Genomic DNA, 65,809 nt, shown 5'->3' on the forward strand with positions numbered 1-65,809 from the left:
AGCGTATTTGCCATAATTGATTTGTTACAAGGAGCGTAACAAATCTTCTGTTTGCGTCGTGAAATTGTCGTGAAAATTAACAGGTGTGTTCAATTTCCAAGAGGAAAAACACGAGCACAAAGTTTCCGTATTTTCTTCGTAAGTCGGATCGATAACTCGGATCAATAACGCAGGATCACAATATGGACTTTTTTCATTTTCCCACACCTGCAATAAGTCAAATTATTGTTCCAACCAGCCGATTCTTATGAAAACTGACGGGCGGACTTATTAGACCATGACAATCATATTTGGTCATCATAATTCACCTTGTAACTCCACTCATTACACCATAAAATTATTGCTCATGTGAGGTGAGGGGGGGGGGGCGGGAAGAGCCAATATATGTTCTTGACAGTGCCAGAGGTTGTCAAAACATTTTTTCAAATAAAAGTTTTGAAAATTTTATCGTTTTCTTTTTTTTCTTATTTCATATTGAGAGCCTAATAAAACGGAGTTTTTACCATGCTGAGTCAAAATTGATTAAAGACATATAGATTTTTTAACAAAAACTTAAAAACTTTAGAAGTATTTTTGAATTGAATGAAAAATTAGTTGAAACTAGCTTTTTTATATAATTAAATTAAAAACTTTTGAAGTGTTTGTGAATTGAATGAAAAATTAGTTAAAAGTTGCTTTTTATACCAAAATTAAAAACTTTAGAAGTATTTGTGAATTGAATGAAAAATTAGTTGAAACTAGCTGTGATTCGGAAAAGTCTGTTCTTTGCCATGATGAGTTAGGACTGGGGTGTATAACTCATAGAGTAATTTCGGATAGGGTACACCGTCTGCTCGTCACGCTATCTTATTTTCGGCCGGATAGATTCGTGCAACTTCTTAGTCTAATACCGATCCTAATCTTACTCTTATACTATCTAGTCTCAGGTTGTTTAACTAGTCTCTGCTAGGCTCAATAGATCTAGGGTATACTGGTTTATTGCGGCTGCTGAAGTGCTCGGGAGAGTCCAACTAATTTCTAAGTTAAATTCAAATCTCTCTGGTGCTGAAATTACAAGTAACTTCAGCACTTACAAATAAGTGGGTTGTTAGTTAGATGGATCATGATTGGTTAATATTAAATACTTTACATTGGTAAAACATTTAATTTATCCAATCATAAAATGTAGTTTAGATCAGGTTCCACCCATCCGGGTTTTACAGAGTTTTTTATAATAGTTCTTCTGCAATTCGAAGGATGGATGATGGACGTTGGTGTTTGGCGAACATCATATTTCTTTTGTTTCCTTTTTGTTAAGGAAGTTCCAGGAAGCTGGAGTTAGAGACATAAGACGTTGTGTTCTTCTTGTGACAACGACTAAGTCTTCGCAACAAACTCAAATCTGATTTCAGAATGGTTGGCTATGTCAGGTTTTTCTGTTCTTCGTGGAGAACTTCTTTTGTGTCTGATCTAGCTTGGGAATGGCGTGGAGATTGTGCGTGGAGGGGATGCCTGGTTACTCGGATCTGTACGTATACTTGAACATCGAGGTGGTCATTGGTCTAGTTCAATGAAGTCCTTTTCTGCGAGGTCAAGTCGTACTCTAAATCCTTTGAGTTGTGGTTGTGAGCGGCATATCGATTGTAGTTGGTCATTCTCTCTCGAGTGTAGTGGGGTCGTCTTGTCTTTTGATGTTCGTCCTTGGTGTTGTGTTCTGATCTATATATTGCATCATGTGATTTTACATTTTATAAAACTTTTATTAGTTTAATATTTTTTAATAATGATTTTAGTTAGTTGTTTTCACGAAAGCTTTTTGTTTTAGTTCGGTTATTTTGAAGAGTTACTCACCCTTGAGTAGCTCTTATTAAAAATAGAGGTGTGGTCACAAAGCGTGGATGTAGCGCGGTGGGTTAGGCCGGCTATAGAGCATGCTCAGGACGTCCTTCCTGGTGGGTTAGGCCAGGAGTGGGAGTATGATTTCATGCGGTTTTTGTGAGGGGTCCTGTTATGTGACAACGTTTTATGTTGGGTTTGTTGTGGTCTTACTTATATCTTGTTGGTTATGTACTTTTTCCAAAAAGCAAATTGTTTGTGGTATGGGTTTGTCTTTCGACTTTTTTGTGTTTTATTATTTCTTTCTAAGACTTTGTAATAGTCTTCAAAAGAATAAATTATCCAGTTTTAAACTGGGTTAATCCGGTTTGGGTACCGTTGGTTTCCTTTTCTAAGTCATGCTGTTATTCTATGATTTGTGGTATTTAGTGAGCTGCATTGGTTAGTTTTGTTTAGTATATGATTCCTTTCCAACCGGGTTAAAGGAAAATTTGAAACATGTTATTTTATGTTAGAGATGTTGAGTGTGAAAACTTGAAACTGAAATTCATTATTTTAAACAATTCTTCGTGGGCGAGCTGTGCGAGTGTGGATAGAATTTCTGTGCGAATGAATGAAAATATCAAAAGGTTAGTACTGCATTTGCATTTATTTAATTTACTACATAGAATTTAGAAATTTACTGCTAGTCATGGGGGAATATTAAGATACAAATTTTCATCATAATTAGATTTACTGCTTTGGGGGAAAATATTATAGATGAATTTACTGCATTGATATTAAATTTAGAAATTTATAAGTGCAAGAGATTAATAGAATTTTAAAATTGTTTGATGAAAATTGTGATTTTTATTGTTTCTTTTGTGGTTTTTGTAGGTGATTGTCGGATGAAAGCTAAAAATCTAAGGAAAACATGAATAAAGAATGGTGAGTTTTTAATACTGTAATTAGTTAGTAATATTTACTTAATTCATACTTACCTGTTAGTCGTCGGGGAAAAAACCGTGGGGGAAGATGTCGTGAATTAGTTCTGAAGTTGTTAGTAGTTTAGCTAGAATGCGGATGATATTTTTAGTCTGAAGCAGTGGCCAAAGCAATTGAAGTGCCTTAATAGTGGTTAGTTCTTCAGTGCCTACTGCAAACTCATAAGGTGTGTTTTGGATTAAGTTATATAATTTGTGGTTAAATTTAGTGTTAGGGATGAATTCTAAAATTGGGATTTCTATAGGCTGTACAAACTCGTGCGGGATAAGGAAGGGTCGGGATTCTTCGGCGTTGAAGGTCTTGGTGATGGGGCAGAAAATGTACATTTGGGTTATGGGGTCATAATTACGAAGAATACCATGGAGGTTAGTGTCTTTAATACAATATGTGAAATTTAGGAAATACGGTGAAGTGTATTTTGAATTGATGAATTGAAAACGATGGTGTGGTTGTCTAGAGGGTGTGTGGAGGTCAAAGTGATTTTGGATGAAACGATAGTAACTGTATGTATGTGTTTGTTTAGTGCGCAACATAATATCATGTGAGCAGTGCAAATCTCTTTCGTGTGGTGCAAGGAAATGAAAGGTTAGTGAAAAGATTTGGAAGCGTTCTTTAAAACTTTCGTATGCTTGTGTGTTTGTTAGTGCTTCTGAAATAATGTGATCAAACTTTCGGTCGAAGATGTTTAGTGTAAATACATATGGTGTCTTGATGAAAAATTTCTCGGTGATTTGTGGATTAGCGAAGCGATCGTCGTCTAAGAATTGATCTTGGTTAGCTCTGATGATGTTGTGATCGTAGTATTCTAGTGTATATTCATTAGCTCTAGGTGCAGTGTGTATTTTTAGTGATTTTTTATATCCAACGTAAGTAAACTGTCTAGCGGTTAGTGGTGTAGTTAGTCGATATAGCATGTCTTTGTTTCGTTCTATATCGATGGAAGTGCTGAATAAAGGTAAGCAAAGAGGGTTAGTGAAATGATAGTATGAGGTCCAAGAGAGAGTGGGCATTAAAACGTATTCATCTACAAAGTTGCGTGTTTCGTTAGCGTCGTGAGGGGTGTTTAAGGTGTTTTGTGGAAATGAGGGTAAAGTGATAGCTAAAAATTCTTTAGTGTTAGTATGCTGGGGGTGGTTGATGTATTCACGGGCTGTTCCTGGTTTTGCTGGGAAAGGATGGTTGGGGAATTTTCTTTTAAAAGTGCGGTAAGCTCTATTAGTGTTTAGTGAAGATATAGTGGATGTGGATGATGGTGTTAATGATTCAGTATAATTTGAAGAGGGTGTAGGGGGATTGGATGAATTTGTAGTGGAGGAGATTTGGTTTATGGTCGGGGTGTTAAGGTGGTAGGGTTGTTGTTGGAGGGTAATAAAATTATCTAGCTCTGGGGAGATTCGGGGGGTGTCTGGAGAATGAGATGATTGGTCAGAATGGTATGAGGAGTAGGTTGGGGTAACTTGGGAAGCATAAGAGGGTGTGGGAGTGATTGGGTCAGGGTTATTGGACAATATGGGTTGAAAAGGAGGTTGAGAAAAATTAGAAGGGTTATGAAAATTATTGGATGGGGATGGTTCTGAGTCGGCAAATTCATCGGGGGTTTCAATATTCGGGTTATTTAGCTGTGAGATGGAGTATAAAACTGAAATATGTGAGTTAGTGTCGGAATTCATGCCTGATGTTACATTGCTAGATGGAAAATCGGGTGGCGGAAAAGCAAAAAGTGGTATGATTGGGATTGGAGAGGTAAGATTGGTTGGATGGGAATTTGATCGGTGTAGTGATCCAAGTTGGCGGCTCATCGTGGGCTAAAAAAATTATTATTTTGAGATTGAAAAGCGGTGGTATGGGGCTGTTCAATAATTTGTTCATAAGTATTATCATCTTGTGATTGATGTGTCATTATATGTTGGACGGGACTTTGCGATGTATTGAGTCGAAAATTTGGATTATGTGTGATTGCTAAATGTCGAAAATTTCGTGGGACTAGGGATAGTGGATGGTTATTTGGTAGGGGTGGTAATTGTGGTGCCGTTGGCTGTGTGTCGACATTGTTATGTTCTTCGTCGTATGTATTTTGTCGTGTTGCTATTTTTGTGTTATATTCTTTTATTTGTGCGTCTAAAAGAATTTTGTTTATAGATGTGGAAAAAATTCCAAAAAATCCTGCAAAGAGTATGCGTGCTACGCTTGCTTGTCTGTTTACTTGTGTGTGTATAGCACATGTATTGTAGATTCCTTTTAAGAGTGAGAAAAGAAATCCAATAAAGTTAAACATTGCGTATAAAATAGTCAATTTTTCTAAGATGTAGTAGGGCCATCCTAGAAAATCAAGGATTTCATTCTTGAGTGTAACAAAGCTAAAAATGTTGATTGGTGATATATCTTGGGGACGGTATTTTTCGCCGTTTAGATATATATAATCTTTAATGTCTTTAAAATATCCGCTATAGTCTTGTGTGTAGATATCGGCAAAACCTGCGGTTTCTGCAAGTTTGCGTAGATTTTGGTCAATTGATTGTCTTTGTATAGTGTCCATTTGTGTTAATAATTCTTGGAATTGTTGTGTTCTAATGTGATGTTGAATATCTAATTTTGAATAGATTCCTATTGATTGTAAGTCTATATTTGGGTTTCGAGCGATAGCGCGAATGCTTTCTGGTGAAAATTTTTTGAGTGATTGCATTAATGTGGGATATGGAGTGAGAAGATAATATTTATTTTCATCAGGGTTTAGTTGTACTACATTGTGGCTATTTTCTGATCCACATGGGACTGCGGTATCCCAGAAATAGGTTATTCGTGAAAGTGTATCCACGAAATGTACTTTATTCTTATAAAAGATAGGGATTCTTTTATAACATCGTTTATCTTCAAAAACGTATAGTGGTGATACTTTTTTGGTACAAGTATAAAACCATAAGATGTTTCCTTCGTAGTCTAAAAAATTTGATCTATTTCCTGATAATAAGTATCCTGCGTAGGGTATTTTTAATACTGCTAGTGCAAGTGATTGTAATATTTGTGTTCGTTCCAATTCACATAGTTGGTGTAGTGTTTCTAATTCGGAGAGTGACATTTCTTGAAAAATGCGGCTAATTGTATAGTCTAGTTTCATATCCAAATGAATATCATAGTGGATATTACCGAAATATGTAGTATTCATTAGTGATAATTCTTGTAAGCGTGTGCTTCTGGTGTCATAAGGTTTTAGATGTCCACCAGGTTGTCCGTTGCTTTTTTCAAAATTAACTGGTATATAGGATGTTCCTTCGTTTGGAGGATGACCTGTGGCATATGGGTCGATTTTTACTTTTCCAGTGGTCATGTCGAATCCTTTTTCTTATTCAACTAATATTTCAGAGTATTGTGTTCTGTGAAGTGGATTCCTGTATTTACATGCAAGTTCTGTTTCTTGATATATTTGAAAACGTGTCAATTTATTTTCTATATTGTCAATGTTTCTAAAATTAGAACTTAGTTTTCGTGATGGATGGACTTGTTCATAAGGAATTGATTGTATGAAATATTTTTCGTGAAATTTTATCATACGAGCGTGTATTTTTGCTACTTGAAATGTTGTACATGTATCTTCGGGGAACCAAACAATTGTTGCTTGTGTTCTTGTTGTAGGGTCGCAATATCCTTGATCATTTTTACAAGGTAGTCGGATTCCTTGATAGATCATTGTATTATCAGATAAATCTCGTGTGAGTTGTATTTTTTCGAGTTGTATTTTCCAATCGAAAAACATTATTTCTTGGTATCCTTTATTTTTCGTGTCTGCTTTGCAGTTTGATGGGTTATTTATACCAATGTGTGGTATCCAATGTTTATCATGTAGGTCATAGGTTAATCGTCCGTGTGCGCCGTTATACGGGTATTTGTCGTCTAGTTTTATATGTCCTTGGTGTCTTTCAAGTTGTGATTGATGTACAGAGTCTGAAAAAACTTGAAAGTTAACTAACTTTCTTGCGGAGTTTTTATTTTGTGTGATGTTTAGTCTAAGTAATTCATTTTTACAATCGTCGGGATTGAGATGTAAAAGACGTTCTATATTACTTTGATAGAATGATTCATGGTCAAGTCGGTTTTTGTTGCCGTTGGAGACTTGTGAACAATGTACTTTCTTTTCGGAAAATGTCGCTGTGAATTTATAACCTGTAACTGTTGTTGCTCGGGCTTTTGAATAGAGTGTTGCTATTACATTTGTGGTTTCTATAGCTTGTGGTTCTGTTTCACATTGTGATACTTGATTTATTGCATATTTGTGTAGTGTTTTTTGTTCATTTTCTTCGCAATCGTAATGTGTTACTAATAAATCTTGTGGTCCTGTACGGGGGGAAGGGTTTCTGTTTTGATTTGAGGTTACTAGAAAAAGGAGTTGGAAAAAAATTAATAATTTTAGAATATACATGTGTATGATAATCCTGAGTATGGGTTATAAAATGTAATGTAACCAATTGTGTTTATATATCTGTCGTATTTATATATTACTTCAGTAGTTATAAACGGTGGTGGTAGTGATTGAGCTGTTATGTTAGGTGGGTTTAATGGGTAGGGATGTTGTGTAATATTGTTTAATTTAACTGTGATTTCAAACTTTAATTGTAAACTGTTTTGTTGGAGTATTTGAATATTGTGATCGCGGATATCGTTGTGAATATCTTGGCGATATTGTAATCTATTAAGTGCCCAGTTATGAAGGCGGTTACTTTCTTGATGTTGTCCAAATAATGGTGGAGGTGCGGTGAATGTATTCCAATCTAATCTTAAAGGGATATTTGTTAATGATTGTTCTCGGTATCTTGCGTCGAGGTTGTTTGGAAATGTCAAGTTAAAAGGTGTCGGTGAGATTTGACTAATTGATGGTGTTGATGGGAGTGATAATGTTTCGGGTAGTGATGAAGATGTTGTATCTGTAGAAATGTCTATGGGGTCATTGACTAAATTTGGTTCACCTTGTGTGAATGAATGTGTAGTCCAATATGGCAGTCGTGATGTTAGGTTTGGGGGGTTAAAAGGATTTTCTCGTGCTTGTTCAGATGTTGGTGTTGAACCTAAGTAGTCTGAGGGTAGACTTGAAGTGCTTCGTTGTGAAAAAAGTGTAGGAGTTTCTGGTGTGATACCAGTGGTGTTTTCTGGAGTGGTTTGTGATGGTGATTGAGGTATTTCGAAATGAACTCGGGGAGTTTGAAAATTTCTATTTCGTCGAGGATGTATAATTTGTCTATTTATTTCTGTTGTGTTTTGGTTTTGACTAAGGTTTCGTATTCTACTTAGTTCTTGTGGTAGTGTTGGGTAAAGATTATATGTTGGTTCACTTAGAGATGCTTGTCGTTGAACTGGTTCTAGTGGTTCAGATAAACGAGCGTGCCGTTCTTCAAAAGTGTATGGATTATCTTGAAAAGAAATTCGTGTAGATGTTTGAGGATTTTGAGTAGTTGAAGGTGGTGTTGGATTATCTTGGGATGATGTCGGTGAAGACTGACTTTGTGACTGTTGAGTAGCAATTTTTGATAGTTTTTTGAATTATTACTTTAGTGAGAAAATTTGTGTTTATTATAATATTCTTCCAAAAAAATAATTAGGAAAATTGTTGCTAGGGCAAATGTGATGATTGCTTTCTTTATACATTTACATATGGTCGAAATGAGGGATGATAAAAATGTTATGAAAATTACAAACAATAAAAAAATATCAGTTCTACTGAAAATTGTTCGTATCATTTAGACAAGTTGTTAAAATCGTACCTGTGGATATATTCAAGGGTTTTGGAAAGTTGGAGGAATAGTTCGAGTATAGTGTAGAAAATTTAAAAAATGTTACAAAAAATGATTAGGATTATTAGAAAAGATTCAAGTATATCAAAAAGAAATATTATAAAGGCTTCAAGTATTGAAAAAAAATGTTTAAAATTTATAAGTATTTGAGCAACTGTTTGAGAGAAGAGCATTTAAGAAATGATCTCTTGGTCGAATATTTTTTGCTGTTTGAGGCGATTTTCTAGTGTGGTCGAATTATTTATTAGTTTTTTTGACAAGTGGGTTGAGTTTTGTAAAAATTTGTTGGGGGCAATTTTTATGGTGATCGGGAGGTCGTCTTTTTCTTTATTTTTGTTTGTCAAATGATCCGGGGTATGGTGAGATTTTTATACTTTAGGCTAATTAAAATCTTCATTTTGTTACTTTAGGCTAAGTTATCAAATTTGTTTTGGGGGTATTCGTGGTCTGAGTTGGGGAAATATTGTTGATCTTTGGGTTATTAGATAAGGGAGGGGTACGGTATTATGGTGATATTTATTTTAGCTGTCAAGTTGGAGTGGTTTGCTTATTTTTGACCTGGAGGTTGTAAAGTTATAGTTAGAGATGTGCCTGGAGTTCTAGATTATTCGTCTAATTGATCTTAGTTTGAGTTAGAGAAAGTGGCGGATTGGATGAATCCTATTGGTCTATTTTGAACTAGAATTATTGCGTACTTGTGAGCATGTTATTTTGAAAAATTGAAATGAAAAATGTTACGGAGGTTTCAAGATTGTGAAGTATAAAATCTTAAAATTACTTTTTAAATTCTACTTTCTTTAATATTTTAGATTGGGGGATGAACATTTTGTAGTTTTTACGTGGTTGATTTCGGAGTCTTGTTGTTTTTCTATGTTCTGATTTGTCTATTTCTTCTTGGGGTATTATTTGTTCTGTCATTTTTCTATTTTTTCTTTGCTTTTGGGATTCTTTATGGTCTAGATTTTTTGTAGTGTTTTTGGTAGCGGTTGGTTTTGTGTTTTGATTTTCGGTGGGGTTATCATTTTGTTCTGTATTTTTCAGATGTGGTTCGTTTTGAACTATTTTTAATCCTGTGAAGGAATATAATTGGGTTAATTCGCGGAGTGCGTATTCTTTTGGGTAGTAAGGTAATAGGTTGTTTCGGTGCTGAACGATTTCTTTTTTATTGGAGTCGGTAATTTTATATGTGACATCAGTGGGTCTTGCAATTATTTGGTAGGGTCCTTTTCGGAGGGGTTGTAATTTTTTAGAAATTCCTTTTTGAGTATTAAAATTAGGTATGAGAACAAATGTTCCAATTTTTAAATCGGAAGCTGGTGTAAAACGTGATTTGATTTGTTCATTTATGTTTTGTCTTTGTAATAACTTTTTCGTTATTTTTTGGTAAATTTCATTGTGTTTCTTATCTCTATTTAAAATCCATTCGGTGTGTGTACCGGAGGCTAATTTAAGAATTTGTGGGTGATGAAAATGATCTTCATCGTGTGTATGTAAAGGTAGGTTATAACAAATTGAGTCTTTATTTGGTTTACAATAACCTTGTGCGTTTTTATGGGAATTTGCTGTAAACATTATTGGTTTGCGTGGCTTTTGGTTAAAAACCATTTCATATGGTGACATTCCTAGTGTTGTCGTAATTTGTGAGTTATATGCTAAGGGAAATAATTTTACATCTGCTGACCATTCGGTATATTTTGTATCATTTCCGTTGATGATACATCTAAGATATTCTTGTAGTGAACGGTTCATACCTTCGACTAAGCCGTTTGTCCAAGGTGCATGAGATGTACGTGGTTTGTGTTTAATGTTGTATAAATGACATAGTGTTATTATTTCATTATTTATGAATTCTGTACCATTGTCTGTGACTAAAATTTCTGGTAGTCCAAATTTTGCTATCCAGTGTTCATAAAGTGTTGTATATGCGTAATAAGCATTACAATGTGGTACTGGGTTAAGTGCTACATAGTGTGTGAATGCGTCAACAATTACCATAATGTAGGAGTTTCCTTCTGATGAGGGTGAAATTGGGCCTTTAGTATCAAATGAGATACGGTGATTAAAGTACAAACTTTGTCTTTTAAAATCTTGTTTTTGTGCTATTTGTTTTTGATTTGGGTAAGGTTTATTTAGCTGACATACTATACAATCATTGCATAGTACTTTTATCCAGATTGGTGCATTTGGGAAGTAAAAATTTTGTATAAAATTTGAATATGTTTTTTCTGATCCAGAGTGTCCTTTAATATTTTGTGTATGTGAAATATTAAAAGCGATGAGAATCATACTTAAAGGAAGACAGGGGACTATGGATTCGTTTAAGTTGTATTCTAAAAGGTCTGTAGTTTCATTAATTGTTGTGTAATTAAATTTGCGAAAATATCGGAGGAGTGTCTTGTTGCCTAGTATGGTTGAATCTGCTTTGGTAGGTTTAGTTTTATATTTGTGCCATGATTTTAGTTGTCGAATTATTGGGTCAAGATTTTGGTATTGTTTTAGTGTTGAAATTGTAATTATTTCTGTTGGAGGGAGAAAAATGTTTTCAATTTCGAATTTAGATAAGGGTATTGTATCTAATGGGTCATGAAGATCAAAAACTTGATTTATTGTGTATTTCGAATCGGTTGTTGGTGGTCCTGATAAATTTATTTTATCAGTTAAATTTTCTTTTTCTATTAGTGGAAAATGGTCTTTTTTAGTTTGGTGTTGTTTTGTTCGTTTTTGTTGGGTGTTATTTTTTATCCATTGGGAATATGGAATTGGTTTAAAAGTTGATGTTCCAAGTAGGTCAACTTCATAATGATTATTTTGACAATCTAAATAAAGTGGGAAATGTTGTAAATTATTTATTTGTGATTGTTCAATATCAGTTTTAACTGCATATTTGCATTCTAATCGGGGTGATGTTTCGTTTTCTGCAAGGTAGAATTTTATGTTTTTGGGTATTTCAACTGTTGTTTTTCGTGTAAGTAATTCAGGTGGTGTATTTCGACTTAAGGTGTCTGGTAATGCAAGATTTTTTCCTGCAGTCCAAACTATATGTAAGTTTGGAAATTTCAATAGAATTAATTGAAATCTGTAAACTCGGTGGTTTGGGTTAGATTTCTGTGTAAAAAGAAAAATGATTGGTTTGTGGTCTGTGAATAAAACTGTGGGATGTTGTGATCCAAGTATCAGAAATTCATATTCTGTCAGTGTATATATTATGGCTGTACATTCTCTCATTAGAGTTGAGAGTCGTAGCTCTGCTTGAGTGAATAATCGGGAATTTGCTGATATCAGGTTCATTTTATTTGTACCATTATGTGATTGTAATAGTGCTGCGCCGATGCCAAAGTTCGAAGCATCGCACATTGCATAAAATGGTTGATCAGGGTCTGGAATTGTGTTTGAAATTTGTTCAGTTAAAAGTTTCTTTATTTCTTCGAATCGTGCTTGATGTTCTGTATTCCATTCAAAATTATTTTGTTGTCTAAGGATGTTGTAAAATGGTCGTAGATATAATTGCATTTTATAAACATATTTACTTAAAAAGTTTAACATTCCAAGGAATTCTTGGATTTTCTTTTTATTTGTTGGTGGTTGAAGTTTTTGAATAGCGTCAATGCGTGATTTCAGTGGAGTGATTGTTTTTCTTTCTATGTTATGTCCTAAGAATTTAACTCTTGTCAAAAAGAAGTGTGATTTATCGGGGGCGGCCTTCAGATTTTCGTTCTGAAGTATTTGGTGATATTTTTCTAAAACTTTGAACATTTCGTCTTTTGTTTGTGATTGCATAAAAACATCGTCTAGATAGGTGATTGCGTTTTTCTTGAGTATTAGTGGTCTAAAAATTTTGCTCATAAAAGCTGAAAATGCTGCTGGTCCTATGGATATTCCATAGAATAAGCGGTTAAATTCATATTGTTGGTTTCCGATAACAAATTGTGTTAAACGTCGTGATTGTTCATCTAGTGGCATTTGATTGTATGCACTATTCATGTCGGCGGTTGTGAAGTATTTGCCATTTATTTTTGTTAAAATAACTTGTATTGGTTCGATGGGCCAATTGCATTTTGATTCATCTATGAGTGAATTGAGGTATCTAGCGTCGAGAACGATTTTTAATGATTCTCCTTCAGCTAGAATGATAACGGGGTTGATGAATGTGTTGCCTTTTGGTTGTTCTTCTTTATTAACTGGTGATATAATATTGTACTGTTCTAAAATATCGAGTAATCTGTTTACTTTATCATGTAAGTGAATTGGTACTTTACTTGCTCTCTGTTTTTTGAAAACTGCGTCTGGTTTTAATGGGAGATGTAGTGATGAACTGATTTTGCCAACATCGAATTTTGATGTTGCATAGACTGATGAATATTTAATTAGCTGTTTGGCTAACTTTTCGAATTCGTCTTGTGTTATTTGTGAATGTTGGAAATTAAACATTGTTAAAAATTTCTGTTGGTCCTCTGTGTAGTTACTTATGTTGAATGTAGGTTTGAAATATGGAGTTTTTGTGAAGTAATCCGTATTTCTGTTTTCGTTACTTATTATATTATTTATAGATAATTCTTCATTAAGAATTGTAGATTGGCAAATATCTAGTAATTGGAGTATATTATTTACGCGATAGGCTTTTTCGTGTATTGGTGATATTGTAGCGTTGGTTTCACAATATCCTAAAAGTCCTAAAGGTAATGTTACTTGGTAAGGTGTGTTGTTATAAACATGTAAGGAAATAATATCTGAATTCGAATTTTTCAAATATTTTATTGAAGAGATTGTGATTTTGAAAAATTTATGAATAGGTTTGAATTCAAAATCTGACATATAAAATTTTTGTTTGTTTTGTTCTTTATCATATTGGTGAACTTGTTTGATTGAAAAATTATAGATGTTTCCTGATAGTGGTTTCAGGTGTTTTCTTTGTTGGTTAAATATCGGATAGAATTTTGAAAAGAATGGTGGTTGTTTATTTAATCTTTGAAAAAATGTTAAGGATGTTTCTTTTGTTTTTGTATATTTATCTTTGATTAATATTTTACTATTTAGGATGTTAATTGTTGGTATATACTTCGAAATAAATGGTATTCCAATGATATTATATTTAATATCAGTGATATGGAATATTTGTTTAAATGGCTTATTTAGAATTTTACTTTGCTCCATTGTTCTGGTAGGGAGGAGAAATAATTGGATTTTTCCGTAGTTTATCAATGTTGATCCTTGTGCTGTTGCTAGCTTACTGGAGGTTTCAAGAGGTGTTAGCTTTGGGTGTAAAGTTTTTATTTCATTCCATGTGGGAATGTTTATTATGTTTGATTCTGCTCCTGAATCAATTAAAAAATCGATTTCAAGGTCTGGTGCTTGAAATTCTTTGTTTCTTGGGCTTTCTAAGAGAAATGGTATTGTCCAGATTTTTTCTTTGGGTTGTTCTTTTTGTATATTTTGGTAGATGTGGTTTGTATTCAAGCATTTTGTTTTGACATTTTGATTGGGTTGTTCTGTAGTATTTTTTGCATTTGTTTCTTGCGTTGTTGGTGTGGAATTTATGGGTGTAGTGTAATAATTTTGAAGAAATTCTGATTGATTTTCATATATGTGTGATGGAAAAGGTTGTTCATATATGACAGATTCATAGTCATTTTCGACTTTTATCATATTGATAGAAAGAGTGTTTTCTGTATCACTTTCTGAATCTGATGATGTACAATTTATTTGATTGAGTTGTAACGTATCAGTAACTGTGTCATCAATACCTGGGGGGTCTGATGTTGTTTCTGGGTTAGCTTGTACTTGATTGATTTGTCTTTGATGTTTAGGTGTACTGCTTCTATGACGATTATTAGAGTTATTATAGTGATTATTATTCCGGTGTGGTGATTGGGAATAATTTCTATAACGGTTATTATAACTTGAATGTCGGTTTTGTGAATTATTTCGCGATCTATTTTGATAATTGCTGTTTGGTCTGTTATAGTTCGATCTATTATATGAGTTATTCCTTGATCGATTATTCGGGTAATTCTGGTTTCGGTTGTTTGAATAACTTCTATTTCGATTATAGGAGTAGTTTCTATTCCTATTGTATGATGAATTTCGTGATTGGTTGTTTGGATAGTAATTATTTCTTGATTGGGAATTAGATCTAGAAACAAATCGTTGTGTATTTGAATTTGATCTGGAGTAGTTATTTCTACTATTTGGTCTATTGTAGTGATTTTGCGATGAATTTTGCGTGTTTCTTCGTTCTGGTGATCTTCCTCTATAACTTGAGTTATATGGGGATTGATTTCTTGTATAACTTGTATTGTTCGGAAGTGGCTTTCCTGAACTGTTGTTGCTGTATACATTTTTGTTTGGTAGATTTTGATCTTTTTTCATGTATTGATAGAATGATTTATTTGGTTCTTTGTATTTTTGAGGTTTATTTTGACTATCTTGCTGTTTTTGTCTACATTCGGAAATACTATGTCCGTATCGTCGGCAATAATTACACCATTTTTTGAAAGATGGTTTGCCTTTAAAGTTTGGGTTCTTTTCGTAGATATTAAGTATTTCAGTGATTTTTTCGACGAGGTCTGTCTCTGATTCCTGTATATTATTAATATTAGTGGGAGTCGTTTCAATTCTGTTAACGTATTGTAATTTCAGATTTTCCGTTTCTTCTAGTTTCATCGTGATTTCTGCTTGTTCTAGTTTGTCTACTAGTTTTCTAAAATCTAAATCGGGTTCTCGAATTGAAGAAGGATGGGATGCTCTCTTTTTTATTGCTATTTTCCTTAATTGTGGTGTTAAGGTCATCATTAAGATTTCTGTCATCTTTGTGTTTTTATAGTCGTGTGTATTTAGTGAATATGCTTTTCGAACTAGTGTTTCGATTCTTACTGCTAACTGTTTGATGGTTTCGTTTGGTAATCTGCGAATTTCATTACATAAAACTCTTTGTTGTTGTTTGTTTCTTTCAGAGTCAAACATTTTTGAAAATTCTTGTGTAAATCTTTTCCAGTTTGATTTTATTTCTAGAGGTAGTACTGAAAACCATTTTTGGGCTGCGCCATCTAAGGTTGTTTGTATCAACGCTGTGCGTCGATGTATCCAGTTTTGATGTAGTGGCGTATTAATTGGTTCAGGTCCAATGTTTAAAATCAGGTTTGCTGTTACTGCATTTAAATAATCTTCTACAGAGTATTCAGGGTCTGTTCCTGTGAAAACCATTAAAGGTTTATTTGATGTTATTGATGATCCACCCATTAGGTATGGATTCATTGTCATTTGTAATGATTCTGCTGCATTTGGCATTTGAGAAAAATTTGAAAGTTGGTTTCTTGTTATTTCATGTTGTTGAAGATAATATGGGAGTGGTATTTCATTTTGCATTTGTGATGGTTGATACGAGTGTGCAGTCATTGGATTTTGTTGTTGAATTGGTTGAAAAGATTGTGTATTAATTGGATTTTGTTGTTGAATTGGTTGTTGATGTTGTGCATCTATCGGTTGTGGAGAAAAATTCCTATGATTTGTACGTGTTTTCTGTATTCCTTGTCTACGATATTCTTGAGTATTTGGTGCAAATATATCTGGTTGTAAGAAATCATCATCTGAGGATAAATAATCCATTTGATAAGATGTTTGTTTTTTCTTTTTATTTTGTTGAAAAAATGGGTAATTTTCACTGCGATCCTGTGGAGGATTTGGTTGAAAATTTTTGGAATTATATTGGGCCGTTGGGTTATCCCAGTTTCGAGGTTTTGTATATTGATTAAAATTCCTTTGTGGTTGATAATTTGTTTTTGACGGATGTGTATAATTATAATTATGGTCTGCAAAGTTGTTTCTAGTGAATGTTTTGCGTGTTTTTGATGGTATTGTCATGGGTCTATATGTTTGGTAATCCATATGTGAATATTTTGGAGCAACCGAAGGTTTAACGGTTGATTGTAAGGTTACTTGTGTTTGTGAAAGATTTGTATTCCTTGGTGTTGTTAAATTCGGGCGTATTGGTGAAATACTTTGTTGTGTAGTTGTTGTGTGTACAATTTCTTCATTTATGAAGTGTGATGGTGTCTGTATATCTTGTTGAGTAAGATTCCTAGTTCCATTGAGGTTTTCGTTGTGTATGACTGTAGAGTTTAAACTATTATTTTGTGTATCGGGTAAAAATGTATTATAGTTTAATGGTGTTGCATCAATTGTTAATGGTATTACTCTTACATAATCTCTTATGTAAGATATTGTACCTATTGCTTGACTTGAGATTGATTGTGGAAAGCTTATAAATGCGGGATGAGACCATTCGGGGTCCCAAACATAATCTGATTGTTCTGTGATAGCGGTATCATCGTTCGAATTTTGGGGTCTAAAATTTTTTCTTGCTTGTGCAATTAAATCAATATTGTGTGTGAAATAATCTATTATGAACCATGCCAAAATTTTTTGTAAATCGTGTTTGGTATGTTGTGAAACGTCGTCTTTCGTGAAATTTTCTTTAATGATGTTTAAATAACTAGAGAGTAGTGTGATTTCATGTCGTACTCTTAAATGTTTAGATGTTTCTGTCGGTGAGACATTTGTTAATGGGAGTTCATTTTCTAATATCGAAATATAACTATATATTATTGCGAAAACTTCATTGGTGAAAATGGAGTTTGCTCTTTGTGAGTTATGGTATTGGATGCTTTTTATATATTCTGAAAAAACTTTTGAAAATTCTAAGTCAAGATCGTCTGTTTGAATAGTATATGTTCTATTATTATGGTTTGGGGAAGTGAATTCTATAGAGTAGATTCCATACTGTTGTGTTATGTTGCAAATATCTTTTAGATAGTGATCTATGATTTGTCTTTTGATTTTTACATCGGGGAACTCTGTTTTACATGGACTGATTCCGGGTTCAAATAAATTTACGAGTAAATTTTGACAAAATATGTGTTGTCCTCTATCAGTATCTGCATCTACTATAAAAGGAAAGATTTCATCATCATCTGGAGTTTCGTCACCTGGGGTGTGTGTTGAACTCATTTTTCCGTTCGATGACTGTTAATATGTAATTATTAATGTGTCGAATTGGTTGATTCCAATTGTATAGATGTACTGGTTTGTGTTTGTACTGTTTTTTTATTCTTCTTTTTCCTCTTTGTGATGAATTTGAAGTTGTTTCTGAGTCAGAAAAATATAGTTGATCGTGAAGTGGGCAATTTTTATCTATTGATTCTTTTAGTTTGTAAAGTTCGTCTAAACTGTTGGTTTCTGATTCTGAAAATGCGTTTCGATTTTTTGAAAATCTTTTTCGTGTTATTTGTCTTTGTTTAGTTATTATTTTCCTCTTTAGTGTTTGTCGTTTTGTGCGAATGTATCCAACTGTTTGTGTATGAGGTGTGATTACAAGGTCGTATTTTTTGTTATCTATTTCACAATTGTGTAAAACGATTGTTTGTTTATTTCCTAGGTTTTTAAATGACATAAGGTTTAGGATGACGGATGCAAAAAGTTGTTAAGTGAATTCTAATTACTTAAACTGTTAGTCCTTACGATTTTTTGGTTAGCTTAACCTGGGTCTATTTGTTCAGGGTTGGAGAGAAAATAATATCGATTCCGAAGAATGATTTTTACTTTCTCGTGACTAGTATAAGCTAAGGTGTTAACTTACTTAATCTTACTTAGGGGTAGTGATTGTGTTCAAGGGTTGGAGAATAGTAAATCGATCCACAAGGTTCAGGTATAATTAGAACGCGAGTAGTTCGTTAGATACTATTTTAAACTTACTAAGTCTAAGATTTATCCTGGGTCTGGTAAGAGGGGGGGTCAAGTGAAGGATGAATAACCGAAGTTCTTCACTGTTTATCCTAATTTGAATGATTAGTTTTGTGTAAAAATTTCTATTAGTCCTGGGTTTTTAGAGAGGGTTGGATAGTGAATCGACGTTTGAGGTCGTTAGACACTAATTAAGTGGGTGGGGGAGAACAAAGTTGTTCTGTTTGATCCAAGGATAAGCCTTGATGATCAAGTTTGAAATTTAATTAAGTAGAAAATGATTTAAGATCCAAGGATAAGCCTTGATGATCTGATTTTAAATTAAGTGACTTTAAGTTTTAATAAAGTTTTAAATTTGTGTAAAGGAAAGATTTAGTGTTTTATGATGTTAGTGAGTTGATGATTGCTGTTATGTTTTAGGTGATGAAGCTGGAACAACAGGATGATTTATGATTACTAACCATTTATTGTCATGCTACTAATTTTTATTTTTATTTTCCAATAAATATTTTTCAAACATGTTTTGTATAATACTGCAGAGTTTTAGGAAAACGATCTAAGATCTTTTTATCAATCGTTATTGTATAATATTAATTTTGTTTAGCGCCTGAAATGATTTTGAAGGGTAACTTCAAGGTTTTATGTTTGCAAATGGAAATCTAAATTCATTGCAAGTAGTATTCGAAATATAAAAGTTTGTTCTGGCTTTTGCCGAACTATCATATAACTATACGGCAAGTTTCTACTTTGTCGTATGTCGTCTTTGGTTCGAGGTCTTCTTCCAATTCCGGGTAGTTCTGTTATGGTTCGGAATATTGGCTCTGATCTATTGAGTCGGAGAGACATTTCAATTAAATTATTGTCGTATAACATTTTGTAAATGTTTTTGTCTAATTTCTAATCTATTTTTGGTTAATTCTAATCTAGTAAGGTCTTGTTCGAGACTTATGGTCGCACCAGATGAGTTAGGACTGGGGTGTATAACTCATAGAGTAATTTCGGATAGGGTACACCGTCTGCTCGTCACGCTATCTTATTTTCGGCCGGATAGATTCGTGCAACTTCTTAGTCTAATACCGATCCTAATCTTACTCTTATACTATCTAGTCTCAGGTTGTTTAACTAGTCTCTGCTAGGCTCAATAGATCTAGGGTATACTGGTTTATTGCGGCTGCTGAAGTGCTCGGGAGAGTCCAACTAATTTCTAAGTTAAATTCAAATCTCTCTGGTGCTGAAATTACAAGTAACTTCAGCACTTACAAATAAGTGGGTTGTTAGTTAGATGGATCATGATTGGTTAATATTAAATACTTTACATTGGTAAAACATTTAATTTATCCAATCATAAAATGTAGTTTAGATCAGGTTCCAATGATGTAATTCAAGTACAGTTTAATAAACAGTGTAACCAAGTTTATGTTCATGAAAAAGGGCTGCTAAAATAGATTTGCATCGTTTTGCAGCAGAAAAAGATAGGTTTCGACTGTGCATAATTTTTAAGCGTTCAATATGACGATTCTGAAAATGAATCAACTGTGACAACCCTCCTCAATAATTGCTCTTTTCAAAACGAAATGTAATTGAATTTCCTGAGGCTATTTAAGCCATTTGCTATGTAAGCCTTTGGGGTCTATTGGGCAACTAAGATTGGCTCTTAAAAACAGCTAAATTCCGTTGTGATTCTTCTGAAAAAAAAGAAAGTAAATAAAATTGGAAATTAATTAAGTTCGCGGTTAAATAAATGATATGATAAATTAAACTTTGAATTTCAAAAACTTTTATCAATAAAACATAACGCAATCTAACCCAAATTGAGTTTTTAATTCTTTGTATTCAACTGTTTCTTAATGGTAAATAAATGGGCTACATCGACAAAATCCGACACCATTTTAATAGTCATCGCAGGAATTGCACCACGAAATTGCACCACGGGTCTTTAGAGGAATTGCACCACGGCTCTCTAGAGAAAATTTTTTTTCTCAAAAAAGTGACTTTCATTTTTCACAATTTCACTTCAAATGTACTAAACAGCGCTCTGGTTAATTTTATTGGAATGTTCGCTACTTCCTCGCCCAGAAGTACAGTTACAACAGCAACTCTGAATGTTGGGACTGTTTGAAGCTTTGGCAACAGGAGTGGGGGATAGCGGTTGAGTCCTAGCTTCGACCGTTTCGATTTTTGTTCTAAATCGCATTGTTGCCCCGCTGTTTTTCGGCAAAGTGGTCTCTTTTTTGCCTAACACCATATACAGCTTCGGGGCAAATAGACAAGCTACCACCACACTAGCCGAAACCATGCAAGTAACCGAAAGTGTAATTGTCCGAATGTCTAAATTGTCCGACGACATGAAATAGATCGGGAAAAAAGAAACCCAAACTACGCAAGTCGTGTAAACAGTTAACCCGATGTACTTCGACTCGTTGAAAGATTCGGGTATCTTTCGGGTGATTATTGCGTAATATGTGCACACGCATAATAGAATTAGCGGGTAGGTTATCCCGGCAACGTATGAAAACTCGTTGAAGTTCTGACAGATTAGCTGCAGTCGGAAAAGAGAGGGTTCGTTCACAATTGCCTCCGGCTTAGAGGCCAGAAACCACATTATGATGAAGACCAGCTCAACTAGGTTCAAACATCCAGTGATGACAACCTAAACATGGCAGATTTTGTTCAATCTTTTCGTAAGGTAACAAGACTGCTCGTATCATAAAATGAATAAAAATAAAATGAAAAACTTTTTTTTCTAAAATTTGAAAATTTTTCTATGAAAATCATCCCCCCACACGCCATATAAAGTACAAAACAATAGATTTCGCTCCTTGCAACAAATCAATTATGGCAAATAAGCTGCTTTCAACCAATTTGGGACTATTTCTAAGACGGATTAAATCTCCGCTTACGCGTTGATAGCGCAAAATATATCGCGCGTTAACTGTCCCAAATTGATCAAATTGGCCAAAATGGCAATCTTTAAACCCCCATAACTTTACGAAAAATAATCACAGGTGAAACATCTTTTCAAATTTAAGCTCAGGACAACAATAGCTTTTGAATGATATTAAAAAATTTCGTCAAAAATGGCTAGTTAAAAAGTCGAAATTTGTCTGAAGAAAAAAAACCCACCCCGAGCACAAATATTCCGTTACTTTCGTATCGAAAGTCGGAACAATAACAACTTTAGACCACCACAAAAACGTTAAAATACACTACTGTTCAATTGGAAAGAAAAGGAGAACATCTGATTGACTGTCAAATTGACGGGATTGACGAGATTTTCAATATTAAGTTAAGTTTAGTAGGTCATATAACTGTCCATTTTACCAACGACGTCAGCCGTAAAAAGACCCTGAGAAATGCAAATTGGATTGATTTATCTGGTTTATGATGATTCTGAATGACTTTATCGGTCTTCAATCCAGCATGACGTCAATTACAAAGATAAAGGGCAATCATTAGTATAGCGCAACTTACATGAAGTTGATGAACAGGTTGTATTTTTGGGCTTGTTTTAGATTTTTTTGTTCGGCTTAAAGTTTGAATACCTTATGCTTCAATTTCAAACATAGGCTTCAATTTTAAACAAGTTAAATGTTTATAGAAAGAAGAATAAGCGAGTTGCTGGCATTTAGCACAGAGTGTTCCAACCAGAGTCATCCTTGCAAAAATAGAGAAAAAATTTTGCCACGAAAAAATTAGATAACTTTCCTGGTTTTTAGCTATTTGAATCCTTGGTACGCACAAATATGGGTTTAGGGAGGGAGCCTATTGAAAAGCTCGGTGTTCCTTCTCTTAGAAATAAGTCTTCTAACTAATTTAACCTAACTCGACTTATGACCACCTAACGGGTCCCTCTTTGGTTTTATTTTAAGACATCTTTTTTCATCTTCTGAACAACCCTGAAACTTTTCTAAAGACGCAGCCGGCGTCAAAATTGCTTATTAATGAGGAAGGGGAACGCCGAATAAACACCGTTTTTTGATGAACATTTTTGATGAAGTGTCCCAAAACTACTTTTTTGCCTGCTTTTTTTTTGCAAATTCCCCAGCGATGCAAAAATCCAAAAAAAGTTGATTGTTTTGGTGAAAACTCCACCCCGCCCAGGATCGAAGCTAATAATACTTTGTGAGTATATAAATCAAATTTTTCTTCTTCTTCAGAAGAGACGTCCAATTTCGTAACGAGACCTTAAATCGAAACTCTATAGTTCTCAAATGGTTTTCACTTTGCGATTTGTCGCTGTCCAAGATTTTTGCAAGTTCTCCTTTTAAGCGAGTTAATTTTTGTTGCGAGTTTTTGCGGTACTCTCTCAATTCAAATTGTTTCTGAACAACAAAAAACTCTGATAAATAAAATATATGAAGAACAAAATACTTTTTTACAACTTCAAATTTCTATAGCGTCTGCCATACTCGATTCCGTATCAGTTTTTGGTCGCAAAACAAAAAGCGCATTGAAAAACTATGCAGGCAAATTTAAACAAAGATAATCGGTTGTTGTGAAAATAACACAGAATTTTCCGATGCAGCATGCTATATATAGGAGCACAAAAATAGGAAGCAAATTTGTAAATCAATTTTTTAACTAAAAGTTACTGGTCCCATAAAGACGTTGTCGCAGAGAAAAAAAACGAAATAATGACATTTTGATCGCACCAGTCAAAAAAGTGAAGAACATGATATCAATAACTCAAATTCTCACAAAATGTAATTTTAGAAATTGCTTTAAAAAAAGAGATCTCACCTGTGAACTGGGGCTGATAAACATCGGTCTCGCGGCTTTCACGTTCGACGAGTCAAAAATCCTCGCAATGCGATTTGTCTTTACGAGTAGAGCCGAATACATTAACGAGAACGCCATTCCTATCGACAATTTTTGTGCGGCACACACTATCAAATTTGGCTTTAATAGCAGTAAAAAGGGTATCGCGTAAGCTATGAATACTCCGGTTAGTAAAATAAAGCAAAGTTCTCGAGCGCTTGCTTTAATGGCCGGTGCCTCTGAATGTTTTATGTAAACTGCTATAATAAAAACAGTCATTATGATCCCGGTAGTGGCAAATACGACAGTTACGATTGCGTGAATGTTGGAGAAGTTGACGAATTCGATGGATATCCGATCGCATTTGGATTTGGCGTCGGAGGGTTTGTGCTGTGGAGGACATTCACGACAGGCAGTCTCGTTGAAGAGGTATTCACGCACTCGACATGACTGACAAATCCAGCAACACGCCTGAAATAAAAGCGGACTTGTACTAGCAACTGTTGGCGGATTCTAGGGGACTGCCGGATTCAACTATTGACTTGAGCGAGGACTGCGCCCTACAATTTTTTGATTTTAATTTTTCATTTTGTTGTTTGCCATATAAGCTACATTCAGGTTCATAAAAAAAAATTAGCAAGCCTCAAAATGCCTTTTGATCGACATTTTGAGTTAACCTTACCACGTTAAGCTCGAATGTTTTGTTATTGATCAGGAATCCATAAGCTTCAAAATTCGACAAAATTTAAAAGAGAGCTTTTAAGTCAAAAATCAGATAGAATTGGTTGACATACGATCAACCACTAGGCGTTTAATTTGGGTTTTGATTTTCGAAAATTGGACAAAAACTTCCAAATTTTGTCGGTTTTTTTAGACTCATTCGAATAATGTATTGTTGTCTTGAGCAGAGATTTAAAAATAACAGAGTAGAGATTTTAAAACAATCTTTTTTCGTTAAGTTACGCGTCTTTAAATATTGCCAAAATGGCCAATTTAGGACAATTGACTTGACGAGTGATTCATTTTGCGTTTTTACCCGTCAGCAGAGATATAATTGTTCCGACTTTCGATACGAAAGTAACGGAATATTTGTGCTCGGGGTGGGTTTTTTTTCTTCAGACAAATTTCGACTTTTTAACTAGCCATTTTTGCCCGAATATTTTTATCATTCGAAAGGTATTATTGCCTTGAGCTCAAATTTGAAAAAATATTTCACCTGTGATCATTTTTTGTAAAGTTATGGGGGTTTAAAGATTGTCATTTTAGCCAATTTGGGACAATTAACGCGTGATATATTTTGCGCTATTAACGCGTAAGCGGAGAATTAATCCGTCTTATAAATCGTTCCAAATTGTTTGAAAGAAGCTTATTTGCCATAATTGATTTGTTACAAAGAGCGAAATCTATTCGTTTGTACTTTATATGGCGTGTGGGGGATGATTTCATTTTAAAAAAATTCAAATTTTAGAAATTTTTTTTTCGTTTTATTTTATTACATTTAACTTTTTTTATGTTACTTCTGCTCCATAAACTTTAAATGGCAGACGGAACATTTAGGGCTTCGCCCTGTTACGAGCAGTCTTGTCCGTCTTGGAAATCGTTCCAAATTGCATTGAAGCATGCCATTTAGCTTTTTTACATACTTTGTTAAATGTAAAAATGACCACTCTGTAATTTACATAGCGTGTGGGGGGATTAATTTTAAAAAAAGTTATTTTTTTGCACAAGTTTTATCACAAAAGATTTTTGAAATTTTTTCATTTTTTTTTAAATCATCCATCTTTAAAAAACAATTTAATGGTCACTATTAGCTATGGGAACAGAAAATTGGCAAATCAAATAGCCTTTTCAGAAATTTGTATTACTAGCAAAAAATCAATCAATTATCCAACACAAATGGCAGTGACAAATAGCGAGTGCTTTCTCAACTCACTCCGCTGCGCTTACATCCGGCATGAGTGGTACTATGCGCCAGAATCAGTGTTTGACGCTAATCGATACATCTAAAAAACGGTTCAAAATTGCCCAACTTTTTAAAGCCATCACTGCGTTTGGATATAATGAGATTAGGCTCCTAGTGGCGTATTTAGCATCTTTTTTTTCATAAAAACAAGTTTCCATAATAACGATTTATTATTAAAAATTTTTTGTATTTCTAAGAAATAAACTATCAAATTTATGCTATTTGATAACTTTATTTTATTATTAAACGTTTATACCAGTAATATTTTATGATAGTTAAGCGGTCGCCTAGAAAAAAGCCAAAACATTTTTAAAAGTAAGTAACTTTACCACTTTGTTTCCAAAAAATTGCCCGAGATAAACTAAAGGAGATTAGGAATACTCAAGATTCTGCTTTGATCTTAGCAATTTTTTGACAAGACCTATTACTCGAAGAAAAAAAAACGAAAATGGAAAGAGCAAGCGCTGTTTCGGATATTATATAGTTTCATTTGTCTGGTACCTAGTAAACAACTTGCAGCAGGCGCGGATCTAGAGTTTTCTCGAGGGGGACGTTTTCGAAAAATCTTGACGACATTTTTTTAGATCGACCATATTGTGTTTTTGAACTTATACAGATCTAATCCGAAATAACAAGTATGGTACTTTCGAATCCAGATATAGGGCTGATAAGATACTGCAGCGAATAATTGCTTTAAAGCCTAATTATTGCAAACCGCTGCTATTAATCTGATGAATCTAAATTCCATAAATAATATTTTTAAATGAAACATTTTTAATTTGAAGTAACATTTGATTTTCAGTTCTTTTTGTTTTTCATGTTAGTATTATGTTTCTGCGTAAACCATACACTGTAAAAACATTTGGTTCAATTAAAAGCGTTGGCTTAAATGGATGAATTGGTATTTTACTCTCGTATTTATAATTATCACAATTTTACTATTAAGGAACTTGAAAATGCCTCTAGTTGATACGATCAAGCACCAAGTTCGGGAGAAAAGGAGGGTCTTTGCTATCAAAAATAATCAATTTTAATCCCTCCCACTGCAAATTTTGCCCTGATAGTTACGAAGTGCTAATTAATTTGATTTTAAGTTTAAATATTTTTTAGAAAAATATTGACGAAAAAGTTATTTCATTCTGGGTAGAAGCGGTTCGCTTATTTATGCTTTTTTTCATTTTAACTGTATCGGGGTTTCAGTTTGTTTCATCACTTAAAAAAATGGGCCTTTAATCCTGTATTTTGTCTACTTTTTGACCGCAACCCGTATCTCAAATAGACCAGTCAATCGAATATTCATTGGGGAAATTAGGGATTGTCTTTCGTGATCTATAAACCACCCAAGAGGAGTTAAGTCTGGTGATTATTTAAAAGTTTAGCGAGCTGAAAATTTGGGAAAGATTAGGGGTTTAAAATTAGATTTAGACAGTAATTGAACGTCCAATTTTTTCTGAAGTTGATCGTATAAAGTTGGAATTAGCAGCTTTTTGTCCATTCGATCACTTTGACTGTTAGTTAAGTCCGTCCTAAGTCCAAACTAATCGAATGGCATTAGAAGTCAAAGCGAAGATTAACTCCAGAGATCGCAAAAAAGACCATCAAGGTTAACTCCACTCAAGAAAATAAGCGAATTTTTTTATGCCTCATTTTTTTCTTTAAGAAAACTAGCTACTTCTTCTATGCTTCAATTTTTTCTGTAAGAAAACAGCTAATTAACATTAGGTATCGACCATCTACCAATTTCTAGGAATTAATTTTAAATGACAGATGATGTAACTAGAGCTAAGTTAGATCTGGTTCAGGTTTGAAAAAAAATTATCAGTCATTTTTTTCCTGTCGCTAAAACTTTTTTTGAGTTTTTCGTGAGAAAGACCAGAATGCAATGACCAGTCATGCCGGGTTCACTGATTGCACCCTTTTTGACGACAAGTTTTCTTTCCAGTGAATTTCATCGTTAACTAGTACAGCAACGCTTCGGACTTCTTTTGTACCCTTATTTTCGCTGAAGCTTCTAATGACGGAAGCTCAGAATCATACTGACTTTTCTTTTGGAAATAGTTAAAAAGCAGAAGGGCCAAATTAACAAAAGAATTGGAAACAGGTTTAATAGCTAGGGTTTTCTGTTGACTTGAGGATGTGAAAAAAACATGCAAATAAAATGAGAATAGACTGAAGAAGCCCAAGAAAATTTAATCTATGATATTATGCTTTTTTCTGCAAAAACGCGTTGAAACCGATCAAAAAATTCTGTAATCACGAAAAAAACTACTTTAAAATTTGTTATGGTAATTTCATTTAACGGTTCTTTGCAAAAAAGTTTATAAGAAAGAGAGAGAGAGAGAGAGAGAGAGAGCGAGAGAGAAAAAATACTTTATTGTTGCATCAACTTTTGCAGTTACAAAATTGTTTGTGGATGGAACAAATGTACATTATTATTAAATACATGAATTAAAAAAATGTTTAATCAGTCACTGAATACATATGATAATTTAAGTTTATTTAAAACTCTCCTTAAGAAGTAAGGGGGAAGTTGGGTGTTGGTAGAGTCTACCCTTTATATGTATTAGAACTTATCCTCTATTAATTTTAAATTAATTTGTTTGATAGCGTACAAGTTTTCTTCATGGAGATGATTTTTTGAATTACCAAGTTAAAATTTTTTATTGATGTAAATTTGCAAGGACAAATTTAATAATTATTCTGCAAAAAAATTATCCTTATTGTCAATTATCCGTAATTCGCTAAGTTTTATGCGTTTGTATAATTGTCTCATCGCGCAACGCACAAAAAAGACGATATTTAGAAAAAAAACGAGAAAAACTTTTAATAGTCTGCTATGAACGTGGTCGGAACGTTCTGTACTTGCACAGCTACCGGCTATCCCTGTCAACTTGTTTTTTTTTTTGCAAAAACCTTTATCAATTACTTGAGCAGATGTGAACCATCAACAAAACTGTGCTGTGAAACCCATAATTAAAAACGCGTTGAACATTTTTTGAGACTTCAGAAAACAATAAGTTTTTGTCTTAGATCTCGCAACATTCTAAATTCAAAAGCAGCTGAAGTTTTTAGTTATTGCACACTGCCCGGGTTGACGTCCATAGAAGAAAAATACTTATCATACAGTTTCAAATATGAAGTCTATGGAAAAAATGTTTATCATAGAAAATTTCGTACAAAAATTAAAAAGTGTTTTAAAAATTTTTAATGAAAATTTTTGGTCTACTTGCCTCTTTTGAACCTTTCTGGTCATCAATTTAAATTTAAAAAAAAACACTTATCACACAATTTTCATTTATGAAAATTGTATGATATGCATTTTTTTCATAAACAAAAGCAAAAAATTGAGGTAAACAATTTTTAATCCCTTTTTTGGCTGCAAACTTGATTTTGTGCTAAAATATAAATTTTACGAAAAAAAAAATTGCATGCAAAATTTGATTTTTTGTGTTCATAACGTAGTCCAGGGTGAGTTTTTCACCCAAAAAATCGAAAAATGTTTCATTTGCTATAATAGAAATAACTTTGTAGAAAAACAGGCTTTTTTCTCAACCATCAAAATTTTAAAACTAAAAATTATCTAGCCATATTTAGAAAGTTACTTTTTGGTATACAACTCCATGTGAAAATGTTATAATTAACTTTTACGGCTAAAATCACCAAATGCAGTTTATCTGCGTGGTAACTGCCAGTTACTCTCTGGGTTGTCTTATGACAAAAAATCCTTGGTTAGTGTTTCGGTTGAAACACGAAATTTCGAAACAAAACTTTTTGTTTCGAACATATGAATTATTAGATTACAGGAAGTCTTGGAGCAGTGTTTGACCTGATACGCTTCAAAGTAAGAGAATGGGATCTCTCTAACGGTAACCCCGTAGGTACAATTGTGGGGATTCGTTACTAGATACACAAATCCAATATGCTCAATCCGTAAATTAATTCTTCATAGGGGAAAGGGAGATTCCTTTTTTGGGTATCATAGGGGAGGCAAAAGGGGGATCCCTCAAATAATATATACTTATTATCTATGACTCAATGCGAACTGAAGTTGGAGAAATGACCAAAGATTGATTAGAGGGAAGTGGTATCAATGAACATTGGCGTTTTGGCTCAAAACAGTCTCACAAAGTTTAGAGAGTACGGTGTAATTAATAACGTTACTGCGCATGTGTAGATACTTGACACAAGGCTCCTATGATATTATTTTGAAAAACAAAAGATTGATAAAAATATCTGAGCGAAACTTTCACGATTATTTTAGGTTTTTACAAAAATGCGTTAAAGTGGTTAATCACTCATTACTGATGACTCCCAACACGATCTTAATTTTTTGTTACAGTTATTTCATGTTATGATCGAATAACAAGCTTGAATTCATTCCCATTCCTCATCTAGAAAAAGGTACACATCAAAAATGAAGTTTTATAAAAATTGTCAAGTTTTGTTGAAACTACTACGATCGGACGAACATTTTTCAGCCTGTGGAAGCTGGCTGCCGTTGTTTTTGATAACATCGGTGTTTTTAGCTCTTCGATGTTTTTAGCTCTTCTTGTATATTTTTAAAGTAATTTCGTTTTCGACATTTTTCACACTGTCTCTTAGCCTGACTATGAGTAAAATTTTGAAGGAAAGTACCCCTATTTAACTATTCATTGCTATAGTAATAACTATTTATTGCTATTTTGTTAGGATCCCATGACAAAAATAGTTTTAAGTTAAGTGATGCAAGTTAATGTCAAGTTAATAAAGTCAAATATTTTAAGAAAACTTTTCCAGGATGCAAGGATAAGCCTTAAGAAGAAAGATTGACCGCGTTTAGTCAGAGGGCAAGCGTTTCTTTTTATGCCTTTACTCGACAATGAAAGATGTTTTTGTGAGAAATGATCGGAACATTTTGAAATCTTTTGGTCCCAATAAAAACTTTTGAAAAGGAAAGTTGCCCAATTTCAAAAAAAGTTTTCGACTTTCAGACAAAAATTTGTGGTCATTAAAAGATTAGATTCACAACTGATACTTGAAATGCAATTTAAAGCAATAAGTATTTCAACAAGTGATTTTTCAATAAGTATTTTTCATTAAATTAACTAAGCTCATCTTCATTATACCGTTGCGGGTCATGGGCCGACCGACAGACTGAATAGTGAAAACTGACCGTGATTGCAAAATGTGTGAATGAGCTAGATGCACAACTCCTCACCTCTTTCCAAAAAAGCCTTAAAAAATGATTGAAAAAGGTCTAGGAACTAATATTTTACAATGATAAGTAAAACTTAAGTCAAAGTATTTTTAGATAATCCGATTCTTACTGGATTTTGAATGAGCTTCACTTGTCCAGGCGGACACTCCTCGCTACACACGGACTGCGGCACGTGACTCATCATTAGGCCATCGTCAGCGTCAGCTTCATCATCTAACTCATTTACATCCTTTGCATACACAGTCTGTCTGCCCATCACCTGCAACTGCTGCGAAGTTGTTGTCGGCGGTTGCTCAAACTCCACTCCAGCGAAGCGAACCAGGTCCCCGTTTAGTTCCAATTGGTCGTTTTTGTAGTGGCCCACCTCGACATACCCGTACGTACCACTGGGTTGGTCCTTGCGGAAATTGAGGATTTTGTAATTGGGTGGCGCGTCACCGTCTTCCTCAAAAGCTACTATGTTTCCGTTTAAGCCTATAACAAACAAGACTGCTCTACAGCAGGGCAAAGCTCTGAATGTTCCGCCTGCTTCTTAATCAGATACGAATAGTTTTTGGCTAAAAATATTGAAAAATCATCAATTTTGGTTAAACCAAATGTGAAGGTTTGAGTCGCACAAAGTTAATACGACCAACTAGCTTGCCTCAATTACAGAAAATTGACTGATCATAAAAAATTACCTAGCATAAATATTCGGCATTTGCTTCGAAAATCGGAACAATTAGAATTTAACATGCGTCCACTTGTCCACTCGTCCCGTACTGTACTTCTTGCATAGCTTGTATTTTTGTTTTCGCGACCTTCGAGACGGGTAGAATATTGTTTTTGGGAGTGTCTCGTCAAATTTATTTGACGTTAGTTCGGTGCATCACAAATAATCATCATATTGGATTAAAAAATAAATAGTTTCAAAACTCTTTAAGCCGAGAGCCGATCGGCAATAAATGATATCTCAAAAAAGCGAACAAATAATGTGACAAACGTTTCGCTAAGCTATAAATTCTTTAGTTATTACCCATGGAAAAATAGTTTTTGAAGCTGAGTAAGCACTGAGAGTTAAGAAGAATAATCATCATTCGTGTTCAGGGGCGGATTTAGGGGGGGACGCCCTTCCCCCTCAGGGATTCGACCCCCTGACGACCAAAAAGGTCCCCCCTTTGGTACTTTTTAAGAAATCCATTTTTGGCCGACCGACCCTAAAGTTTTTCTAACGGCGCCTTTGGCGCCAATATATACTAACTTTGAGGGGGAGCGCGCGCCAAAGAAACGTGATTTTTTTGTCAAGATTTTTCAAAAAATGCCCAAAAATTCTTTAGTAAACAGTGGGTTTATTTTTATGGAGTAAAAAAAGTCAATAATAGAACAATTATATTTAAGTGTATTCCCTTAAGGAATAAGTTTGTATCAATGATCAATGATTTTTCGGAATAAAATTTGGTGAATTTTCAAAAAGATTTCGAACATTTTGTGAACTTTTTTTTAGATAGACTAAATTAATTTTCTGAGCTCTCCCAAATCACAATAAAGACCCTATTTTGATCAAATTTGGGTCTTTATAGTAAAATAGGCAAAAGGGGCGTTGTTAGGCATTTTTTGAAAAGTTTTGATCTAAAATTGCTTTTTTTGGCGCGCGCGTTCCTCGTCATAATTAGTATATATTGACGGCAAAGGCACTTTTTAAGCATCCCCCACCCCCCACCCCTAAATCCGCCCCTGCGTGACTGTCTTCTTCATTAAGTTGTCGACTGTTTTTAATAAAACGAGCAAGCCCGTTTCATTAATCAATCGGCTCGCCTAAAATTGGTTGTATTAACATAGTAGCAACCTATTCAAGCATCGATTCCATAACGTGAATCGGTTTGCGGATTTTTCAAGCCATGTAACTTTGAAATACTTGTATCTCGAATCTTTTCAGAATCAACCATTCAAGTTATTAAAGTTTTTAAATATATCTTTCAAACTATTTCACAATGAATTGATTTGCATTAAGTTACCAAAACAGCTTTCATCATCGGCAAACGATAAAAATAATTCTTTTCACAAATGGCTCTCAGAAAAAACTTTTTCTTAAATGTATTTTTTGTAACTAATTTACTTTTCTTCTTTTTTGAAACTACCCTCCCAAATCTTAAACCTAGGGTTCAATCAAAATAACATGTTGCATGAAACTCGGAAAAGTCAAACGTTTGATTTGTTGATTGTTTTTCGGAAACTTTGACTCAGAAGCGGCAATACCTTATTGTTTTGGACTTTCATTTAACTTTTACCAGAAGCTATTCAAGCAATGATTATTTACAATAGCAAAAAATCATGTTATTCCGCAGAGTCAATTGGTTGACAAAACAATCAAGTTTTTCTTAAGCAAGCCATTCAAGCTATAAAACTTTAAGGTAATTCAAACTACTTTAAGTTAAAATTAAAGTTTCTATCGAAAACATTCAAGCAATTAACTAATTCAAGTCATTTAGCAGACCGAACCGTCTCGCGGAAATTTAAATTAGGCACACTAACCAAACGATTAAACATTGAATTATTTCAAACTTTTTACATAAAGCAAATTGGCTCGAAAAAACTTGAAAATTTCTTAAGCAAATTAAACAAGTCATAAATTTTTGCAAATTTACATGATAGTTGATTGAAAAAATCCGTTCAAGCGACAAAACTTTGAAAAATTTCAGTTAATTCATCGATCGAATTGGCTCGCGAAAATCAGAAAATTTTCTAAGCAAGCTTTTAAAGCATGAAATTTCTTATTTATCTCGAAAATGTGTTCATAGCTTGCATTGCTTAGCAAAAAAATTATTTAGACAAGCTATTGAAGCAATGAGAATTTTGAACTACTTCGAAGTTGCTTTCATGGTTTTTCAAATTCCACGGCTAGTTGAAGGTTTTCAAGCGAGGTATTGAAGCAATGAAAATCAAAACAAATTGATTTCTTTTTAAATTTGAATAGCTACCTGAAAACTTCCAAATCTAAACAATTCTTGGTTTTTTTGAACGTGGATCCCAGAAAGTTTTCTTAAGCATTGCTTTTGACTAAATTAAATGGTAGCGTTCAGTTAAACCTTGAGTCAATAGCTTATTTGAACTTCCATTTATATATATATATATATATATATATATATAAAATTACATATATAAAAACTTATTGATATATATACATATGGTTCATGTATTTCATGTTTGTTGTGGGGGTTGCATTGATAGCAGAAACTGGCAACAAAAATACTTGATATAGAGCAAAGCCCTGAATGTTTCGACAGACTCTTCAATTCATTTTAAAAAATTGTTTTTTTTTGTTGACAACAATTAATGAAATAATAAAAAAAAATTCAATTTTTTTCATTTCTTTTTTTGTCTTTATCTCCCTCTCACGCTTTCTAAAGTACAAAACGACCTATTTTGAGTCTGGTATTGCATTAATTTAGTTTGGAACGCTTTGGTTCATCGCCCACGCTTGAATAGCTCGAAATTCATTGCTCGAAATTCATGATATGAAAAACTGAAAATTTTGCGAGTTAATTTGGCTAAATTGGTCTGTAGGAAAAAAAATCACCCGAGCTCAAATATTTTGCTACTGTTTTCAAAAGTCGGAACTATGATGGTATTTGATCGTCTGAAAGTGACCGGAGAAACTATGGGTTTGCTCGCGATTTTTCCGCCCAATTTAGGGAACCAAAAAATTTCGTTGGGATCAAGTTTATTAGTTTAAAACCCTTTAGTCGTAATTTGGATTCCAAAATGTGTCCAGAAAAAATAGTTTTTCAGCTTAGCTTGCTCTGTAATGAGAGAGACAAATGATCTCTTACTTTCTAATTCTACTGCTTTTTCACTTTTATTGTAGTTAAAGTCACTAGATTCTGTACAATATTATCCATTGGAACACACCAACAACGCACCTACAAAACGCATGGAAAAAACAAAACCTTTCGAACTTTTTTTGAATCTTCCTCATTTTTCATTTGGTTTACCTATATTATTGTGATCGAAGCATTGTATACTCCATTTTTCTGTTCAAAGATATTTTTGGCATGGGACCTTGTATAATGGGATCTTCATAAAAAACTGTTTTTTTTTGCGTGTGTTTTGATAATTTTGCTACAAATTAGGGGTTCTTCATTCCTTGGGAGGATTATATATAAACTTTCAAGATATTGGCTAGTCTAGAATGTATTCTATCAGGGGCATAAAACATGTAATTTGAATTGCGCGGCGGATCCATTGGGATATTTGGTTCAAACTATCGAATAATAACCTTAATTTAAACAACGGGCTGTGACATTTTCAATTCCCAAGCCCAAAAAATGCAGACGCAGATAGAACTGAAAGTAGTACCTTGTTGAATATAATTTGATTGCAATGCTTTAAACGGCAAATTCATTCAACTGGGACCTCCAATGAACATTGAATTTTGTCATTTCAGATTGAATTTGTAATGATGGTCCAAAAAAATAAGCGTTAATGAAAAAGAAGTTGTCTCATTCAAATCTTGAGCAATTATTTCCTTCAAACCATAGAAATGACGGGAGAACACGTTTTTCGCCACCCTCTGTTGCCCTTTTAACAAATTTCATTTTCGATAAACTCATTTTGTTCGAGCCTTTTTCGTATATTACGCGTTAAGACATAAACACACGGGAACTGGCAATCCCAAAGACGGGTTTGAGGCCAAAATCTGAACAAAACTGCTCGTCGTTTTCTTCAAAACAGGATTGTTCTTTTAATGAAAATGACGGTGACGTTTTTTCAGTCCAACGTTAATGCTCGGTGAAGTTTTTTCAGTCCAACGTTAATTTTGAACGGACCTTTTTACAGCAATTGAAAAGTATTGTTATCTTGAGTTTAAAAAAAAGATTTTTTGTTTGCGGTCACCTTCCATACTGTTCGAAGGTTTGGAAATTGCAAGACTTCTCGCGATACCCAAGACTGCTGGTGTCAAGTCAAAGCCCTGAAAGTTTCTGCTGCCATTTAAATGGCTTCGTATAGTTTTTTGCTAAGTTAAGTATTGTGAAAACTATGATTTTCAGACTGATCATAGTAAAGTTTAAATAATGCAATCTGAGCCATGTATCGAAATCTTAAAACTAAAATTGGTTTTGTAAAATTGATCTGAATAAAAGAAAAACACCCCGAGCATACATATTCCTCACTTTCCTTGAAAGTCGGAACAGTAATGCGCAACTTGTGTAGCAGTATTAAAACGTGAGCGGCAAAATAATCTGAGCGGCAAAACAATCTGAGCGGCTCATAAATTAGTCAAAAATTTAAATAACGCAAGCTATTGGTTTTACTGTTCCGACTTTCGATATGAAAGTAACGGAATATTTGTGCTCGGGGTGGGTTTTTTTTCTTCAGACAAATTTCGACTTTTTAACTAGCCATTTTTGACGGAATTTTTTATATCATTCGAAAGGTATTGTTGTCTTGGGCTCAAATTTGAAAAAATATTTTACCTGTGATCATCTTTCGCAAAGTTATGGGGATTTAAAGATAGACATATTTCGCGCTATTAACGCATAAGCGGAGAGTTAAACCGTCTTAGAAATCATTCCAAATTGGTTGAAAGAAGCTTGCTTGCCATAACTGATTTGTTACAAGGAGCGGAACCTATCTTATTGTACTTTAAATGGCGTGTGGGGTGATGATTTTACAAAATATTAGAAAAAAAAAAGTTTTAACTTTTTAATGTTATTACTGCTCCATAAAACTTAAAAGGCAGTCGGATCATTCAGGGCTTCGCCCTGATACGAGCAGTCTTTTTTTATGTATTAATAAACGCTTATTGCATAAACTTGTACTTTAGTTGGCGTGTGGGAGAACCTTCAGAAAGAATCTGAAAGTCTACAAGTTTTTGCTAGAAACTTTTACATAAGTTTAAATAAAAAGCTGTTTTGTGGACAATAAAGAGCAGTCAGAACAATCAAAGTTTTGTCTTGATGGGAGCAGTCTTGTTTTTCTTTGAAAAAATTGGTTCACATGAGAAAACACCCATTGTGTATATTTCTAAAAGATGAAAAAACTAAAACCACGTGCATGTAGTTTGAGCTCGGGATAGCAATTCATGATTTTTTGCGCATTGTTTTGTTTTGTTTCCATTTCAAAAAACATTGATTTTTCGTTCTCGAGGTATTTCTTTATCCAAGAATTTTTTTGATGTTTCATTTAACTGTTTTTAGTTTTAAAATATCATATAAAAACTAATAATGCCCTGAAATTGCCAAATCAAGAAAATTATATTTCACCTGCATATGTTTTTTGTAATGGTATTTTGTTTTGAGAGCTGCTGTTTTGACCAATTTTGGATAATTATCGTGCAGTGAACTTTGTCCTATCAAAAAATTAGCGATAAGTTAACTCAATCTTATTTTTTTTTCAAATCCATCATTTCCAGATGCCAAATAAATCTACTTGTAATTTACATAGCGCGTAGATTAAGAAAATAGAAATCAAATCGGAAAACGATATACATTTTTTGAACATTTTCATCGGAAATGCCGTCGGAGCATTCAAAGACTTCAACGTTGTACAGAAAGTCTTTTTCTATTTTGGCCCAATCAATTATTTTATAAAGTAAATTTTTTGAAGTAAATGCTTCACATAAAATCTAATTGTTACGCTTGCTCAATGTTAAGCTTCGGCAGGGCGCAGAATTCACTTTCCAAAAGCCACTGATCAAAAACGCAATGCTAAACTCAAGTCAATAGTATGGAATATTGTTATTCCACAGAAAGAGTCTCATGTCCATTAATCTTCAAGTTACATGTAATTGATTTCAAAACACTAAATAGGTTTTTCAATAGAATAAACCAGAAGTGTGAGTGGTAAGGCCATTCATGCAGACAGCATTTCAAAACACAAAAATTTCAAACATGCTTGCTGAAAAATGATTTGATTGTCAAGGTTTAAAAAAGATAGTTTCTTTTTTGTGACACGGATGTAGACGAAACACACGTTTTCCATACTTAGTTCTAGATTGAGTATTTTAGAAAAATTGGAAAACAAAACCTGCCAAGTATCAAGAAGTTTTGTAAAAAGCTACAAACTGAGCGATTTAAAACCGAGCGATTGAAAATTGCCACCAGAGCAGCAGAATTCGAAGAAACCAATGATCTGCCTTGAATTATAGTTTATAGTTGCGCAGTGAATGTTATAGTTAGCTGTACTTTTTGCAAATTGAGTTTGAAACAGCGTGCGGATAAATGTTTCATTGAAAAATTGCTTTTTTTTCATTTGTTTTTAACTTCATCATAAAAAAAGGAACCACTCAATGGACTTGAAAAGGCAATTGGACTGTTCTTTGCGTTGCTCTGTTACATGCAGTCTTGCTTTCATGCGACAACACCAAAAAACTTTTAAAAGAATTGCGAAGACTTTTATTGAAAAATCTAAAGAGTTTAACTAAGTAAAAAACCATCCCAAGTACAAAAATTCTGTACATTTTTGAACAATTAAGTTCAATTTTAAAAAAAAAGAACAAAAAATGATCACAATCTTATGTTTTTTTTTTGCGAACTTTAAACAAACAGTTTTTTAAAGCATGTCAAACTTTAAGTTTACTTATTTGTTATTATATAATTCACAGTATATTAGATAATCAAGCAAAAGCTTGAGTAAACTTACCTATTTTCGAATAATTTTTTTATTTTATTTATTAAAATTGAGATTGGATGGTAAAAAAAAAGAAATGTATAAGCCTTTGGTGCACAGTTTTACATGATATTTTTTTGTTCTAAGTTTACTATGCTGACCCTCTGAACGAAAGGATGAATGCCCTTTGAGCTGCCCTTTAGGCAGATTAGGATAAATCTGACAGTTTTATTTCCGAGGAGATTTGATGACTTTTTAATCCCTTGACCGGGGAAAAAACAACCCTAATTCATAAAACAGATAAATTGGTTCACGTTCCAATATTTTATCGGCTTTCCTATTTACGCTTATGCTTTAATTTAGATTGGGAAGCAAGTAATGAACTTGGGATGCTGTTTTCCATAATACAACGGCGCCTCTATTTTTGCGACCCATCGATCTTACTTGTGACGCAATAAAATCAATTTTTCTTAGACAAAATATCTAGTTATATCTTTTCAGTTTCTAGTCTTATAGTTTCTAGTCACTGTTATCTCTACCAAGGGCGGATTTAAAACGGTTATTAAAAACGTCTCGGGCTTAAATGGGGCTTGCATATAAATTTGGAACCCACTATTTGGCCGGAAGGTTCACAAAATTGTCCTAAAATACTTCTAAGAATCAAATCAAATTCAATATTTCTAAGAATCGAATCAAAATCTGAATCAATTTCTAAAGTTTATATGAATTTTGCGCGAAAGTTATTCAAAACAGAGGTGTATTGCAATTTGAGAGACGCTATTCTTAATTTAAACAAAACTTCATTTCATCAAGAACTTACCATTGAATTCGACTTTCTTCATATAGTGCAATAATTCTTCCCCTTTGATGGGAAGAAATCCTTCACAGGGTCCGTCTCCTTCTCCAGACTCCACGTGGACTAGATTTTGGGCGTGGCCTTGAGTTTCAGTTTGGTTTTGACCTTGGCTTTGGTCTTCACCTTGAGTTTCAGTTCGGTTTTGATCTTGATTTTGACCACCGCATTTGTCCTTGTACATAAGATCGAGAGCGTGAGCAAAAACGAAGACTGCGTCCGCAACATACTGGGTCTGCGTGTTGATTTCGACGTCAGATTTGGGTATCGATTCACTCTTATCGCAAATTCTGCAACAAGTTTGAAACTTCAGGGTTAGATCTAGTTTTAGCTTTCAATTAATAAGGGGAGTGGTGTTGAGTGGTTACGTCTCTGCCTCTCAATGGAAAGGTCGGATGTTCGAGGCCCACCATGTTCCGTGCTTGTTGCTCGAGGGTGAAGCAACATTACCCAGCCCAGAAAATTAACCAAAAAAATTGCATGTAGTTCTTAAGCAGGGGCAAAACAGTGGTTTGAGACTGAATACGGAAACAGAAATTTGCACGTTTTCAGTTTTTGGACTTTTGTTCCGACTTTTAAAGTAAGTGATTAATTTAAATGCCAAGTGTGTTTTTTTTTCTTCAACCCAACTTAGACTTTTTTACTAGCAATTTTTGATTTTTGTTTTGAACCAATTTTGATGGATGCTTTTAAATTTCAGTGTTGAATTATTTAGTATAACTACTGCAATATTTGATCAAAAATAAGAAGAAAAAAAACTGAATACGCAAATCAAATCATGTAACTAAACGATATAATTTTAAACGCGACTCTTTAATACATATATGTAAACGGAATCGCAAATAAAATGCGGAGTCCTTTTCAGTTTGAGGACTCCACTTACATTTTGCGGATTCCCGTTACAGTTGCGAATTCCGCAACAGCTCAATTTAACTATACACATGTCTTATTGTTTGTTTGTGGACTACACAAACTGTTTTGAATTTCGCAAATAAGGTTGCGGATTCCGCAAATTTTTCTATTTTCGAAGCGATTTTGAGCGAAACAGTGTTTTAAGTATTTGTATGCAGAACCCATAACAGCAAAGAAGATCAAAGAAAGGTAGCAATGATGTGGATTCCGCGACAAATCTGATTTTGGCCTGTTGTGGAATCCGCATACAATGCACAGAATGCTCAGTTTGGCCTCGTAATGAAAGTTTTCCACTGATTCATGAAGTGTTGTTTAAACTTTGCCGAAGCAATTATATTGAAAAGACTTTTTGCTCCGACTTTCCAAGAAGTTGACAGAAAACTGATTTTTCATTTAGCATAAGAAAAAAAATAAAGGTTTTTTTTCAGCAAACTTCGATTGAGGAAGCAAAAAGAGCAAAAGTTGAGGTTTAACTTTTTGATCAAATTAAGAAGCCGCGTAGTCTGGGACTGAGTTTTCCCAAATGAGACAATTGTCTCGCCCTCGCGGTTTTTTTCAACTAAACTTCAGACTAACAAACTAATTTAGCTTCAAATACTGATTTATGCGCTTGGTTCCTCACGTGCCGAATCTAAGAACAGCAGATCAAAGCAGATCTAACCGTTCTCTTCTTGCTAATGTCGCGTTCACAATTAGTGTTTTCACTTGTTATTTATTTTGAGTCTGCTAACAAACCGGTCTATTGGAAAACCCAGCCCTTGAAGAATTGTATCAACTGTGATTGTTTACGTAAACTATCGGGATCTCCAAGTTGCCATATTGTCAATATATAATTATTGCGTCCCATTTTGCTTTTAATGCGTAGCGCAGTCGACGATTTAGTCCAAAAGATACAACTCCAAAATGAGTTGAGACAAACGATTTGGTTTTCATAAGCTTAATTGAAGAGAAAATAATTAGGTTACAATTTGCAACTGGGTTAAAGGTATGCAAAACAATTTCGAAAAACTTCGGATGTACTGTTTGGTTTTTTCAAAGATCTCAAAATGTACATTTATGGGCGGTCGGAAAATTCAGTTTTGTCTAATATCAACAATTTTGCATTTATAATCATCTAATAAGAATTTAAAAAAAAACTTTTTAGCAGTAGCCTGGTGGTTGTTGCTCCAAGCATGCCCAGGGGCGGATCTAGGATTTTCTCGAGGCTGATCTAGGATTGTCAAGTCCCTGTTTTGGCCCTGTTTAGTCCCTGTTTTGGCCAAATTTTCTGTGCCGCAGGGCAAGCAAATTTTTGAAAAAACAGGCCAGAAAGGCGTTTTTAGGCACTTTTTGGAAAATTTAGATAAAAAAATTACGTTTTCTTTGGCAGGCGCTCCCTTCAAAGTTGGTATATATTGGCGCCTAAGGCGCCTTTAGTAAGATTTTAAGGTCGATCGGCCAAAAATAGATTTCTTAAAAAATACCAAAAGGGGGACCTTTTGGGTCGGCAGGGGGTAGAGTTCCTGAGAGGGGGAAACCACCCCCCCCCTAATTCCGCCCCTGAGAATGCCGTCTAAATCAACCTGATTGTGGCTGAATCTTCCAAACAAATCGGTTGGACATAAATAAAGTACAATAAGTTTATCATAGGCACCAGCGAAATTTTGGGGGGGGGGGAGGCTGGCGGACCCTTCTTCTCCCAGGGATTCGACCTCCTTTGTACTATTTTGAGATATCCATTTTTGGCTGACTGACCCTAATTTTTTTGGTGATGGCGCCTTTGGCGCCAAAATATACTGGTTTTGCAGCTGGCGTTTTGATGAAAATAAAAAAAATCATAGGATTATCATATGAAACCACAAAGTCGCAGGAATGGTATTTTAATTTTAAAGGGAATAATTTTTACCAATGTATGCAATATATGGTTTTATTTAAGTCTTATTTCAACCAAATTTCATTTTGAAGACGAAAACATATATACTTATTACTTAATTAGTGCAATTCAGCGCCATCTTGAAAACTTTTTTGAGGCAGACCCAAAATAACTTCTTTCCATGTGCTATCAAATCGATGTTGTCCTTTTTTACGTCAAAGTTTTAACTAATCAGCGCTTGCGTCTGCGGTTTTATGGTGTAAATAACTATTAAACTTGGTTCCAACTCAAATTTATTGGGTAGGCGTTGCTGAAAGACAGAGTCAATCATGGAGCTGATAGACAGCCTCATGTCTCACTAGATGGTAGGCTTCCTTTCATGGATAAAAATATCGTCATTCATTCTGTTCAAAGCATTTATTAATTAAATCAGACAGCGTTTTTAAGATACCGAAGTCAAATTATTGAGATACCAAAGTCAAGCCAATTAGATACTAAAGTCAAAAAAGCTCAAAAGTAACCGATGGATGAGAAATTGGTTCAGAAAATTTCCATTCGTATTGGTTCAGAAATTTTTCCATTCGTATTTTTCCAAAACGTTGCAAAAATGATGAAAAATTTTTTCTCGCAACTTTGAAATTTGAATGAGGAGTGATTGAAAGAAAGAACGTTAAATGCTCGTACAGATAATTATCGATCAGTATAGTGCAAATTTAGCCTAAAATGCAGATAGCCTGAAATGCAGACCAGTTTTTTTTTGACATGGGGCCAGTTTTTCTTGGAGCCGAAGTCTCGACCAGTATGGATATAATATGATTCCAGACGCACTCTCAAGAGTTTGTTTCGAGATACTTGAAATTTGGTAGAATATCATAAGCCATATACGTTCCAGTCTTTTCGCTACGAGGGTAAAATACCTTAAGCCATATTACGTTCCGGTCTTTTCGTTACGTGGCCGGATCATCATACAGAAAAATATATTTTTGAGACATCTACAGTGTCTCACAAAAATGTTAATGTTTCAAAAATTTTACTCACAGCCTTAACACAGTCTAAACCATTAAACCCTCGGTCATTATTTTTTTCACGCTCAATTAGCTTCCTTTACGCTTATACCCCTTTTTTCAGGAAGTTTTCCAATTTGTTCACTACTTACAGTTTTGTTGCGGGGTTCATAGAAAAAACTACTTAGTAGAAAGTTCAAAATTATTTGACTTGAAGCAAACAGAAAACTCACCATATAATTCTCAGTATTTGGTTTATCCTCATTGCGCTGCACTAATTGTTCTAATTCGTGGAGACATGCTGTCAATTAAGTCTAGGCATGTTTACAAAAATTCCTGAAAAAATAGGGTATAAACATTTGGAAGCTGAATTTATGAGCCTTTTCATGGCTAAATACTTTCTAATTAAGCATGCAAAACGAATGACCAAAATTGTAATGGTTTAGATTGTGTGACAGCCGCAATTATTTTTTTGAAACTTTGTTTCATCTTTGTGAGACAGTATAAATTATTTTTTGTAGGTTTATGCCTAATTTGTTATGCTCACTTTTGACTTTTCAAATAGGCGTTAAAGTTCAAGGTAAAGTTAGAACTAAAGTTAAAACAAAAAAATCAGTTAAAAAGCTTTTGCTCACACACTGGTTTAATTATCACTGTTACGATCAGTCTTTCTAGAAGTTATTTTCACAAAAAAGTTCTTGAAAGGTTTGAAAATGTTCGCCGTGTTTGGCGCAGTTTTACTAGTGAGGCTAACCACCGACAGGTTGATTATTAGACCAATAACAGGACAAAACTGAGAGAAATTGTTTTTTTTTGATAATTTTATCTAATTTATTTTAATCCTGAGTTTGTTGTTAAACATATATCTTTAAAGTAGAGAATAGGCCTAAAAATTTAACAATAAGCAACCAAAAAATCACAATTAAACATAAATTTGTTTTAAACATAATGCTCTGACCGAGCAATGAAAATATTAGAAGTCACTCCAGCCAAAAAAATATTTGCCAAGTTTCGCGTATCCCAAAGAAAACTCGTGAGGGTGCGTCTGATTTTCTCATATTGGTTTTTTGGACTCAGATTTCAAAAAACTGCAAATTTAAAACTCTATGTTTTAAACTTAAAACACAGATTTTTTTGAATAAACAGATTTTTTAATTTTTTTTTATTTTTTATGACACGATTTTTTTAGTTGAACAAAATAAACAAAAGTTTGTGAGTTTTTGAAAAACAGCTTCGGATACGTCAGATGTAGTCAGAAAATTGATTCAAAAACGTTAAATTGTTTGTGTTCTTCTTGCATTATTACTGAATGAAACGTTACCTTCTAGTACATATTTTGTTTCAATTGGTCATAAAGTGTTAAAGACACAGAATCAGGATGATTTTTAAGCATAAATTGCACCATCTCCCAAAGTAACCAGTAAATTCAGCATGTTCAGAGTGCACACTTGCCTTCAAAGGAAATAGAACTAAACATCGGACGCGACTTTGCCGAGCTAGTGACACCAGCAGAAGCCATCTTATCAAGTATAAACTTACCGATTGGACGGGAAAATCTCTTAGGATGGTCTCTTTGCAAATGGGACGATGAAGATAAACCAAACGACAACTTCAACATTCAAATCAGACGATTTGCTCTCTCCGTCGTTTTTTTTTGGACATGTAACTGAATGGATGATGATGAATTCTGAGGAGTCATACGGGACCAACGCATTTTCTCAGCAGACGACAAGGAATCACTTGACATATTAGAGTATCCGACCCATCGCCTATCCAATAGACGCTACGGAGTTGGAAAATTTTGGAAACCTGACCTTTTTCTACAGCAACTACGAAGAATTCCGCCAAGGAAGCCTTTACAAGGAAATCACCATTACGAATCTTCATCACAGTCTAGACAAAACCCCGATCAACACGATAGGAAAATTTTTGTTTGTGGTTTTGATAAGTAATCATGACGACTAAATAAGCTTTATCATCAAGTTTTACTCAACCTCTTTTTGTTGTGTCCAATTTTGCCTGAAAAAACCCAACTTGCTACTTCTTGTCCTCAGTCTAAGACTGGTCAGAGCGGAAGATGCATCAGAAGGTGCCATATCATTCAAAACAATGCAAGTGCAAAATAACCATAATTTTTTTTCATCTCATACCAATTTTCCGACTATATTTTCACAAATCATCAAAAAAGTAAAGAAAAAAAATAATTTTGTTAACATTATTTTAGTTTGTTTGCTAAATTTCAACAACAAACCATATAGAAAAAAAATAATATTATAGTTTCAATCGTTAAGATGTTTTCGAGTGAACTAAGTTGCCTTACAATAATTTCAGTGAGTCGAAATGTTTTTAGCAGCATTTGCAATGCATACAAACTTTAAAACTTCACTCATTGTTTATCCACACTGGTTTATCACAATTTTCAAGTTCGCCTAGTCAATTTTTTTTATTCCGAAGCAAAAAATTTTGCTAATATTGAGCTCATTTTTTTTTTAAATGGTCAAAATGTTTAAAGAAGCAGCTTATGGTTAAATATTTTTACTTTTTCAAAAATTTTGAACAATATTTATTTTTTTTGAACGTGCAATACTTGGTTTGAAAATTTTTTTATTAATTTTTTCATCAGTCCATGCACTGATTGGAACAATTTTCAAGAATATGCTTAAGCAGTGAAAAAGAAACATATATTTTTTTCAAGCTTTTCTGGGCAAAAAACGCCTTAAACACTCAAAGAGAAGTTATTTTGCCGAACGATTTCAAAATATTTTGGTTTTGAAATCATTCTATTGAAGTTTTTTGGAGTCCTGATCACGGGCAACGAAGCTTCAGTTCAGAAGGATTCTTGATTTTTTCGAGCTTTGTTTTACGCTAAACACAAACTGGCGCTACACTAAAAACTGATGAATTAAAAGATAACCCAGATGCCGAATATCAAAAATTAATTCTAACGTATCGCTGGCCATCAGCGGGAGAAAAAAAACAGACCCGATCTGGTTTTCAAACATAGAATCAAAATATACGTTATCACAAATGGCGATAAGCTGAGCGACGAGCCGGCAAAGGAAGTGGAGCTAATATCATCGTTACAAATCGCTTCAAAACGGGGTTTTACGGGTTTGGAGATATGCCTATCCAAATCCAACGGGTCATGGACTCCTCGTCATGGCATCTACCAGGAACGCTTCTTTACTTAGACAATATTTCGGTATCGACCCGGGTATCCGAAGAAAGCCCATGATCGAATTTTTTGGCAGACGATTTTAAGACAACTGGTGGAAAAAACTCAGAATTAGAATGATCAGAAGTATCAAAACTAAATAATACATTTGTTGTTCTGCAAACTAACGCAGTGAATAGCTATTGAAACTATTGGCTAAGTTTAACACTGAAACAATCGACTGTCAAAATGAATCGGCTGAAACGGGGAGGGTTCTCATGCTTGAAGGACCGAATGCTTGAAAAATTTCAACCAATCAAAATCGCTAAGCGTTTCTATTGGCTAAATGCCTTTCTCACAAAATCGAAGTCAATAGTAGCAGAAAATGTATTAAATCAGTGGAAAATAATCAAAAATATTAAAAATTGCGGGTTACAACCGCAATACTATTCGGATAATCATCAAGATTAATGATGCCAAAATTATAGGAATTTTTCAGTCTTGAAAACTTATCTGCTTTTTATCTAATCGGTCAATATTATTACTAATGGCCTGGATTTATTTTCTTAATTTGAGGTTTTGAATACTCAATTCTGATTGGCTGAAAGTAAGCTAAAATTAATTTCAAGCATTCGGTCCTTCAAGCATGAGGGACGCCACCGGCTGAAACCATGAGATTTTTGCCTGAAATATTGGAGACAATTTTTCTCAATTGGCAAGAGTTTTTTGAAGCAGACTTTTTGCTCTTTCAACAAAGCAGATGAGATTCTGAAAAGTGAAGTGAAAGTTTTGAAAGCCACAAGTTTCGAAAAAAAAACACAGTTGGGCCCTCTTTTTAGCCATTACTCAGACAAGTTACATACATATAATGACGTTGTCTCCATAAAAGATGCTCAGGTAATTCGGGGATGCTCAGGTTGAAATATATTGCAAGTAACTATTTCTGGTTACCGCGCTTGAACGGGCAAGTTCAAATAGCGGCGGCAAGTTGCATGGTTTGTATCCAATCCGCCAAGAGTTTGAGGCTAGTCATTTTGGAAGGGTACTTTACAATATTGAAAAACTTTGAAGAACCAAAGCACTATTACGATTAGATTTTATTTGACTGTTGTCAGCGTTAATGAGGCGCAAAGTTTTTGTAACTGACCTGCGTTGACAGGTTCTCAAAATTCCCGTTGATTCAAATTAGTACGAGATCGGCCACAAGCAAATTTAGGGAGTTCCTAAAAAATGACATCACTTTACGCGCCATACCAAGGCCGATTAGGACAGACCAAAGGTCAGGTTTTATAGCGAAGTCTAAATATTTTTGAGCTAGAAAGATTATCCACCCAATATTTGAACCAGTGGGCAATCATCGGACAACTGGATTAGCTAAGAGATGTATTCGTACTGTGAGAGAGCGACTAGTGGGGTGTTATTTTCAAAAACCCAAACCGGCCTTGAAAGCTGATTAAATGAGATAATGTTCAATATAGGGACAACCACAGAGCAATAAATGGAGTTTTCGCCTTTTGAGGCACTGTTCGAAAGATATTACATAAATAAAAACACGCTTAATGCAAAATCACACTCTTATTGATGAGAAACCAGGATTGGGACTAATGACAGGATAGAGCATCCACTGGCTAGAGGTAAAAAAAGTCACCCAAGACAATTCAGGCAAAATAACTGCCTGCGACACGAACAAAACGCCAATATCGAGCGCGCAAAGAAAAAGTCATCACATCTTCGGTTAAAGTCAAGATCGTTAAAGCCAGAATTGTACCTTGAATTATTCAAAGAAAAAGAAAGCAGATTTTAATTGACTTGGAATGAAAGCTTCAAAAAAATGGTATTTCAATGATTTCAGATGCAAAATCACCACAGTCAGATGATGTACTAATTGAGCCGGATCAAAGTTCTGGACAAGCCGAAGCAGCCATAGACCCTGGCAAGAAAGCTGCGTTGCAGGCAACTATAAAAATCCCAATGGCAAAAGCACTATGGGCGTGTTGGAACCTGATCTAAACTACATTTTATGATTGGATAAATTAGATATTTTACCAATGTAAAGTATTTAATATTAACCAATCATGATCCATCTGACTAACAATCCACTTATTTGTAAGTGCTGAAATTACTTGTAATTTCAGCACCAGAGAGATTTGAATTTAACTTAGAAATTAGTTGACTCTCCAAGAAGACTTCAGCAACCGCAATAAACCAGTATACCCTAGATCTATTGAGCCTAGCAGAGACTAGTTAAACAACCTGAGACTAGATAGTATAAGAGTAAGATTAGGATTGGTATTAGACTAAGAAGTTGCACGAATCTATCCGGCCGAAAATAAGATAGCGTGACGAGCAGACGGTGTACCCTATCCGAAATTACTCTATGAGTTATACACTTCGGTCCTAACTCAGTGTGTGAGCATTACCACAAGGATGGCAACCAATCCGATCACAATTGACAGTGCGTCAGATGGGTCGGACTGACAGTGCGTCGGCGGAATGCACAGTAATTGTTCGACCGCATATGCAGTGACAGAGGGAACATTGCCACTACAGGCACAGCCGGCGGGGTGAGTAGCTAACAGTATCCCGAATCCAAAAACTGGAGAAATTGCGTCTTACTCGAGTCAGAAGAAAACAGTGTGATCAAATTGAATGTCGGACCTCGGAATCCGTAGATAAGGCTGAGGAGAATAATGAAAATCGAGACCAGAATGGCTTATCAGACATGGATGTGTACGACGAGAATTGATCCCACGTGGATGGAAAACGAGAAATGAGTAGCTCTTGGGCGGGTCGCCAAAATTAGAATTGCGAAAACACAAGGCCTCTCAGGGATGGCACACCGCGAAAATTCCTGTGCGAACATTTTTTACGAGGGGAATTCCTCAAAAAAATCTACCAGATAACGCTGAATCTGATAACGCCGAACGCCGACAGAAAGCTCGGAGAAGGAGCTTAATAAATTGCCGCTGGCGCCCCACGACAATCGAGCCCATCTAGGGAAGGAGTTCAAATTGGAGATCGTGCCACAGTTAAGAAAGCTTCAGTCATCCCTAAGAAAATTCCTAGCCCAAAGAAACGAAAAGCCGAAGATTCGTACTTTGGCCGCAAAAGGATCGTTTCTTTTAGGGGCGGACAACTTTTAGGATTATATCCATGGCTTAGACAAAGAAATTTCGAAGATATTCTTGACAAACTGAGTGAAGCATACACAAAGTTCACCTCCAATCACTGATGCACTGGGACCACGTAGATATATGCAGGTTGCAGGCTTCATGTCAGTAGCTAGCGGCCCAAACTTCAAATAGTCGAAAAATCCAGCTATAGAAAAACTTGTGGATGGGGCTCAGGAAGCGTTACAGCGGACACGTGAGGTGATAGACAAAACTTTTCGTGAGCTATTAGAAAGAAGAGCGACAGTTCCATTAACCCGACGAGTGCAACCGGCGAATCCTGAAAAAGCAGTAGACGAACATATGCAGTTGGTGAAAACAGTTATGCCTGAGGCAAAATCTACGGACGGATATTGCCAATGGCAACATAATAATTGCAATCAACTATGACCGTTAAGGATGACCCGAAGATCAAAATGATTGCAGGGACAGGAAATCTTGTTAACATCAGCGCAGAATCGAGTGGAGCGCTACATACGGACGGTTTGGTCATAGCAGTTGAGCTATCGGCCATTAATATGCCCAAAAATTATCAGCGTCAGATACTAGAAGAGCTAGAAAATTTATTGAAACAAAATTTTTCAAAACTTTTTCAGAAGTGGAATAAGGGGGCTAAATTAGCAGGTTATTAGAGGCTGATACTCGAACGCAGAATTTTATAGACTTGGCAGTAGACTGATTGTGAGTATATAGTGATTTTGATTTAATCAAGGATCGAATGTAGTAGAGACTGTTATTAGACACAGACATAATACATTATTGTGTTTTTTAAACAATAGAAATGATTGTCTTAAGTCTTTTCAATTTAACTTACATTGCTAAGTGTCTTGTGAGCATGCCTTTATTGGCGCAGTCACCAACGGAATCAAGTTACCGCGGCCTGGACGTTTTTGTCGAGCTACTGCGGCCTGAACGCTTACTTCTACAGAGACTTGGAAGTAGATTCAAGCTCCACAAATAGGAATATACATTTCTTGATCATTCTGAATAGTGGAAAAAAAAACTTTTTTCTTGAAAAGTTTTTGGGAAATCAAAGTTAAGAGTGAAGTTTTAAAATGTCACACTCAAAACCAATTTGAAGCGTTCTATCTGAAATCACGTTCTATGTAGTCCAAGCATGGTCATAATTTCTCGCCAATCCTTAATATGCATTTGCCGTATTATCTAAGACCCAACTTTTTTGTTATTTTTTAAATAAGGAATTGTTCAGTGTAAAAACCTGGGACAGAGGCAACGAAGACAACTTAAAAAATAAACGGGCATTTAAACTATAATAACAGGAAAACTTTTCAAATAAGAGACGCCCGTTTCTCCTGCTGAATTAACTTCCATAATTGGTTTACATAATTGGTTTTAACATAAAATGGGAGAAATCAGGCCATTTTTATAAAAGTTTGGCTAATTCTATTTTTATCGAAATATTAAGAATACTTATTGAATTAAAAAAAGAACAAAGTTTGAACTACAATGATTCATTTGTAGCTGAATTTTTGCTTATGAACCAAATAATAAAATTTAGCTATTTCTATTTTTATCGAATTATTACGAATACTAATTGAACTATAAAGTGAGCTCATTGATTCATTTATAGATCAACTTTGAATATGAACCAGTGAAACACGTTAATTTATCGGTATTTTTGGGTAACAAAAATTCCGATACTTAGTCGATGCTGCGCAGCAACATCACCATGGCTCTCATAAAGAGCATAGTTCCACTGTTTCTCGGGAAATGACTGACCTGGTGACGTCTTGGTGGAATGGGGAGGTGTTAGGGATACCCTTTACCCTACACCCCATCTCTTTAGTCCAATACTCGTCAAACCAGGGGTTGATCACACGTCTCTCCGCCCCCGGTCTCAAACCAACGAAGTAGTCTTCGAAACCTTAAAATCAAAATGTCTTCTCTTGAAAGAGAAAACCATAAAATGAGTTTTTATGCTCCGGATATTTGGTCTATGACAAGGTTGCAAGCGTTGCACGCAAAGCAGCTGAAAGTACAATTAGAAGGAATTGACTCATTAAAAAAAACTCCACTGTAAAACTTCACTGCAAAGCTATTTTTCCAGGTTTTATGCTTTGCAAAAGGCTTATCATGTTAGCATATATTTTAAAATGTATGATCATGTTTTCTGAAACTATGTCAATGGGTGTAAATAAGTGTGGGTTGCTTGCAATCGATGATCAAACATGAGCTCTCGAACTTTTTTTTTATCATAACGCTTTATCAGACATACAGGTCAAAGTTATTCTAAATCACTGGTTTTCCAAGGTTGAGTAAGAAGACCAAAATGTACTTGAAATTCGATTTTCAGTGTTGATGCAATTGTCAACAAAACAGCGGCGTAGAACGGATTTTCAAGGGGGTGGGGTGTGGGGGATTCGAGGGGGTGGGGTATATTGGCAGCGAAAGAGCTGTAGTCTCTGCAGTCGCATACTGTTCTTCTCTGTACTTGCCTCTGACTACTCCCGAGTCCGGTTGTACAGTAATGGCGCCCTCTAAGTACTGCTCGTGGGAGTGACTCATCTCCAGGTTGCCAGACCAGCCGTCACTCCCCAGCCAGATGAAGTGGGGGTCCCTGCCACTGTTCTGGGCAGCCGCCAGCAACAACTGCATCTCGGTGTTGGACGAAAACACGATCACCACTAAAACATTCATCATTATAATGAATGCTATATTGCTGGCAATATCCTTTTCTTTTAACGAATCGGGGCGAAGTTAATTAACCTAAAGCTGCTCTTTTTTTTCAGTCATTGCAGCACAAAAAAAAACAGGGTAAAAAGTCTAAATAACCTAAAAAAGTATTGTTGTTTTTTTTACGGAGAAAGTTGTTCAAGGTATTGCCACTTGTCAGTTGTTCACTGATATTGCCAGCAATTTGACACTAACTAAATATATGGCACTCATATCATATAACCTATCCTTTTCCTTGGCAGTGATGGTGTGTTAGGGCGAGCTCTAGCTTCAGGTCTACCACAGCTTGACAATTATCGAGAGCAACAGTGGTATCAGAAAGTTCTAGACGCAAAAAAAGCGACCATGAGTTGCGAAAAAAGAACTTAATAAACTAATTCAGTCTGGAATGTGCCGAAATATGAGAAACAAACTATGCCTAGACAGGCTGGATAGCCTTTCAAAGATCCTCTGCGAATCGCAGGAGCCACATTACTTTGTTTTTAGAAACGTATTATTACTTTGTTTTTAGAAACGTATTATTACTTTGTTTTTTCTTGCATTTTGTCACAGGAAGCACCTTTTGTTCCCATTCTTGTCTTGTCGTTTTATACAATTTGACATTAGAGTGGACATAAAACATTGCATATAAGACCACTGGTTTCAAGATATTTGTGCTGGGGTGTTTTGTTTCCTAAGAAAAATTTCGAAATTTTAGTTCATATCATCCAAAAAAAATTCAAATTCAAAAAATATTTCATCTGTGATCAGTTTTCGCAAAGCTCGGGGGGTTTAGGAATTGCCTATTTGGCCATTTAGGGATTATTAACACGCGATATACTTCGTGCTATTAACGTGTAAGTGGAGTCTCAATCCATTTTAGAATTCGTTCCAAATTGAATTGAGGCACACTATCTGGTCTATTTAATAATCTGCTATACGCAAACAAGACTGCTCGCATCAGGCCAAAGCCTTGAAAATTCCGAATGCTCATTTAAATTGTCACGCTAGTTTTTGAAAATTAAGAATTGGCAAAGTTATGAAATTTAGGCTGATCACATTAAAATTTATGAGTTACAATTTGAGCCGTGCAAAACCCTGTATGTTCCAACTTTAAGGTCTATGGAGCAATAATATCATAAGAAAAGTAAATGTATAAAAATAAAACAAAAAAAAACGTTTTTTTTTTTTAATTTGTGATTTTTTTTTGTGAAAATCAACCTCCAAAAATACAAATTGATAGATTTCGCTTCTAATAAAAAATCAAGGATGGCAAATAAGTTTCCATCAACCAACTTGGAACGATTTCTAACACGGATTAAATCTCCGCTTTTGCGCTAATAGCGCGAAATATATCGCGCGTTAATTGGCCCAAATTGGCCAAAATGGCAATTTTCAAACCCCCACAACATTACGAAAACCACCCCGAGCTCAAATATTTTGTTATTTTTGTTACTTCCGCAATTCAGTTTCGGAGAAATTGCTTCGCGTAAAAAACGCGTTCAGAAGCAAAATATAAAACGAGCAGTTTAATTAGACTTATTTCACAGTTAGACTCAGATTATTGTTTCGACTTTCGTAACGACTTTCAACTAGCCATTTTGACGGAATTTTTAAAAATCATTCGAAATGTATTTTTGTGCCGAGCTTGAATTTGAAAAGGTATTTTACCTGTGATCTTTTTTCCGCAAAGTTGTGGGGGTTTAAAGATTGCCATTTTGGGCAATTTGGAACAATTTACGCGCAATACGTTTGGCGCTATTAACGCGTAAGCGGAGATTTAATCCGACTTAGAAACCAATCCAAATTGGTTGAAGCAGGCTATTTGCCGTAATTGATTTGTTACTGCTAGCGAAATCTATCACTTTGTACTTTGTATGCCGTGTGGGGGGATGGTTTTCACAATTCGTTTTTTTATAACAATTAATTGTTTCATATTATTACTGCTCCATAGACCTCAAAAGTCAGTCGAGATATTCAAGGCTCCGTCCTGATACGAGCAGTCTTGTTTTAGTGGTTAGCGCGACCCTTCTGAAAATATGAAGATCAGTTTTTTTGAAAATCAGTCTGAATAAAAAAACCACCCTTGAGCATATATTTTCTTTAGTTTCGTCAAAAGTCGGAACAAATATATCACATTGTAATTTACTTAGCGTGGGGGGGGGTTGATTTTCTTGATCAATTATTTCAAAGCGAACACTACACTACTCCATAGACTTTAAAGGACCCCTGATGCGTCGCCCTGACACGAGCAGTCTTGCTCTTCATTGCCATCAAATTTTCCGGTAAACTTCTCACTATTCAACGCGATTAATTTTGAAAACGAGACAGAAGTTGCCCTAATTTGAACAACCTCAATGGGAGCTTAAACGGAAATAGTTCTGAAAAAAACTGCAAAAGCTTCAATCAAACACAAACTGCATCAACTTCCATTCTTTTAGCCTGAATCCTAATTTATTCTGGTTTTTGAGTGGTTTTTGATAACAGCCAAGGAAATTATCAAGTTTCTAATGAGCATTTTTTGGTCTGTATCGAAGAAAATAATGATTGAATTATCCAAATGATTGACAAATATCTTCATAGTTGGACAATATCTATCTCTTGATTCAATGATATGTCTGCACCGCCACATATCATTGACAGATATGTCTGAACCGCACTTTTCGTAGACATTTTACTTTTTGCAGTTAATTTGCAAAACTTTTTCATCAAAAATCTGTACTCCAGTTCGATGATCAATTTCATTGCAGCTTCGCGAGACTACCTCAATTAAAGTGTTTGCTTTTTCTATAATTTTTTGGCTCGTTATTGGTGCTATTATAGGTCGGTTTAATCATGGTGACAATTTTATGATGCTTTTTGTTGAACATTTTTTTTTCACTTGGACAAATTGCTGATTCGGGCTCTGGCTGAGCATCAGTTGCAAAGACATTTGAAATGATGAGATTTCGGAAAAATTTCGTTCAAAAACAAAAACACTGATTCGTAAACATTTGTTTTTGGCCTTTCTTATTAATGTCAATTAATATCATTACAAGGCCAAACTGTGCATTTTGTGTATTGTAAGCGGATTGCGCAACAAGGACGCTATCTCAATTACAAGCCATTTTCACTATCACTCAAGGCGCAAAGAGGAACTATTGTCTATGGTAGGTTTTTTCACATAAAAATCAGGTACGTGGAAAAAAGCTCCTACGTCATCATGTAAACTATCAAAATAAAAAGAGTCAGTCTTGACCAAGACTCCAAAAAGAAAATGTCAAAGCACTTGTTGTTTAGAAAAACCGGCTTTTTTAAATTTCCTTTTAAAATTTAATTTCAAATATTATTCGCATAATTTTTCTCTTTTTTTCATCCCTCACTTAAAACTTATCAATTGAACAATGTAAATAATATTTAGGCTGTTTTATATCTGATAAGCTTAAATCTAAGCTATACTGGCACTCAGTAAAAAAAAAAGAAAATAATCGATTAATTTTCAAAATTAATTGTATTTCTATTCAAATTGTAATTAGTTATAAGAGTCAAATTTAGGTGCTAAAACAATTAAATTAAATCATAATCACCACTTTTTTCAAGCAAATAAAATTGATTATGATCAATTATCATCGCTTATAATTTTTGATAAAATTTTCTTAAAATCAAATATAACAGATTATAATGTCTTATTTTGCCAATATATTGTTAAAACAGAAATAAATTTTATATTGGATCATAGTTTTGCTAATAATCTGAACGTTAAAGGCTTTAAGACATTTTGATTCATCTGAGCCCAAAGTTTTATCACGCAACACAACTATCGTGAAAAACCCTTTCATATTAGTTGAAAAGATTTTGCAGTAAGTGAAAATAACTAAGCCAAACTAATCATCAATATTTTGGTTTGAAAAAACAAAAAAACTTACAACAAACATAAGCGGTGGAGAAAAAAGTTATACAAAATTAAACAAATAGAAAAAAATTTATACATCTGATTTGATTTCAAAATTTTGATGAAACCCCTAATCTACACAGAGGCAAAGCGGAGCTTCGCACCACTTGAGAAACAGCAAAAAAACTTAAAATGTTGGGAAAAACAAGAACAAAACTTTTGTATGTCTCGATAGAAGATATCTAGAGTTAGGTGTTTTGATAACTTAATAGTTGTTTCTCTACTAAAATAAAGGAAAAGGGCGAAAACTCATGAAAAATTGAAGTCTTCCCAAAGCCACAACAAGTTTCTTGGAAAAATTGAGGAAACGCTGCTTCTACGGGAAAATTCTCGCAACCGGTTCATTAGTTTGAATCACAGGGTAGTCTGAAAAACGGTCAAAATTCAAAAACTTGATTTCCGAAAGCTATATCTTTTTTCTGCAAAAAGAAGGTCATAGCCGCGATAGCAGAGAAGAATTATAAGACCGGTTTTCTCGATTGACCACATAAACCTAAGAATTGGCAGAGTAGTTTTCGAGAAAAGCAAAAAATATCCAAAAAACGTCAATAAATCAAAAACGTTACTTTTCCGGAAATTATAGCTTTAATTATGAAAAGTTTCTGGGCGTAGCCGTTTATACAGAAGAGATTCACACAACTCTTATTTCAATTGAACGCAAAAATTCAGATTACAGTAAGTAGTTTTCGAAAAATCTTCAATTTGTTCTGAAAAACGGTGAAAAACAATTAATGTTTTCTCCGAAGGCCCTAACTTTTGTGTTAGAAAAAATTGAGCTTAAATGATTATGCAGGGGCACTTTCCACATCAGGTTGTTTTGATTGAACCCAAAAGTGATATTTGCGAATTTAGTTTTTGAGAAACAAAAAAACTCGAAAAATGGTCAACAACAACAAAATATGAAGGGGAATTTTTGAAGCAAACCGTTCTTTGGATAATATCAAAAATTTCAGATTTGGGCGGGTAGTTTTTTTAGAAAGATCTAAAAGAATCAAAAATGGTCGAAAAATGAAATACTTTTTATCTCTGAGGCCCCTTAATTTTGAATAAAAAACGGGTCAATCTGATTATGCAGGGACATTTCGTACAACCAGTTGTTTTGATTGAACAATAAAAAAAATCACAGAGAAATTGAATCTATTACAAAATAAAAATAATATATCCGTCAAGTAAGACGACTAAAGTTGAGACGAAATCCATGAAGCCGACAAAAAACTCAGTTTGGTTCTGAACGCTTTTTTTCCAGTAATAAACATTGCATCCAGCAGTGCAGCATGTCACTAGGCGAGACCATTAGACATGAGCGTGTCAGCTATTGATTCAACTGATTTTGTTAAACTAGTTCTGATTTCAAAAAAAGTCTACCTTCCGATTTGATAACGCTTGCTAATCGCAAGTCTAACAAACAGTTTAATTAACAACTAAATTTATGATAAAAACAATCTATTGCAGTCACTTTTAATTCAAAAAATTGAAGTTGAATTGAAGAAAAAATGGGCTATATTCTAATGGATTTAATTACGTTAAGTTTCGTTATGTCGACATCTTAGATTTTGTTATGCAGAGCAAATTTCACTTTGACTATTTTTCGCAAAGTTATGGGGATTTAACAATAACTAATTTGGATAATTTGGAATAAACAACGTGAAATATATTGCGTTATTAGAATACGAGCATTCGTCGGATTAATGCGTTCGAAAATGAACTTGGTCAAGCCATTTGGTCATTTTAGTAGAACAGGCGTTTAATGCATCTTTTTATACTTAAATTAGTGAGCATGTAGCGTGTAGAGGAATTAACTGAGAAAAAAAAAGATTTTTATAATATTTTTTTCTTCAATTATTTTGTCAATTTTGAACAACTTTTTTTTAAATCGGCCTTAAACACAACTGGAACAATCAGGGCTTTGCTTTGATATATGAGCAGTTGTTTTTTATTTCTTGATCGCTGCTTAAAATTTCTCAATACGTTTGCACTATAGTTATAAAGCAGCCGCTTAAGAGTTGTTACTTGATAAGAAAACTTGAGTTGGTACTTGATATGCAGCCGTTTTTTTTCAGAAAAGCTGGGTCTTTGCTTTTGAAAACTAGGTACACTGTGCAAAAGGTCATTAACTTTTTTGTAGTCCATACCATTTTTTGATGCGCGTGAAACATAATTTGCCATGTTTCAGAAAGGTTTACAAACATGAAGCGCATAAGCGTGTCAAGGCATGCTTACGCAAATACATTCAATATAAAATTCATCTAATTGACTGTTTTGTATCTTTGCCAGCCCATTTGAGCAATTCTATCAAGTATCCATGTTCAAGTAACCGCCAGTACATAGATTGCTGTGAAACACAAAAATTTGTCTCTACAAAAATTTCAATCACAATAAAATTTTTTGTGATCTGTCAGTCTTAAAACATTGTTGGCAAATGCATGTTCATTATCGATTTGAATAAACTGTCCTACCAAATTACGATTGGGGTGAAATTTAAGCTGAAATTTTATGCGTAACCTGATTTTTGTTCCGACTTTTGATGCGAAAGTAACGGAATATTTGTGCTTGGGGTGGGTTTTTTTTTCTTCAGACAAGGACCCCTGATGCGTCGCCCTGACACGAGCAGTCTTGCTCTTCATTGCCATCAAGTTTTCCGGTAAACTTCTCACTATTCAACGCGATTAATTTTGAAAATAAGACAGAAGTTGCCCTAATTTGAACAACCTCAATGGGAGCTTAAACGGAAATAGTTCTGAAAAAAACTGCAAAAGCTTCAATCAAACACAAACTGCATCAACTTCCATTCTTTTAGCCTGAATCCTAATTTATTCTGGTTTTTGAGTGGTTTTTGATAACAGCCAAGGAAATTATCAAGTTTCTAATGAGCAGTTTTTGGTCTGTATCAAAGAAAATAATGATTGAATTATCCAAATTATTGACAAATAATTTCATAGTTGGACAATATCTATCTCTTGATTCAATGATATGTCTGCACCGCGACATATCGTTGACAGATATGTCTGAACCGCACTTTTCATAGACCTTTTACTTTTTGCAGTTAATTTGCAAAACTTTTTCATCAAAAATCTGTACTCCAGTTCGATGATCAATTTCATTGCAGCTTCGCGAGACTGTACCTCAATTAAAGTGTTTGCTTTTTCTATAATTTTTTGGCTCGTTATTGGTGCTATTATAGGTCGGTTTAATCATGGTGACAATTTTATGATGCTTTTTGTTGAACATTTTTTTTTTCACTTGGACAAATTGCTGATTCGGGCTCTGGCTGAGCATCAGTTGCAAAGACATTTGAAATGATGAGATTTCGGAAAAATTTCGTTCAAAAACAAAAACACTGATTCGTAAACATCCGTTTTTGGCCTTTCTTATTAATGTCAATTAATATCATTACAAGGCCAAACTGCGCATTTTGTGTATTGTAAGCGGATTGCGCAACAAGGACGCTATCTCAATTACAAGCCATTTTCACTATCACTCAAGGCGCAAAGAGGAACTATTGTCTATGGTAGGTTTTTTCACATAAAAATCAGGTACGTGGAAAAAAGCTCCTACGTCATCATGTAAACTATCAAAATAAAAAGAGTCAGTCTTGACCAAGACTCCAAAAAGAATATGTCAAAGCACTTGTTGTTTAGAAAAACCGGCTTTTTTAAATTTCCTTTTAAAATTTAATTTCAAATATTATTCGCATAATTTTTCTCTTTTTTCATCCCTCACTTAAAACTTATTAATTGAACAATGTAAACAATATTTAGGCTGTTTTATATCTGATAAGCTTAAATCTAAGCTATACTGGCACTCAGTAAAAATAATCGATTAATTTTCAAAAATAATTGTATTTCTATTCAAATTGTAATTAGTTATAAGAGTCAAATTTAGGTGCTAAAACGATTAAATTAAATCATAATCACCACTTTTTTCAAGCAAATAAAATTGATTATGATCAATTATCATCGCTTATAATTTTTGATAAAATTTTCTTAAAATCAAATATAACAGATTATAATGTCTTATTTTGCCAATATATTGTTAAAACAGAAATAAATTTTATAGTGGATCATAGTTTTGCTAATAATCTGAACGTTAAAGGCTTTAAGACATTTTGATTCATCTGAGCCCAAAGTTTTATCACGCAACACAACTATCGTGAAAAACCCTTTCATATTAGTTGAAAAGATTTTGCAGTAAGTGAAAATAACTAAGCCAAACTAATCATCAATATTTTGGTTTGAAAAAACAAAAAAACTTACAACAAACATAATCGGTGGAGAAAAAAATTATACAAAATTAAACAAATAGAAAAAAATTTATACATCTGATTTGATTTCAAAATTTTGATGTTAACCCTTTTGAAACCCCTAATTTACACAGAGGAAAGCGGAGCTTCGCACCACTTGAGAAACAGCAAAAAAAACTTAAAATGTTGGGAAAAAACAAGAACAAAACTTTTGTATGTCTCGTAGAAGATATCTAGAGTTAGGTGTTTTGATAACTTAATAGTTGTTTCTCTACTAAAATAAAAGAAAAGGGCGAAAACTCATGAAAAATTGAAGTCTTCCCAAAGCCACAACAAGTTTCTTGGAAAAATTGAGGAAACGCTGCTTCTACGGGAAAATTCTCGCAACCGGTTCATTAGTTTGAATCACAGGGTAGTCTGAAAAACGGTCAAAATTCAAAAACTTGATTTCCGAAAGCAATATCTTTTTTCTGCAAAAAGAAGGTCATAGCCGCGATAGCAGAGAAGAATTATAAGACCGGTTTTCTCGATTGACCAGATAAACCTAAGAATTGGCAGAGTAGTTTTCGAGAAAAGCAAAAAATATCCAAAAAACGTCAATAAATCAAAAACGTTACTTTTCCGGAAATTATAGCTTTAATTATGAAAAGTTTCTGGGCGTAGCCGTTTATACAGAAGAGATTCACACAACTCTTATTTCAATTGAACGCAAAAATTCAGATTACAGTAAGTAGTTTTCGAAAAATCTTCAATTTGTTCTGAAAAACGGTGAAAAACAATTAATGTTTTCTCCGAAGGCCCTAGTTTTGTGTTAGAAAAAATTGAGCTTAAATGATTATGCAGGGGCACTTTCCACATCAGGTTGTTTCGATTGAACCCAAAAGTGATATTTGCGAATTTAGTTTTTGAGAAACAAAAAAACTCGAAAAATGGTCAACAACAACAAAATATGAAGGGGAATTTTTGAAGCAAACCGTTCTTTGGATAATATCAAAAATTTCAGATTTGGGCGGGTAGTTTTTTTAGAAAGATCTAAAAGAATCAAAAATGGTCGAAAAATGAAATACTTTTTATCTCTGAGGCCCCTTAATTTTGAATAAAAAACGGGTCAATCTGATTATGCAGGGACATTTCGTACAACCAGTTGTTTTGATTGAACAATAAAAAAAATCACAGAGAAATTGAATCTATTACAAAATAAAAACAATATATCCGTCAAGTAAGACGACTAAAGTTGAGACGAAATCCATGAAGCCGACAAAAAACTCAGTTTGGTTCTGAACGCTTTTTTCCCAGTAATAAACATTGCATCCAGGAGTGCAGCATGTCACTAGGCGAGACCATTAGACATGAGCGTGTCAGCTATTGATTCAACTGATTTTGTTAAACTAGTTCTGATTTCAAAAAAAGTCTACCTTCCGATTTGATAACGCTTGCTAATCGCAGGTCTAACAAACAGTTTAATTAACAACTAAATTTATGATAAAAACAATCTATTGCAGTCACTTTTAATTCAAAAAATTGAAGTTGAATTGAAGAAAAAATGGGCTATATTCTAATGGATTTAATTACGTTAAGTTTCGTTATGTCGATATCTTAGATTTTGTTATGCAGAGCAAATTTCACTTTGACTATTTTTCGCAAAGTTACGGGGATTTAACAAAAACTAATTTGGATAATTTGGAATAAACAACGTGAAATATATTGCGTTATTAGAATACGAGCATTCGTCGGATTAATGCGTTCGCAAATGAACTTGGTCAAGCCATTTGGTCATTTCAGTAGAACAGACGTTTAATGCATCTTTTTATACTTAAATTAGTGAGCATGTAGCGTGTAGAGGAATTAACTGAGAAAAAAAAGGTTTTTATAATATTTTTTTCTTCAATTATTTTGTCAATTTTAAACAAATTTTTTTTTAATCGGCCTTAAACACAACTGGAACAATCAGGGCTTTGCTTTGATATATGAGCAGTTGTTTTTTATTTCTTGATCGCTGCTTAAAATTTCTCAATACGTTTGCACTATAGTTATAAAGCAGCCGCTTAAGAGTTGTTACTTGATAAGAAAACTTGAGTTGGTACTTGATATGCAGCCGTTTTTTTTCAGAAAAGCTGGGTTTTTGCTTTTGAAAACTAGGTACACTGTGCAAAAGGTCATTAACTTTTTTGTAGTTCATACCATTTTTTGATGCGCGTGAAACATAATTTGCCATGTTTCAGAAAGATTTACAAACATGAAGCGCATAAGCGTGTCAAGGCATGCTTACGCAAATACATTCAATATAAAATTCATCTAATTGACTGTTTTGTATCTTTGCAAGCCCATTTGAGCAATTCTATCAAGTATCCATGTTCAAGTAACCGCCAGTACTTAGATTGCTGTGAAACACAAAAATTTGTCTTTACAAAAGTTTCTGTTTTTTGTGATCCTAAAATTTTTTGTGATCTGTCAGGGTTTCTAAAATTTTTTGTGATCTGTCAGTCTTAAAACATTGTTGGCAAATGCATGTTCATTATCGATTTGAATAAACTGTCCTACCAAATTACGATTGGGGTGAAAATTCAAGCTGAAATTTTATGCGTAACCTGATTTTTGTTCCGACTTTCGTTGCGAAAGTAACGGAATATTTGTGCTCGGGGTGGGTTTTTTTTTCTTCAGACAAATTTCGACTTTTTAACTAGCCATTTTTGACGGAAGTTCTTTATATCATTCGAAAGGTATTGTTGTCCTGAGCTCAAATTTGAAAAGATATTTCACCTGTGATCATTTTTCGTAAAGTTATGAGGGTTTAAAGATTGCCATTTTGGCCAATTTGGGACAAGTAACGCGCGATATATTTCGCGCTATTAACGTGTAAGCGGAGAGTTAATCTGTCTTAGATATCGTTCCAAATTGGTTGAAAGAAGCTTTATTGCCATCATTAATTTGTTACAAGTAGCGAAATCTATCCTTTTGTTCTTTATATGGTGTGTGGGGGGATGATTTTCATAAAAAATTTCACAAATTTTAGAAAAAAAAATCTTCATTTTGTTTTATTATTTTTAATTTTTTTATGTTATTACTGCTTCATAAACCTTAATAGGCAGTCGGAACATTCAGGGCTTCGCCCTGATACGAGCAGTCTTGTTTTATTTAGAGTATTTTTCCCCGAGATTTATCAGAACTTATAATTATGTTCGACTTGTCAGTTTCAAAAGAGTGCTGGCAACTATTTGAGTATTATGCTGAGAATTATGTTTATGGACTTAGCTTTTTATTTTTGATTTATTAGTAAATCAAAAAATGTTCCCGTAAAATTCAATTTTTTGAACAATTGATTTTTTGTTTTGTAACCGACAGAACCTGCGAATTGGGTGGCAAGAAAAAAGCGTATGCTATGGGATGCAAATCCAAACGGAATCGGTAAAGTGACTTCTTTGCAGGTGTAGCTAACTATTACTTCATAAATATTTCAAACAAGAGAAACTCGCTAAAACTGTAAGCTTCCTCATTATAATCAAAGTAAGAAATTAGTAAGAATTGACCTCTAACCAAAGGACTGGTTTCTAATAAAATTTTTGATGTCAGTAGGTTTTGCCGTTCCTTTCATTCAATTGATAGCACGTTTTTAGAACAGGAAGGCTTCCAAAAAGTGAGTAACGGGTCGAGGGGGGTTTAATCGCCTTTCCCTCATTTCTCAAGTACTATTTTTTTAACCAAAGGGTTGCCCCTATGGTTACCTTTTTACAATATGTTTTTTTGAGAACCAAGTTCAATTTTTCAGGAGACTTTTAGGCGACCTATCAAAGGTTACAATGCGTCCAAATATGAGGTATGTTTTATGACGTGTACCTGTCAAATTGGAAGCTTAAGAACGTCTCATTAAACTATTCCCAGCTTACTTGGTTACGAAATGATTTGATGTGAAAGATTTTGAACAAACTTTGGCCTTTTTTTCCAAAACTCTTCCGGTCGCAAACTTTGAGTCTGAGCTCGAGGTTTGAATCCGGCAGCGCTTCGGCTTCATCGACTTTTAAAAAAGTCTTAAGTGAATGCTCAAAGACTCTAGTGCACACGGTGTACGCCCTGATGCAAAATTTTGCTGTCTTGCCGGTCACTGTCTGCACGGCCGAACAATCTTTTTCTGCAATGACGCTTCTCAAAACATACTTGATATCAACCAGCGGGAAGACCGGCAGTCACCGCTAGTTCTTTTGTATATCCATAAAAACCCTGAATGTAGATGATCTCATCAAATGATTCGCCTTCAAAAACCGACGTTTAGAGTTTCTATAAATGTTTATTGTACAAGTTTTTAAAAAACGCTGACTCGTTACTTTGTTTATTTTGTGAAATTTTATTTTTCATTTTTCTGAATTCAACTTTTGCTCGAAATCGTTTTTTTTTTAAGAAAAAATGAAATCACCCCTTCAAAAAGTCTGCGCACCCCACTGCAAAGAGCCCTGGACAAAGAGTCCTAGAAAAGCAAAATCCCAAATTAGAGAAAAAAGTAGATATTGTTTGACACTTAACGAAATTTTGGCAACCAGAATTGAGGAAGACAAAGAAACAATTCCACTCCCGCTTCAGTCTTTTTTCGGTGCGTGTTCAATTTTTTTTACAAATAAGGTAAGATCATAAATATTTGCCTCTTGCATTTTTGAAGTTGAGCATGCGTCGGAATATATTATCGTAGACGCCAGTCCGTTCCCTCTGGCTATCTCTAGGCAGGGCCAGCTGCTGAGCCACACAGATGTCCGGGTACTGCTTCTCCATCTCCAGAATGTGATTACTCGCCTGAACAATCAGATGCACAAGGTCACAGCCAATCATGACTATCATAATTATCAAAAACGTTTGTTCCGGTCATTGAAAGTTGGGAGAAACTTTGTATTTGGGTGTTTTTTTTTCTTCATTTTTTTCATGCAATAGGAGGGGGGGGGGGGGGGAGTTATGGGGGTATCGCTTCTTTCCTCAGAGATTACACACACCTGCCGACCCAGAAGGACTATTTTAGGAAATCCACTTTTGGCTGACCGTCCCTAAAAACTTTCCAAAGATGTCTTAGGGACAATAAATGAAAACTTTGAGGGAGAGCGCGCAGAAAAAAACGCAACTTTTGCTCTAAATTTTCCAAAAAATGCCTAAAACGCATTTTTTGGCCTAATTTTTCAAACAATTTTTGCGCCGCAGAACAAATAATCATCCGATTATATGTCATTTTGAAGTTCTTCCGGTCCTAATTTGAACGACAGTAAAAGGTTTTCAAACAATTCCCCAATGTGGTGAAGAACTGTTTGAAAACTTTGAGATTTTTTGTTTAATTTCGAGATATTCGTAGATATTTCGTAGATATTTCGCAGATATTATAATACATGGTAATAATAATTGTTGCAAACTTTTCAGTTAACCGTAAAAAAGTAATTTAAATCCAGCAAAGTTACTTTTTAAAGTTTCGTTTAGCGCCTTCTTTAGTGTTTTCTAATCACAAAAACTTTCTGCAAAAAATTTAAGAAAATTTTTGTTAATCATTTTCATCATTTCTTAAATTCTTAACTTCATTTTTTGAGGAGAACTGTTGTCGATTTTGCCTGATTGACTCTAATTATTGAGTATGTCTAAATTCTAAGCTTTAGTTCAGATCCTTTCACGAATAAAAAACGGCACAGTTTGACGAAAAAGTTTTCTTTTTAAGTTTCTTTTATTGTGGTCAGAGCTTTCTGTGATGCTTGCATAGCAACCGCCAATGCTTTGTTACTATCATATTCTCGCTGAAACCACACACTGACAAAACTAATTTTTAGCATTCTTACGACAAAAAAAATTGACAAAACTGATGAAGTTTTTGGTGAACAAAAAATTTCACCTGCTTTTGTTCACTTCAAATCAACTACATCCAACCTCAATTATCAAATAAATTTTTTTGAAGTCTAAAAAAACTACTTTGAGTTGTCTCCAATTTTAATGATGCCAAATAAGTCTTCAAAATGGGCCGGCGCTAGGATTCAAAGATGAAAAATGGACCTAATTGCTATTGTTAGAATCAATGCTACAGGTACAATTAGGCGCAATTTTTAATCTTTGAGTCGATATGTCAATTTTGAAAACTATGGCATTTAATTTCATCGCTTCTTGGAAAACTGATGAAAAACTGATTGCATTTTAATTATTTGGTGTTCCCTGCAGACAGTTTAATTCAGTAGATCAAGCAAATCACAG

At 34.3% G+C, this 65,809-nt stretch overlaps 2 protein-coding genes across 2 annotated transcripts in view; both read right to left on the reverse strand.

Annotated features, from left to right (window-relative positions):
• Positions 1-20,097: 20,097 nt before the first annotated feature.
• On the reverse strand, positions 20,098-51,398 carry LOC134844078 (metabotropic glutamate receptor 7-like). The gene is made up of 6 exons (XM_063860550.1): positions 51,221-51,398; positions 50,505-50,649; positions 38,640-38,962; positions 30,342-30,706; positions 23,055-23,543; positions 20,098-20,964 (listed from the first exon to the last, which is right to left on the reverse strand). The coding sequence occupies exons 1-6, from the start codon at positions 51,378-51,380 to the stop codon at positions 20,338-20,340; spliced, it is 2,109 nt and encodes a 702-aa protein (XP_063716620.1). The 5' UTR covers positions 51,381-51,398; the 3' UTR covers positions 20,098-20,337.
• A 12,827-nt stretch (positions 51,399-64,225) lies between these two features.
• Positions 64,226-65,809, reverse strand: part of LOC134844913 (metabotropic glutamate receptor 4-like) — a gene marked incomplete in the record, with an annotated part of 19,913 nt that continues 18,329 nt past the window's right edge. The window contains 1 exon segment of the mRNA XM_063861740.1: positions 64,226-64,387. Coding sequence (XP_063717810.1) covers positions 64,226-64,387 — 162 coding nt within the window.

Source organism: Symsagittifera roscoffensis, chromosome 4 (genome assembly GCF_963678635.1).
Source record: "Symsagittifera roscoffensis chromosome 4, txSymRosc1.1, whole genome shotgun sequence".
NCBI lineage: Eukaryota > Metazoa > Xenacoelomorpha > Acoela > Convolutidae > Symsagittifera > Symsagittifera roscoffensis.

Excerpts from the sequence above, each read along its gene's own strand:
- LOC134844078 (XM_063860550.1), bottom strand. The coding sequence starts at position 51,380 with ATGCAGTTGTTGCTGGCGGCTGCCCAGAACAGTGGCAGGGACCCCCAC. Across the intron at positions 50,650-51,220 it reads GGACTCGGGAGTAGTCAGAG|GTTTCGAAGACTACTTCGTT; the intron begins GCAAGTACAGAG and ends TTTGATTTTAAG. Across the intron at positions 38,963-50,504 it reads TTCCACCAAGACGTCACCAG|AATTTGCGATAAGAGTGAAT; the intron begins GTCAGTCATTTC and ends AACTTGTTGCAG.